At 37.0% G+C, this 72089-nt stretch overlaps 3 protein-coding genes across 3 annotated transcripts; 2 read left to right on the top strand and 1 right to left on the bottom strand.

Annotated features, from left to right (window-relative positions):
- Positions 1 to 17277: 17277 nt before the first annotated feature.
- LOC122048129 lies at positions 17278 to 19092 on the top strand. Its single transcript, XM_042609732.1, has one exon. It carries the CDS (start codon positions 17278 to 17280, stop codon positions 19090 to 19092), a length of 1815 nt encoding a protein of 604 aa, XP_042465666.1.
- Positions 19093 to 19150: 58 nt separating this feature from the next.
- On the top strand, positions 19151 to 19792 carry LOC122048964. Its single transcript, XM_042610463.1, has 2 exons — positions 19151 to 19291; positions 19377 to 19792. The coding sequence occupies exons 1-2, from the start codon at positions 19226 to 19228 to the stop codon at positions 19770 to 19772; spliced, it is 462 nt and encodes a 153-aa protein (XP_042466397.1). The 5' UTR covers positions 19151 to 19225; the 3' UTR covers positions 19773 to 19792.
- A 10778-nt stretch (positions 19793 to 30570) lies between these two features.
- On the bottom strand, positions 30571 to 32665 carry LOC122048128 (oligopeptide transporter 1-like). The gene is made up of 4 exons (XM_042609731.1): positions 32418 to 32665; positions 31550 to 31808; positions 31287 to 31469; positions 30571 to 31194 (listed from the first exon to the last, which is right to left on the bottom strand). Exons 1-4 carry the CDS (start codon positions 32663 to 32665, stop codon positions 30571 to 30573), a joined length of 1314 nt encoding a protein of 437 aa, XP_042465665.1.
- Between the last annotated feature and the right edge of the window lie 39424 nt (positions 32666 to 72089).

Here is a 72089-nt window from a genome sequence, read left to right as displayed (position 1 = left end):
TTTACAGTAATACTTTCTCAAATTAAATATCACACAATAAATATCTAATTTATTAAATTAAATTTTTAATGAATAAATAGTAATATTATTTATTAAAATTGAATTAATAATCTAAAACAGTGTTTTTAATTTTGTTAGAAAAGTAAATTTTTTTTTATAAATTAACATTTTTTTTGTCTATTAATTGCTGGAAGAAGGGGCATTGGTAAACACTATCTTTTTTTTTTCTAAAAAATCATTAAATGGAATCTCTATCTTTTTATTTAATAGAACCCATTTAAAATTTAGTATCATTTTTTTACCCTGATTCAATTAAAATTAATCAGCCGCTATAAAGCACTCTACTTCAACCGATGTCAGTCGCAGTCCCGTGACGGATTAAAAAAAAAAAAAAAAAAAAATTATTTTAAAATTTATTATAAAAATTTACTCTTCCTCTTAATTTCATCAGCCAGACGCATAATGGGCTAAAAAAAGTAAAAATAAAATAAAATTTTATTTTAAAATTTACTCTACCTTTATAGGATTTCATCCGTCTCAGTCCCGTGATGGATTAAAAAAGTATAAAATAAAATAAAACTTTATTTTAAAATTTACTATAAAAATTTACTCTTCCTCTATATAAGGATTTCATCATTCTTAATCCCGTGATGTAATAAAAAAAGTAAAAAATAAAATAAAATTTTATTTTTAAATTTACTATAAAAAGTTTACTCTTCCTCTATATAAAGATTTCATCAGTCTCCGTGATGGACTAAAAAAAATAAAAAATAAAATAAAATTTTATTTAAAATTTACTCTTCCTTTATATAAATATAAGGATTTCATCATGCTCAGCCCGTGCGACTAAAAAAAGTAAAAAATAAAATAAAATTTTATTTTAAAATTTACTCTTCCTTTACATAAGGATTTCAGTCTCAGTCACCAGTAAAAAATAAAATAAAATAAAATTATATTTTAAAATTTACTATAAAAATTTACTCTTCCTCTATATAAGGATTTCATCCCGTGGTGGACTTAAAAAAAGTAAAAAATAAAATAAAATTTTATTATAAAATTTACTCTTCTTTTATATAAGGATTTCATCAATCTCAGTCCCGTGATGGACTAAAAAAAGTAAAAAATAAAATAAAATTTTATTTTAAGATTTACTATAAAAATTTACTCTTCCTCTATATAAATATTTCATCAATCTCAGTCCTCATGATGGACTAAAAAAAATAAAAAATAAAATAAAATTTTATTTTAAAATTTACTATAAAAATTTACTCTTCCACTATATAAGGATTTCATAAGTCTTGTGATCAACAGTAGTCTTGTGATCAACAGCAGCATGATGATGATTTGGATGCTTATTCTTGTTGCTCTCCTTCTTCTCTTTGTGCTCTTAGCGACGACAGCTGCACGAGTGCTCCTTGGCGTCGCCGGTCCTTGTTGTAGTAAAATGGTCACAACCTGTTGTCCTATTCAGGGTTTTAAACCATGAACAGATGAACTAATCAAAGGTAATACAGATGTCATCCATACCAGGTGTAGACCTGGGTCGGTACACCGATATCCAAAATCGATATTTCAAAATTGGTATCGTACCCAAAATTGAATATCGTATACCGTACCAAAAAAATCGATATTCTAAAAAATGATACCGATAGTGTACCGACATTTCAATATACCGAAATTTCGGTATACCGAAATATCGATACAGTATCGATAAAATATAGTTATGCCGAAGTTATATATATATATTACATATAATATATAAAAAATAATTCTCTTGAATGAAGGGCAGTAATCACTATTCACTAATATAAAATAAATCCTTCAAAAAACGCGGCGTGAGTGTCGGCTGCGCAAGGAGAGAATCACGACGTGACGTGAGCGTCGGCTGCGCAAAGAGCCAAGGAGAAGAATCACGATGTGAGGGCCGACTACGCAAGGAGATAATCGCGAGTCGCGACGTGTGCATCAGCTACGTAAGCAGAGAACATGGTTTGGGAAAGAATTTAGCTGTTTAGGGTTTGATTTAGGTTTTAGGGAAATCTAAATTAATCATTTAATCTATAGTTACTCGGTATTTCGGTATACCGAAATATTTTAAATTGTTATCGTTACCGACAAATTTAATACGGTATGATACCGTACCGAATATTTCGATATACCAAAAATTTTAATATATCCGGTATTTTTTCGGTATGATTTTTCGATATTTCGATATTTCAATATTTTTTTCCAATCCTAACCAGATGTTTTAAAGTTGTTAATGTAAACTTTAGAAAGTTTACATGTAAGAGCTACTTATTACATGTCTAATAGTGTGTGATGTCCTTATCTATGTGTCTTGTTATTTAGTAGTTGTGTTATGTATGTGTTTTGTTAAGGAGGGGATGGATGATGAATGAGGATGACATCTGTACCGTATTAATCTATGCAATTTACTTTTGAAAAAAAAATTATGTGGGTATGTTTTGCAGCGAAAAAAATAAGTGCCACGTTGACATTAACGTTTCACATTAACGCCCAGAAGCCCTTGTATATAATCCAAACTAAGATTTATAAGATCTTAATATATCCTGAGATTAGCTATATTAGCTCTTGATCTCCACCTACAATCCAAAGAAATAAAGATCCATCGATTTCTACGACAATAATCGTACACGCCCCAACTCTTTTCCAACAATAACCAGATCTAGACGACATCTGACAAAAAAAAATTAAAAGAAAAGAAAGGGCCAACAATTTACCATCGAGAAAAAGGAAACGAACACATGAAGCCTCCGCCGACCGACGAAGGGACAGATCGGGGATCTTCATGGAAGATCCCCAATCGAGCTGGACATATATATCGAACGCGATCGCGGCTGTGGAGGCAGATCCCCAAATATTCCCTAAGGCCGCCACCGCCGAAGCCCTCGGCCGAGCTAACGATGACGTGGGGAGCGCTGCAGCTGCCGCCGCTTCCAACCCCGTCAAGATTGTGCTGACCAAAAAGCAACTCCGGAGCTCGACCGTGGCGGCTTTGAATTAGGAGTCGGCGGCGCTCGGGGTCAATGCCGGCCAACGTGGGGCTACTAGCGGATGTTTTGTGGCGACGGCGGCACACGAAGAGGACTGAGGTGTTGCCGCCGGCCTGTGTGAGCTAAAGAAGATTTGAATGTTACTTCTTTATCCATGGTTCCCTAATAATTCATTGAATCTATTCATTTTAAATGATGATAAATAAACAAATTTATTTATATATAAATGGATTATTAATGAGTTAAAATTTTTGACTCATTTATAAATGGGCTATTTTATGATATTTCCGTCCATCTTAACACCAAGTACGTTGTCAAGTACTTTCTATCAATTATTATTTGTACTCTAAAAAAACTTAGCAAAATTAAATTAAAATCCTTGAATTAATAAGACTGAAATACAAAAAAGAGAGAGATTTAGTTTAAGATTTGTTTTTTTAAAAAAGGATCGTTTAAATTTAATATTAAAAGAAAGTGTTCATTTTAGTTCCTAGTTTTTGTTGGTGCAACCTTAGGTCAAGGTTGACCTGGGTGACCCGACTCGAGTTGACCTGACTCGAGTTGTATTTTAATGTTTGACGAGAATAGAAAAATTATATCTTGATGTTTGACAAGAATACAAACTTGGGAGATTGTGGGTGCAACCTTTGGTCAAGGTTGACCTGATTGACCCGACTTGAGTTGACCTGATTCGGGTAAAGTCCAAGTATGGAGACTTGGCACGGAAAAGTCCAAGCAGGGAGCTTGGCACGGGAAAAGTCCAAAGTATGGAGACTTGGCACGGGAAAAGTCCAAGTATGGAGACTTGGCACGGGAAAAGTCCAAGTATGGAGACTTGGCACGGAAAAGTCCAAGCAGGGAGCTTGGCACGGGAAAAGCCCAAATATGGAGACTTGGCACGGAAAAGTCCAAATATGGAGACTTGGCACGGAAAAGTCCAAGTATGGAGACTTGGCACGGAAAAGTCCAAGCAGAGAGCTTGGCACGGGAAAAGACCAAGCAGGGAGCTTGGCACGGGAAAAAGTCCAAGTATGGAAGCTTGGCATGGGAAGTCAGAGAGGGCTCGGTAGCTCGTTCTCCGGACTAGGTCAGAGAGGGCTCGGGAGCTTGTTCTCTGGACCGGACGTGGAAGTCGGAGAGGGCTCGGTAGCTCGTTCTCCGGACTAGGTCAGAGAGGGCTCGGGAGCTCGTTCTCTGGACTGGACGAAGTCGGAGAGGGCTCGGTAGCTCGTTCTCCGGACTAGGTCAGAGAGGGCTCGGGAGCTCGTTCTCTGGACCAGACAGAGTTGGAGAGGGCTCGATAGCTCGCTCTCCGTACTAGGTCAGAGAGGGCTCGGTAGCTCGTTCTCTGGACCGGATGAGGAAGTCGGAGAGGGCTCGGTAGCTCGTTCTCCGGACTAGATCAGAGATGGCTCGGTAGCTCGTTCTCTAGACCGGGAAGGCTTTAGGTTTAAGGCTGGGAAATTGGATCGGTCTGCAGACCGATCCAGTGATACTATGGGTTATCTGATCAGTCTGGTGACCGATCAGTAACCAAACAGTGGCTCACTGTGATCTGATCGGTCACCAGACCGATCAGGAAACGATCAGGAGGCAGAGAAAGGTAGGGGGATCGGTCTGTGGACTGATCCACCTATAGCCTGATCGGTCCATAGACCGATCAGGCTTCGAAGCCAACTCTCACAGAGAGTTGGTTGATCGGATCAGGAGTCTCCCAGACCGATCAGGTTGGAGCCTGATCGGTCCAGGCCTAGCCGTTGCGACACAACGGCTAGATTTCTGTGTTGCTCTTTGTCTTCTTCGCAGGTGCAGGATATAAGGCTGCTACAGGAGAAGAAAGATCACTCTCTCGAAACAACCTTCTTCTTCTTCACTCTTGCGATCTGAGCTTTGCTGAGCTCCCTATTCCTAAAGCTTCATGTGAGCTTCCCTCGACTGGGTGATCAGCTGCTGTTGACATCGTGAAGTTGCTGCTTCATCGAACTCCAGTCGACGAGAAGGCAAGCAAATTGTTTTTACATTTATATTGTTCTTGTTTTCTTTCTCTATTGGTTGTACTCCATTCTTGCTGTTGCAAGAGAGATTATGGCGAGGTTTCTCCACCCAGAAAGAGTTCATATTAGCCGGTTATCCGGGGTCTCATCCACCGACGGATTGATAGGCTTCGTCCACCTTACGGACACGCCGAGGAGTAGGAGTATCATCTCCGAACCTCGTTACATCATCGTGTTTGAGGTTTGATCTTCTCCACTTTCGTTTCTACATTGTATTTCCGCTGCGCTAACCTAAATTATAGGAAGAAACGATAATTTGAGGTCGGCTATTCACACCCCCCCTCTCTAGCCGCTATCCGAAGGTCCTAACAAGTGGTATCAGAGCAAGGTTGCTCTTCGTCGGATTAACACCCGGGGGAGCACAAGCTAGAGAATGGATCTACTTGGAGAAGACATCACGATTCCACCCTTCTACGATCGCGACGACTTCGCGTATTGGAAGGTAAGAATGAAGTATTTTCTTATGACTAACCTAGTGAATTGGAATTGTGTACGAGTAGGTTTTACTCCTCCGGTGGATAAAAAGGGAGAACCTCTCGAGAAGAAGAAGTGGACGAAGGAACAAATCCACCAATCCACAATCAACGACGAGGTAACGAAAATCCTTGAATTTTCATTACCTAATGATATATTGTGTAAGATAGGTGGATACAACGATGCCAAGGAGTTGTGGAACAACTTGGCTAAGTTCCATGAGGAGAGCTCCAATTCAAGTCATGAAGAGGAGTCAAGTGAGCCAAGTAGCTCACATCATGGAGGTATGAAATTAGAAGTTGAGGGCTACTCAACATCTAAGGAAGAAGAGGAGGAGAGTTCTTCATCAAGATTGGTGCAAGAAGAAGCCTCTACCTCCGGAAGGGATGAAGTGTTGGTTGCTACTCGGAAAACCTATAGGTTCCACTGTACAAAAATTTTGTACAAAGGTCTGAACCTTTTCCTAGCTACCATGTGTTCTTTTAAATTAAATTTGGGATCGCCTGCGGAACTTAACACGTTTGATCCAAAACTTAATCTATTTGTTCTTTTAGGTTTTGACTTGGATCTCCTGCGGAACTTAACACGTTCGACCCAAGTCTCCTTAAGTTATTAATTCAATTAAATATTAATTTCCATAATTGGTTCCCAGTACTAACGTGGCGAGGCACATGGCCTTCTTGGATATGGGAGCAACCACCACCGACTAGACAAAACCTTTTATAGAAATCTAATATTTAATTTCCTAAAATAACTTTAGGTTAACCGAAGAGAACAATCAAATCACAAGGAAAAGAAAAAACAAAAAAACACAACATCGAAAAACATATTCGAAATTCTAGAACGTAAGCCTCTTGTATTTGGTATTATTTCCATAAATAACTAGTATGATGCGGAAAGAAAAATTACTAGTTATACCTTGTAGAAAAACCTCTTGATCTTCTACCGTATTCCTCTTCTAACCTCGGACGTTGTGTGGGCAACGATCTTCCGAGATGAGAAACCACCAACCACCTTCTTCTCCTCCTAGCTAGGTTCGGCCACAAAGAAAGAAGCTTCACCAAGGAAGAAAATCAAAACACCAACCAAGCTCCAAGAGATGCTAGCTTCCTCTCCTTCTTCTTCTTCTTCTCCAAGTAGTATCCGGCCACCACAAGAGCTCCAAGGGAATAGAGGGGTTCGGCCACCACAAGAGAAAGAGAGGGAAAGGATGGCCGGCCACACCAAGGAACAAAAGAGGGAGAGAAAATAATAGAGGTTGTGTCTCATGAAGGCACCCTCACCCCTTCTTTTATATTCCTTGGCCTAGGCAAATTAGGAAATTTAATTACAATAAAATTTCCTTAATTTCCTTGACATGATTTAATTGAGAAAAATAAAATAAAATTTCCCCAATTGAATTCAAGTGGCCGGCCACATCATGAAGAACAAATTGGACAAGTTTCAATCAACAATTAAAACTTCCTAATTTGTTTCCGGAAATTTTAAAAAAAATAAAATTTCTCTTCAAAAATCTCTTCATGGTTGATAAAAGGAAATTTCTATAATTTTAATTTTATCAACATGTGAATAATTTTAAAGAGAAAATAAAATATCTCACCAATCTACAAATAAGGAAAGAGATCTAATATCTTTCTTTAATCTTTTGTAGATCTTTTATAAGAGAGATATTTTAATTTAAATTCTCTTTAATAAATTATTTCTTCCACATAATAAAAATTAAAATTAAAATTCCTTTTAATTTAATTTGGCCGGCCCTACTAGCTTGGGTTCAAGCTAGGGCCGGCCACCCAATTTTATACCTAGGCCGGCCCTAGCTTGGTTCCCAAGCTAGCTTGGCCGGCCCCCTATTGGTGGGTATAGAAGGTGGGTATAGGTGGGTATAGTACTCTATAAATAAGAGGCTACGATAGGGACCGAGTGGAGGAATTGGTTTTGGTCTCCCGATAAAATTAAGCATCCCGTGTTCGCCCCGAACACACAACTTAATTTTATCAATAATAATTCATTCCACTAGAGAACTATTATTGAACTACCGCACCAATCCCAAATTACATTTTTGGGCTCCTTCTTATTATGAGCGTGTTAGTCTCCCTGTGTTTAAGATATCGAATGTCCACTAATTAAGTGAGTTACTAACAACTCATTTAATTAATATCTAAGTCCAAGAGTAGTACCACTCAACCTTATCGTCATGTCGGACTAAGTCCACCTGCAGGGTTTAACATGACAATCCTTATGAGCTCCTCTTGGGGACATTATCAACCTAGTATCTCTAGGACACAGTTTCCTTCTATAATCAACAACACACACTATAAGTGATATCATTTCCCAACTTATCGGGCTTATTGATTCATCGAACTAAATCTCACTCATTGATAAATTAAAGAAATAAATATCAAATATATATGTTTGTTATTATATTAGGATCACTTTCATAATAACTGAGGTTTTTGTTCCTTTATAAAGTCAGTATAAAAGAAACAGCCTCAAATGGTCCTACTCAATACACTCTAAGTGTACTAGTGTAATTATACAGTCAAGATAAACTGATACCTAATTACACTACGACCTTCTAATGATTTGTTCCTTTCCATTTTGGTCGTGAGCTACTGTTTATAATTTATAAGGTACTGATAACATTATCTTCTGAATGTGACACCACATGCTATGTTATCTACAATATAAATTAATTGAACAACTACAAACAAATGTAGATAATTTGACCAAATGTGATTCTTTATTCAAAACAAATGTTTACAAAAGCTTAGGCTTTCAGTATACACTCCAACAATCTCCCACTTATACTAATGACTAAGCTGCCATATCTTCTACCATACATCTGATTCCCATTCCTTCCACATGCCGATCGAAAGCTTTCACGGAAGGGCCTTAGTGAAAGGATCTGCCATCTGCTGATGCAATCTTGGCGATGACAACTTCTCCTCGCTTCACGATATCTCGTATCAGGTGGTACTTGCACTCTATATGTTTACTTGCCTTATGAGCTCGTGGTTCCTTCGAGTTTGCAACTGCACCGCTATTATCACAATAAATTGTGATAATTTTGGGCAAACCAGGAATCACATCTAAGTCCATTAGAAAGTTCTTGAGCCATACTGCTTCTTTAGTTACCTCAGAGGCTGCTACATACTCAGCTTCCATGGTTGAGTCCGATACGCATTTCTGCTTAACACTCCTCCATGAAATGGCTCCACCTCCTAAAGTAAACACATAGCCTGATGTAGACTTACTGTTATCCCTATCTGATTGGAAATCTGAATCCGTGTAACCCACAGGGAGCAGATCGTCTGCTTGGTAAACTAGCATATAATCTCTAGTCCTTCTCAGGTACTTTAATATATGCTTTACCGCAGTCCAATGTCCTTGTCCAGGGTTACTCTGATATCTGTTGACCATGCCCACGGCAAAACAGGGTCTCGTACATAGCATTGCATACATTAGGCTTCCTACAGCCGAAGCATAAGGAACTGCTTTCATGTCCTCTATCTCTTTCGATGTCTTTGGAGACATCTCTTTAGATAGAGCTACTCCATGTCTAAAAGGTAAGAAACCTTTCTTGGAATCCTGCATGCTAAAACGAGCAAGGATTGTATCTATATATGAAGCTTGGGATAGACACAACATTCTTTTCTTACGATCCCTTATAACTTTGATCCCAAGAATGTGTGCACAATCTCCTAAATCCTTCATATCAAATTGTTTGGACAACCATACCCTTACGTCTGATAATACCTTGACATTGTTGCCAATTAACAAAATATCATCTACGTATAGTACAAGAAATACCACCACGTTTCTGTTACACTTCTTATATACACAAGACTCATCCAGACTTTGAATAAATCCATATGACTGGATTACTTCATTAAACCGGATGTTCCAAGATCTTGAAGCTTGCTTTAGTCCATAAATGGACCGATTGAGCTTGCACGCTAGATGCTCTTTGCCTTTTTCAATAAATCCTTCTTGTTGCTTCATATGGATGTTCTCTTCAAGACTTCCATTAAGGAAAGCTGTCTTGACATTCATTTGCCAAATCTCATAATCCATATGAGCAGCAATGGATAAGAGTATCCGGATAGACTTAAGCATGGCTACCGGTGAAAAGGTTTCCTCATAATCGATTCCCTCTTTCTGAGTGTACCCTTTCGCAACAAACCTAGCTTTGAAGGTTTCTACCTTCCCTTCTGTCCCTCTTTTCCTTTTGTAGATCCACTTGCATCCAACGGCTTTTACACCATCAGGTGGTTCTACAAGCTCCGGACCTTATTAGAGTACATAGACTCTATTTCGAATTCATTGCCTTTTGCCAAGATGCTGATCTATATCTTGGAGTGCTTAATCATATGTTCGGGGATCAGGTTCATGTTTACCCGGGAAGTCTGAACACTCTCCCAAAACATGAATCTTTCAGTCGCTTTACAACCCTCCCACTACGACGAGACACCGTCTGCGTGGTTGTGTATCATGTGTGACACGTGTTGCGTCTCTTGTGGTACTTCATCTTGTCTTGTGGTGCTGAAGTAGACATGTCCTCTAAGTTCTTCTAAAACAACTTTACTCGGGCTTGTGATCCATTATATAGTCTTCTTCTAAAAGCGGGCATTGGTGCTAACAATGACCTTCTGGTCTTTAGGACTATAAAATAAACCTCCTTTCATTCCTTTGGGATATCCTACAAACACGCGAACTTCTGTACGAGATTCTAACTTATCAGCATCTGGTTTTAGCACATGTGCTGGACTACCCCAAATCCGAATATGTCTTAGACTGGGTTTTCGCCCATTCCATAATTCTATGGGAGTAGAAGAAACTGATTTAGAAGGTACTAAGTTCAGAACGTATACTGCTGTTTCTAGAGCATATCCCCAAAACGAATTTGGTAATTCTGAATAACTCATCATCGATCTAACCATTTTCATAAGAGTCCTATTCCTTCGTTCTGCTACACCATTCTGTTGGGGTGTTCCTGGTGTAGACAATTGAGATTGAATCCCAGCCTCTGATAAGTAATTCCTAAACTCTCCTAAGAGGTATTCGCCACCACGATCAGATCGTAGTGTCTTGATACTTTTACCTAATCATTTCTCCACATCAGCCTTGTATTCTTTGAACTTATCAAAGCACTCGGACTTGCGGCGCATTAGGTAAATGTATCCGTATCTTGAATAATCGTCTATGAAAGAGACAAAATATTCAAAACCTCCTCTTGCTTGGACAGACATAGGACCACACAAATCAGAGTGAACCAATTCTAACACTTCTTTGGCTCTATACCCCTTGGCCTTGAACGGCCTTTTGGTCATTTTACCTTCTAAGCAGGATTCACAAGTTGGAAAATTTTCCAACTCTAATGAACTCAAAAGTCCATCAGCTATAAGCCTCTGAATCCTACTTAAGTTAATATGACCAAGCCTTAGATGCCAAAGATATGCTTGGTTCATTTCCGTCTTTCAGAGACCGGAATCTAGTCACGATCTCGACTTAGATATCCGAAATGGATCTAAGCCGGATCGACGCCTAATGTTCCCTTCCCGGGAACGCGTCCTCGCAGTCACTCCCCTCCAGTGACTTACCTCACTTACCTGCCAGACGTCCGGTCAGCCCGTCGACCCGTCTGGACTTCTCGCCAAGCGTCCGGTCAGCCCGTCGACCCGCTTGGACTTCTCGCCAAGCGTCCGGTCAGCCCGTCGACCCGCTTGGACTTCTCGCCAGCTATCCGGTCAGCCCGTCGACCTAGCTGGACTTCGTGCCAGACATCCGGTCAGCCCGTCGACCTGTCTGGACTTCTCCTGCACACTCGATCAAAGTGTCAGACAACAACAAACTAACTTGACCTGATTTGTCATTCATCAAAACCTGGGTTAAATCGTTAGTGCTAACCGCACCAACAGCTATCACTCATTGGGGCTTTTCCTTTGTACCTGTTTCGAACAGGTGCTTCCCCCGAAGATTTTCGAAGTAACTCCTCTTGACCCAATTACTCCGGTGGTGTGCGAAAGAGTGTTCGAGGGTGATAGATGGGCGAGAGAGGCACAGGAAGCATACAAGTAGGGTCTTCCTCTTGAACTCCTCTCTCCCTCTGATGTGGTGTCGTTGATGTTGTAGGGTGTGGTGGTGGTAGCATACCACCAGTATTTGCTTGCTTGTTGCTGTAATAATTTTTGCACTCTAATATTGATAATCATATCTAATTCTTTCAGCGTCAAAGTGATAATGGTAAGATTTCCAACCTTTTCCATCCCTAAGCTTCAGATTCAGATGAAGAATCTCACAGATGACGTCAAATTTGATCATATATGAAGGCTATAGAGATAGTGCGCTGGCTCCAGTGGACGATCTGTTGACTCCCGGAAGACTTTTCGAATCCACGATGCCACTTCTCTTCGATATTGCATACAGTCCGACAATCCAACAGAGGTTAGTGACCAAAGACTAGGGAAGGGGTTGTTAGGGTCACTTTAGAGTTAGAGGGGAGGGGGGGTGAATAGCTTCTCACGCTCATCGATGATAATGTGCAGGGGAATAGACTCGATGCAAAGCTCCCTAATGCTAATAATAAGGATTTACTTGGTATCCACCTCAAGAAGAGGTGACTAATCCAAGGATCTGGCCCTCACTCACACATCCACTAAGAATACACTCCATCTCGGTAACTATCGGAAGTGGAGAAATCTCGTACAAGACTCTAAATACAACAAGAAGAAGGAAGAAGCAAATACAAAGAAAATCTTACAAGATTTACATAAGTGAAACCCTAACTAGCTTCTTCTTCTTGTTTGAAACGTCTCTTGACCTTGGAAGTGCAGCAACACTTGTCTCCAAGAAGCTTCAAGAACTGGCGAGCTCGTTAAAGAGAGTGGAGAAGAAAACCTGTGAGCGATATGGAGAATAGTGTACGCGAATGCTTTTTATCAGGCTGATAACGGCTAGTTTTTCAAGCCTAATCAATTAACCTAATTGATTGCTCCTTCCTAATCGATTATCCTAATCAATTAGGAGGCTTTCTGTTTGCGCAATAAACCTCGTAAGCGATTAAACCTTCCTGCTTAATCACTTATCGCACTCTCTATGCGTTTTGTGAAAATAACCTTAATTGATCACCCTGATCGATTAAGATACGATAATCGACTAACTTAGTCGATTACCAAGTCCTCTGTGCATTTCATGAAAATCAATTTTAGCAATCACCCTGAATGATTAAGCTGCGGTAATAGACTAACCTAGTTGATTACCAAACCCTAACTTTCCTAACCAAAGTCTAGGGTTCTTTACCCAACATCCGACCAATCTTGGTCTATTGAGACTTCTCATTGCTTAGCATTTGGTCAACCTTGACCTACTAAGTCTTCCTTACCAAGTGTCTGGTCAATCCTTTGACTCACTTGGACTTTTCTCCTTGAGTCAAGCATCTGGTCAATCCTTTGACCTACTTGGACATCCAATCATCGGGTGTCCAGTCAACCTTAACCCACCTAGATCTCCACATACCTGGCTTCACTCAACAGGACTTTCACTTGACTTCACTCACTACGATTTCTAACTGCCTAGCTTCACTCACTAGGGCTTTTTACCTGACTTCACTTACCAAGATTTTTCTCTACCTAGATTTACTCACTAGGGCTTTTACCTAGCTTCACTCAACAGGATTTTCCTTCTTCTTAGTTTCACTCATTAGGGTTTTTCACCTGACTTCACTCACCAGGATTTTCCTTCTGCCTAACTTTACTCACTAGGGTTTTTCACCTGGCTTTACTGACCAGGATTTTCCTTCTGCATAGTTTCACTCACTAGGACTTCCAACACCAAGTGTATGGTTAACACTGACCCACTTGGATTTTCACCTTCTACCAACCTTCCCGTTGGACTTGCCCTTGCCTAACTTTCGGTTAAGACTTCCTAGTCAAATATCTAGTTAACCTTGACCTACTTGACTCTTCTTCACAACAAACTGGTCAAACCTTGACTAGAAAGGAATTGTATCGATAATCTCCCCAGATAGACAATTGTAACTGTAATCTTCATACATTGTCAAACAATCTTCATGTATTGCAGAACATCAAAATCCAAACATCACGACTCAAGCTTGAGCCAACTCAAGATCAATTAACCTGGTTAACCTTGGCCCAAGGAATATTGCACTAACAGAGGTCCCTGGAAAGACCCTCCGACACTCGTCAGTACGATTTCAGTCAGAGAAGATGAAGAACAGTAGTTGTTGGGGTTGCAAGGTTGCAAACATAGTCCCACATTGAAAATACATGGGAAAGATCAAGGGTTTATAGGAGAAAAGATATCTCCATTGGTATGAGCGCTTTTGGGTAGAGCCCAAAAGCAAAACCATGAGGGCTTAGGCCTAAAGTGAACAATATCATGTAATTGTAGAGATATCTAAATTCCTTATGATCCTACAATTGGTATCAGAGCCCGGACTGCCAGAAGATTTAAACGCCAATTGTGTACAAGAACTATGGTCTGATTGAGTCATGTGGGTACAATATTGACCTCGAACAAAGAAAGTAGGGGCTCTTATGTTCGGATCAAGAGGACCAGACACCAGGCAGGAAGTCCTAGCTGTGGCTAGACAATGAAGTCCTAGTAGGTCGGGTGGACCAAGGGGCAGGAAGACCTGGTGTGTTGAGGATCGGACGTAGGAAGCCTGTGGTCCTTTGTTTGAGCGGGGGGATTGTTGGGGTTGCAAGGTTGTAAACATAGTCCCACATTGAAAACACATAGAAAAGATCAAGGGTTTATAGGAGAAAAGATATCTTCATTGATATGGGGCCTTTTAGGTAGAGCCCAAGAGCAAAACCATGAGGGCATAGGCCTAAAGTGGACAATATCATGTAATTGTAAAGATATCTAAATTCATTATGATCCTACAAGTACAAATATTAGAAGATATAATTTGAATTGGTATTTTAAATATCACAGAGGACAAATTAGGAAAAAATTTTAGAAATACATTCCAAAGAAATTCCTAATTAATTCAGTTGGAAGGAACCTATATTGGGTTCCAAAGAACTGTCTGAATTAAAGTTTAATTAGACTTAGAGCTTTCAGAAAGTACATTAAATGTTTAATTTTCTTTATGAGACTTTGTCTAAAAAGTGGTTATTGTTTCAATAACTAAGAAGGCCTAGTGCCTCGCCACAGCTTGGAAACCAATTATTGAAATAAAATATTTAATTAACTAACTGATAGATCATTAAAATTGAAATTAGATAATGCTTTAAATAGTTATTCAATTTTTTTTTACTTGGAAAATTTTCAAATTTTTCTCTACAAATTTGTTTAACTTAGAAAAATGTTTCATTTTTTAATCTATTTAACTTAAAGTTTTTAAGTTATGTTATAAACTTTGCTTTAACAAAATTTATTTTATATGTTGCACAAAAATATTTTTTTAAATTTTTAAAAAAAATCTGCTTGAAATTTTGTTACTTAGAATTTTTTTTTGCAACACTTAAAGTTTCTAAAAATTATTACAATTTTTTTATATCAAAATAATTTTCAAATTTTTTAAAACATGATAAGTTTTTCAAAATTATTTTCAATATTTTTAAAATCTTGATTGTTTGAAAATCAGAGTTTTATAAAAATTACCCATAGATTTTTGGTACCTCATTTTTTATGTGATCAAAGGGGGAGAAGGGAATATTAAGTCTAGGAGGAGGTAGCTTTAACTTTAAGATTTTTTTTTATTTTTTTTGCATATTATTGCAAAATTTATTTTTTTGCCTTATATTACTTTATATTGGTTTACCCTAACTTAACTTGGGTTGCTTACATCAAAAAAAGGGAGATTGTTGGTACCCCAAAGTTGTTTTGATGTGATTAAACAAGTTAGGTTAGTCCTGTTGTATTTAACCATGTGTCTAAGTGTGCAGGAGCTTAGGAGCACAAGGAGTCAAGCAAAAGACGCAGCTAGCAAGAAGAACGATACGGGAGAGAGCCGACGGGTTCGATGTGTCCGAGGGATGAGGTGCTGAGGAAGAGTACTCGGGCGGACGAGAAGGAGGCGCGCGGCGTTTCCGAGGGACGAGAAACCGAAGCAGAAGATTGCTCGAGGAGAAGGCCGGAAGTTAGGTTCGGGTGAGCCCTATTCCGGAAAGCTGAAATCACCCAAGCGAGCGGAGCCGGAGTGGAAGATTCAGACCGAGGCGAGCAGAACCAGAGCAAAGGGCCCGGAACCTCAATTTTATCACTTTGATGTGGATGTTGACTGTTGCATCAGGGATAGAATTCTATCCCCTTCCAGACGCCTGGAATCCTTCTAGGCGCCCCGACCAAGGCTATAAATACAACCTTGATCCAAAAGCTTAAAAATAGCAAGCAATTCTTGATTCAATACTTGTGAGTTGTTCTGTTTTGTTTAGCTTCTCCCTTTCTGATATTTCATTGCTGTAAAGAGGCTTCTCCGCCTGAAGGAGAAATTAGTGCGTATCATTTCCTTGAATTAATATCCTCCCCGGTTGTAACCAAGTAAAACTCCCTGAGCCTTTGTCTTTCAGTTTCTTTTATTTATCGCTTATGTAAGTGTTCTTTACTTAAGTTTGTTGTCCGAGAAAGGTTGTTTTTGTTTGTATTTGTGTAGGGACTATTCAATCCCCCTTCTAGTCGGCCAACGGTCCTAACAGAACGTACACAAAGAACCTTATATTCTACCGCCGGACGTACACAAAGAGCTTATGTTCGACTGACCTTTTTCTGACCGATCGTATATTAAGAATTTTGTGAGGCTAAGTGTACGTGTGCCCGGCTGACCTTTGCCTGATCGGGGATAAACCAGTGTTGCAGATTTCGGCCTAGGCGGCCGCCTAGGCGCTAGGAGGCCCCTAGCCGAACCGAAAACCTCCTATTCGGCCAAACTAGGCGGTACTATTTATGTGCGGTCCTAGGCGCCGAATAGGCTGTCTGTTCGGCCTAGGCGCCGCCTAGACCAAACAGATTTCTTTTTTATTTTGGACCAAACCTTTTTTTTTATAATTATTTATGGCCCAAAAGCCCAAAACTCCAAACAGATTTCTTTTTTATTATGTTTCTTTCCAGTTTTCCACAACTCCAACCCTAATCTCGCCGCTGCACATCTTTCTCCCGCCCACCTGCACATCTCTCTGCCGCCCACCTGCACATCACTGCACATCTCTCTTCTGCCGGCGTCTCTTCCATCGTTCTCTGCCACGTCTCGCTGGAATCTCTCCGGCGCCCTAATCTCTCTGCATAAAACTCGAAGAAGCAAGAATCTGCACCACTAGTGAGTTCTTATTCTGCATTCTTCCATGCTTTTTGCTTCCGTCCTCTTTGATCCTTCTTGGTTCTTCAATGCTTCATCTTGCTGCTGCCTTCTTGCTTCTGAGTTCTTCACTTCTTCTTTGCTGCTTCTTGTTCTTGGTTCTTCTTGGTGCTTCTGACTTCTTGGTTCTTCGATGTTTCTTGGTTCTTCGATGATTCTTAGTGTTTCTTCCGTCTTGCTTCTTCTTTGATGTTTCTTAGTTCTTCGATGCTTCTTGGTGTTTCTTTCTTCTTGCTTCTTCTTTTATGCTTCTTGGTTCTTTGAGTGTACTGTGGTATTTTTTCCAGAACCAAAAGATTTTTTTTCATGCATCAATCAGAAATTATTTTCTTGGATTTTAAGACCTGATGAGCATCTTCATCAGTAGTGTTTCTCAAGCTTATGGCGATTATTTTCATGCATCAGTTAATCAGTTATGGCATCTTCAACTGCTCCCGAGGGTTCAGGTTCGGGCTTGGTTAGTGTTTCTCAAGCTTCTCAAGATTGTGAAGTACTAAAACGAAAATCGAATGATGTTGGATGGGTGTATGGGATGTTAATTGATGCAAAGAACTTGGACAAAGTCAAATGTATTTTATGTGGGAAAGTTATGTCTGGAGGAGTTTACAGAATAAAAGAACATGTAGCACACATAATGGGAAATGTGTCTGCATGTCCAAAGTCTTCAAAAGATGATCAAGCTAAGTGTAGGAATGCAATTAATGAGGGAAAGATGAAGAAGAGAAATAAGAAAATTGAAGAGGAATCTTTAAGATCAGATGTGAATATTCGAAAAGACATTGATGTGGATGAATTTCAAGAGTCTTTTGGAACCATGAAGCCATCACGTACCCTTGGTCCTATGGATAAGTTTTCAAGTGTCATTAACCCCGAGACTTCTTTGAACTTAGCAAAGAGCAAGCGGGAACAAAGCATCAATGATGCTCTTTTCAAAGAAAGAACAAGTTTGGTTAAAGAATATGTTTGTAGATGGGCATATGAAGCTGGTGTTTCTTTTAATGCTGTTGATAGAGATAGCTTTAAGGTGATGATGGAGGCGGTTGGTCAATTTGGGCCAGGGTTTAAACCTCCTACTAGATATGAAATGAGCGAGCCGTATTTGAAGAAAGAGGTTGACAGGATTAAAGGCTTACTGAAGACAAATGAAGAAGAATGGAAATTGAATGGGTGCTCAATTATGACAGATGCTTGGAGTGACAGAAAAAGGAGGTCAATTATGAACTTGTGTGTCAATTCTAGATTTGGCACCGTTTTTCTTTCCTCTAAAGAATCTTCAGATGAAACTCATACAAGTCAACTAATTTACGAGTATGTAGAGCAATGCATTCAACAGGTTGGTCCAGAAAATGTTGTTCAAATAGTAACTGATAATGCCTCAAATAACATGGGAGCTGCAAAGTTATTGAAGGAGAAGAGGCCATCAATCTTTTGGACCTCATGTGCTACTCATTCTATAAATCTTATGCTTGAAAGCATTGCAAGTATACCGAGGTTCAAGAAAGTCATTGATCAAGCCAAGGCATTAACTATATTTATTTATGCTCACCATAAGACCTTGGCATTGATGAGATCATATATAAAGAAGAGAGATATTGTGAGACCAGGGGTGACTAGATTTGCTTCAGCATTTCTAACTTTGCAAAGTTTATCTGAGAAAAAAAGTCAATTAAGGGCAATGTTTACTAGCACTGATTGGGAAGAATGCAAATTTTCCAAGAGTGTTAAAGGGAAAACATCTTACACAACAGTGTTGAGTATTGGATTTTGGACTGGTGTGTCATTGTGCTTGAAGGTTTTTGCACCTTTGGTGAAGGTGCTTCGAATTGTTGATGCCGATAAGAAACCATCTATGGGTTTTGTGTATGGTGAGCTTCTGCAAGCTAAGAAAGATATTAAGAATGCTCTAAGTAATGTTCCAAAAAACTATCAGCATATTATTGATATTATTGATGCAAAGATGAAAGATAGGCTAGATAGTCCACTGCATTTGATGGCTTATTTGTTGAATCCTTTTTATCATTATAAGGATTCACTTCTTTATTTGGATCAAACTGTCTCAATTGGGGTCATTGATTGTATGGATGTTATCTTTTTGGGGGATATTGATATGCAAAATATCATTTTGAGTGAGGAGTTACCCATGTATAAGAAAAAGGAGTCTATCTTTGGGAAACCCATTGCAGTAAAAGCATGTTCATTGAATGATGACAAGTTTGATCCAGGTAATTAAATAAATATTCATAATATTTTTATTGTTTGAGGTTATTAATATTATTCATGTTATTGACTTATTTTTTTATAATTACGCAGCAAATTGGTGGTCGACTTTTGGTGCATTGACTCCTAACTTGCAGAAAATTGCTATGAAGATCCTCTCTTTAACTACTAGTTCATCGGGGTGTGAAAGAAATTGGAGTACATTTGAAGGGGTTAGTAGCTTAAAGTCTTAAACTATTTTAATACTAATAGACTAATAGTTCATTATGTTCTCATAAATATCAATTGTATTTGTAGGTGCATACAAAGAAAAGGAATAGACTAGATACACATCGATTAAATAATCTAGTCTTTGTTCAATTCAATGCAAAACTGATGAACAAGAAAAATAGGGAGAAAGAGAGGAATATTGAGGTTCTTCTAGCAAGTGATGCAAGTTCTGCACAAGATCGGATTGTTGATGGGGCTGATGATGAAGTTGAACACGACACGGGCATGACTTGGAAAGTTGTTAGTGATGCTATGGGAGCAGATGAAGCGCTTAGGCTTAGAAGAAGTAGTAGACTTAGAGAACTTGATGAGGATGACTTTCAATCCGAGAGTGAGGAGGAAGTGAGTGTGTATGAGTTTGATTTTGAATCAGACGAAGAGCATGTCATAGAAGAATATGGAGAAGGAGAGGAATTGTCCTAAGGATTTGTAGTACAAACTGATGTTATGATTGTTATCTTTGTAGTATGTACTTTGTAGTTTGTAGTTTTTACTAGACTAGTTTGTTTCCATGTTTTTTTTCCTTTGAAGTTGGAACTTTGAATACTTTGATGTTATTTGCTATTTAGCTTAGGCTACTTGATGTTCATTTTGGTATCACTTGCTAGTTGTTACTTGTTTTGAATTTTGGTATTTTATTGAGATCAATGTGCATTTCACATTTTTACTAAAAGATCATATTGTACCTAGGCGCTAGGCGCCAGTTGAGCGCCCGACTGGCGCCTAACGAAATCTACAATATTGGGATAAACAGAGAATCTTATATTCAATCGGTCTTTATTTGGTCGATCTTTTTTCTGATTGGATGATCTTTTTTCGAATGACTTATTATCCGATCAGGTTGGCCCCAAAAACCCTGGTGCCAGGGGGGCCACAGAATATAGTGAAGAGTACGCTCCTACCTTAATTTTAACCACCCTAGCACCTTGAATTAGATCGCCCATGTCACCTTAACATCACCCTAATTTGGACCGTCACGTTCTCCACAAATTACCATTCGTATTAAACATATTAATTACTTAAAATAATAATAATAATAATAATAACTGGTTGTGGAGAGATTATAAATAATAAATGAGTTTGTTATTTATCATGGTTTACCATTAAATAGGATTTGATATTTTATTTTTTAAAATATAAATTTAAATCATATTAATACTTTTCATTATTAAAATAAATATTACAAATATCAATTTCTTATTTATTAAATATAGATTAGTAATAATTAATTTATTAATTATGGTGAATCAATAATTTATATAAGGATTAAGATTAAATATGATAATGAATCGAATTTAGATTGAATTTTATATCGAATATCTGATGAATATATCCATATCTATTAAAGAATCGAATATTTTCTATACATATATTTTTTCTTCTTTCTATCAAATTATTATCATTTAACAAAAATATATTAAAATTAACATCCTCTATATATATATATATATATATATATATATATATATATATATATATATATATATATATTATTTAATCAAATATTCGGATCGGATATCAAATATGGATAGTCTTTTTATATCCACATTTAAATTGGATGTCGAAATTATCATCCCTAGTCATGTGACTTGTGCGGCAATATTTGTAAAGGTTGTCTTTATTAAGATTACGTTTATGCTGCACTAAATGGCAATTGGTACTTGGAATGCGAGACAATTCAATCACGCGCGCTTTATAATAAATGTTGAGATGTCCTTTCTTATATTGAAATTAGTATACGGGGGCATATGTCACAGAAATGCAGTATATTGTGACGTAGCTGTGATATATCATCTTTATTGAGATTGTTTCTTAATCAAGTTAATAATATAAATATCAAAGAATATCTCGCCATACATGGCTATGATATAAATTTTACTCAACCTTTCAATTTGAAAATGTAAGAAACTACATCTAAAATATATAGCAATTATAACAAATAATTTAAATAGTTAATATCTTTCATCTGATTTAGAGTCGTGGAATTTCAATTCCAGTGTGATGCGAATTTATAATGCAAAAACTTTAAACTTTAATTATAGAATTATACATTGATAATTATTATATTAGTTAATTATGGACTGGGTGAGATTAATTAATAATCTTTTTACTGATTCAAATTAACTCCATATCACTCTTTTTTAAGTCTGTGTTTTTTGTAAAAAAAAAAATCAATGCTTATAATTTTATAATTTTTTTTTCTATATTGAACATATTATTTTTTGTAAAAAGAAATATTTTCCATTAACTGGTTGTGGAGAGATCATGAATAATCCATTTATAAATGAGTTTACTAATTATCATCTTTAATTAAATAGATTAGATGAATCATATGATATATTTAATTATATAACTCAAACAATAATTTAAAAGCTTAAATGAAATTTAAATACAACACTATGCATTGATTGTTTTAATTATACAAAATATAAAAACAATATAATATATGATTATATTATATAGTAATAAAATTATATATTAATTAATAATCCAATCCTTTACTCTAAGATTTGATAGTTTTGTTAATTATATTTAATTAGTTTCATCATCATCGCAGTTATTATACTCGTATGTCTTGTCTCTCTACTATCCACTGTCATCATGTCTGCAAATCATCACGGCAGTGGAGAAGAACATCAAACTCTATAAACATCGCAGTACATCAATTTGGATCTTTCTCAGGACTAGAGAGCGGAACATTACTAGGTGTTGAGTTTGCAACAATTGGTGGAGATGGAGTAGAGCCCAAAATTTCATCTTCCCTTGGACTTTGAGTATGTCTTGTTGGAGCAACATATGGGAGTTCAAGTATACTATTAGGGGGAATTAGAAAGGTACCTTAATTATCTGAAGGAGTGTCTGAGGGAGCAATTACAAATGGAAAGAGAGACTCATCAAAAGTAACATGTCGATATATGTAAGCAACGATACCCATTTGCAATCAACAATGAGGACTTGTAGAGAGATACACTAAAGTCACAACGGATAATCATCCATTTGTGTAGGAAACTGAAAATCCTCCATTTATATAGGAAACTGAAGGAGAAGGGAAAAGTTACAATTGAGAGAAGCAGCCACGAGAAGAGAAGGAGAACTACAATTGAGAGAAGTAGCCACGAGAAGAGAAGGAGAACTTATCCAGAGCAAAAAGAAACAGGTCTAGGTCTAGTTAGCAAGGATGGTTAGCTGTTGGAGATAAACACATGCAAAAGAAATGAATAACATGTCAGCGGTGGCAATTCTGATCGCTTGTTTTGGAAAGAAAATCAGATGTAATAAATGAATAACATGTCAGCGGTGGCAATTGTGGTTGCCTGTTTTGGAAAAAAAATCAGGTGTAATAATTAACATGTGGATTTCTTAGCAGGAGCCATTACTCCTATCATCATTTAAGGAAGCTTTATATGCATGTACATCATCATGGCAGTTACTATGCTCATATGTCATGTCTCTCTACTATCCATTGCCAGCATGCCTACAAATCATTACGGCAGTGGAGAAAAACATCAAACTCTATAAACATCGCAGTACATCAATTTGGATCTTTGACTACCTGTGTAAAGCTAGTTGGTTCAACAAAACTTGAAAAAATAATTAAAACCCCGGGAAGAGGATAACGGGTGGAAACTGGTGGACATCGAGCATAAATCTCGTTTAGAGGAAGCATACGATGAGAAGTATCAATATCAGAACTACTCGGAGATGAGTAGTCATGCTGATAAGAATCAGGACAAGAGAGCGGAACATTACTAGGTGTTGAGTTTGCAACAATTGGTGGAGATGGAGTAGAGCCCAAAATTTCATCTTCCCTTGGACTTTGAGTATGTCTTGTTGGAGCAACATGTGGAAGTTCAAGTATACTATTAGGGGGAATTAGAAAGGTGCCTTAATTATCCGAAGGAGTGTCTGAGGGAGCAATTTCAAATGGAAAGAGAGACTCATCAAAAGTAACATGTCGATATATGTAAGCAATGGTACCCATTTGCAATCAATAGCGAGGACTTGTAGAGAGATCCACTAAAGCCACGGCGGATAATCCTCCATTTGTGCAGGAAATTGAAAATCCTCCATTTGTACAGGAAACTGAAGGAGAAGGGAAAAGTTACAATTGAGAGAAGCAATCACAAGAAGAGAAGGAGAACTACAATTGAGAGAAGCAGCCACGAGAAGAGAAGGAGAACTTATCCAAAGTAAAAAGAAAAGGGTCTATGTCTAGTTAGCAAGGATGGTTAGCTATTGGAGATAAACACATGCAAAAGAAATGAATAACATGTCAACGGTGGCAATTGTGATCGCTTGTTTTGGAAAGAAAATCAGGTGTAATAAATGAATAACATGGCAACGGTAGCAATTGTGGTAGCCTGTTTTGGAAAGAAAATCAGGTGTAATAATTAACATGTGGGTTTCTTAGCAGGAGTCATTACTCCTATCATCATTTAAGGAAGCTCTATATGCCTGTACATCATCATGGTAATTACTATACTCGTATGACATGTCTCTCTACTATCCACTATCATCATGCCTGCAAATCATCATGGCAGTGGTGAAGAACATTAAACTCTATAAACATCGCAGTACATCAATTTGGATCTTTCTCAGGACTAGAGAGCGGCACATTACTAGGTGTTGAGTTTGCAACAATTGGTGGAGATGGAGTAGAGCCTAAAATTTCATCTTCCCTTGGACTTTGTGTATGTCTTGTTGGAGCAACATATAGGAGTTCAAGTATACTATTAGGGAGAATTAAAAAGGTGCCTTAATTATCTGAAGGAGTGTCTTAGGGAGCAATTGCAAATGGAACGAGAGACTCATCAAAAGTATCATGTCGATATTTGTAAGCAACGATATCCATTTGCAATCAACAACGAGGACTTGTAGAGAGATACACTAAAGTCACAACGGAAAATCCTCCATTTGTGCAGGAAACTGAAAATCCTCCATTTGTACAAGAAACTGAAGGAGAAGGGAAAAGTTACAATTGAGAAAAGTAGCCACGAGAAGAGAAGGAGAACTACAATTGAGAGAAGCAGCCACGAGAAGAGAAGGAGAACTTATCCAGAGCAAAAAGAAACAGGTCTAGGTCTAGTTAGCAAGGATGGTTAGCTGTTGGAGATAAACACATGCAAAAGAAATGAATAACATGTTAGCGGTGGCAATTGTGATCGCTTGTTTTGGAAAGAATATCAAGTGTAATAAATGAATAACATGTCAGCGGGCGCAATTGTGGTTGCCTGGTTTGGAAAGAAAATCAGGTGTAATAATTAACATGTGGGCTTCTTAGCAGGAGTCATTACTCCTATCATCATTTATTGAAGCTTTATATGCATGTACATCATCATGGCAGTTACTATACTCGTATGTCATGTCTCTCTACTATCTATTACCATCATGCCTGCAAATCATCACGGCAGTGGAGAAGAACATCAAACTCTATAAACATCGCAGTACATCAATTTGGATCTTTGACTACCTGTGTAAAGCTAGTTGGTTCAACAAAACTTGAAAAAATAATTAAAGCCCCGGGAAGAGGATAACGGGTGGAAACTGGTGGACATCGAGCATAAATCTCGTTTAGAGGAAGCATACGAAGAGAAGTATCATCATCATATCTACTCGGAGATGAGTAGTCATGCTGATAAGAATCAGGATTAGAGAGCAGAACATTACTAAGTGTTGAGTTTGCACCAATTGGTGGAGATGGAGTAGAGCCCAAAATTTCATCTTCCCTTGGACTTTGTGTATGTCTTGTTGGAGCAACATGTGGGAGTTCAAGTATACTATTAGGGGGAATTAGAAAGGTGCCTTAATTATCTGAAGGAGTGTCTGAGGGAGCAATTGCAAATGGAAAGAGAGACTCATCAAAAGTAACATGTCGATATATGTAAGCAACAATACCCATTTGCAATCAACAACGAGGACTTGTAGAGAGATCCACTAAAGCCACGGCGGATAATCCTCTATTTGTGCAGGAAATTGAAAATCCTCCATTTGTACAGGAAACTGAAGGAGAAGGGAAAAGTTACAATTGAGAGAAGCAACCATGAGAAGAGAAGGAGAACTACAATTGAGAGAAGCAGCCATGAGAAGAGGAGAACTTATCCAGAGCAAAAAGAAACAGGTCTAGGTCTAGTTAGCAAGGATGGTTAGCTATTGGAGATAAACACATGCAAAAGAAAATGAATAACATGTCAGCAGTGGCAATTGTGATCGCTTGTTTTGGAAAGAAAATTGGGTGTAATAAATGAATAACATGTCAACGGTGGCAATTGTGGTAGCCTGTTTTGGAAAGAAAATCAGGTGTAATAATTAACATGTGGGCTTCTTAGCAGGAGTCATTACTCCTATCATCATTTAAGGAAGCTCTATATGCCTGTACATCATCATGGCAGTTATTATACTCGTATGTCTTGTCTCTCTACTATCCACTGTCATCATGCCTGCAAATCATCACGGCAGTGGAGAAGAATATCAAACTCTATAAACATTGCAGAACATCAATTTGGATCTTTCTTAGGACTAGAGAGCGGAACATTACTAGGTGTTGAGTTTGCAACAATTGGTGGAGATGGAGTAGAGCCCAAAATTTCATCTTCCCTTGGACTTTGAGTATGTCTTGTTGGAGCAACATGTGGGAGTTCAAGTATACTATTAGGGGGAATTAGAAAGGTGCCTTAATTATCTGAAGGAGTGTCTGAGGAAGCAATTGCAAATGGAAAGAGAGACTCGTCAAAAGTAACATGTCGATATATGTAAGCAACGATACCCATTTGCAATCAACAACGAGGACTTGTAGAGAGATACACTAAAGTCACAACGGATAATCCTCGATTTGTGCAGGAAACTGAAAATCCTCCATTTGTACAGGAAACTGAAGGAGAAGGAAAAAAGTTACAATTGAGAGAAGCAGCCACGAGAAGAGAAGGAGAACTACAATTGAGAGAAGCAGCCACGAGAAGAGGAGAACTTATCCAGAGCAAAAAGATACAGGTCTAGGTCTAGTTAGCAAGGATGGTTAGCTGTTGGAGATAAACACATGCAAAAGAAATGAATAACATGTCAGCAGTGGCAATTGTGATCGCTTGTTTTGGAAAGAAAATCAAGTGTAATAAATGAATAACATGTCAGCGGTGGCAATTGTGGTTGCCTAGTTTGGAAAGAAAATCAGGTGTAATAATTAACATGTGGGCTTCTTAGCAGGAGTCATTACTCCTATCATCATTTATGGAAGTTTTATATGCATGTACATCATCATGGCAGTTACTATACTCGTATGTCATGTCTCTCTACTATCCATTACCATCATGCCTGCAAATCATCACGGCAGTGGAGAAGAACATCAAACTCTATAAACATCGCAGTACATCAATTTGGATCTTTGACTACCTATGTAAAGCTAGTTGGTTCAACAAAACTTGAAAAAATAATTAAAGCCCCAGGAAGAGAATAACGGGTGGAAACTGGTGGACATCGAGCATAAATCTCGTTTAGAGGAAGCATACGACGAGAAGTATCATCATCATATCTACTCGGAGATGAGTAGTCATGCTGATAAGAATCAGGACTAGAGAGCAGAACATTACTAAGTGTTGAGTTTGCAACAATTGGTGGAGATGGAGTAGAGCCCAAAATTTCATCTTCCCTTGGACTTTGTGTATGTCTTGTTGGAGCAGCATGTGGGAGTTCAAGTATACTATTAGGGGGAATTAGAAAGGTGCCTTAATTATCTGAAGGAGTGTCTGAGGGAGCAATTGCAAATGGAAAGAGAGACTCATCAAAGGTAACATGTCGATATATGTAAAGCAATAATATCAATGATGCAAATTGCTATAACCAAGGAAAACAACAATCGAAAAAAATATTATGGGTTCAGATTCAATTGAAAAAATTATCGAATATGTTCGAGTTTGTCTCGAATTCAATAATTTCGAATACAAATCGAATATTTTTCAAGCTGGCCCAGAAAATTCATGAACCGGCTCGGTTCGTTTGCACCCCTATTCACCACCCCCCCTCTCGTTTTCATGATCGAGCACTTCTATCCTTTCCAAATCCTCTTACTCAAAGCTAATTGAAAGGCATTTTCCATTTCATCGACTAGTACTGATTGTATAACTCTCCAATAATTTACCATGAGTCTTTAAGGCTTAAGTGGAATCTCCATCAGTAGGGTCTTTTGAGATCATATTCACAGTCCCTCAGGGATTAATCTTGGCTTTGCCTTTTTTATCTTTGTCCTTTGCCGGATCCACCCCCCGATGAGATAAGGAGGAGCCTCGGGGCTTCCCAGGGGAGAGCAAGATCGTCGATCTGAATGATGCTCAACATTATCATCACGATCAAGATGACGACAATGCTTATAAGGCTCAGGAGACCTTCTATTACTCAGCTGACCTCGTCTGACTTTCTGTTCGTTAGCTGCTCGTCTTAATTCCCTTGCATACTACTGGCACTTCTAGGTAGATGAGTCTCCGATTAATCATAGACGTAATAACGATACGCCTCGAAAAGCTCTTGACCTATTTCAAACGCAGGGGTTGTAGCAACTTCCACTGTCTGCACAACCTTTTCTCCTTGTTGGGTCGCACATTCTTGATTTCGTAAAGGAAGAGGGGGAGCTTTGAGGTCCGATTAGGTAGAGACAGGCACCAGAGTCGGGGCTTCCTTTCTTTTGGCAGACTGAGCTTCTTCTACCTGAATATACTTGATAGCCCAGGATTGTAAGGCATCAAAATTGATTAGGTTTTTTTTTACCATAGATCCAAAAAAAAATCCCCATCCATTAGGCCTTGTGAGAAGACACTGACTTACACTTCCAGGGTAACCGAACGAGCCTCTATGGTTACCCGATTAGACCATTGTAGACATTCTTTCAAAGGTTCCTTAGGATTTTCCTTGAGAGCGAATAGGTCATGTACAATCTTTTGATATCTCTGATTGGTGGTGAAGTGCTGTAGGAACACGATCTTGAATTCCTCAAAGTCCTAAGGGAGGGAGCCACAAGATGGTTGAACCATAGTTGCGTTGAGCCCGAGAGAGTCATCAAGAAGACTCAACATTTGATGTCTCTATATATTGATGTAACAGGGAAGCATTTTCAAATTTACAAAGGTAGTCCTCGGGGCCGGTCATGCCATTATATTCCCCGATCTGCAATGCTCGAAAATGTCATGGCAACTCATCTTTGAGGATGTTCCTTGAGAATGGAGGGCCTTGGTGAATCTTCTCTCCGCCAGATATAGGAGCTTTTCCCTTCAGAGGGTCCCAACGTGGAATTTCTCCAGAGGATTCCAACGAAGGCTCCCTCACAGCTGACGTACCGATTCGAGTGGGGAACGCAATTTAAGGCATTCCTGTTGACTAGGTCAACCTCTGATGAGGCCCTTGCGCCATTCCAGTCGATTGGATCAGGGTATATCAATCGAATGGTTGGTTGCAGGCGGTGTTGGCTTTTGGGGTTGTCCTTGCAACACCGCCTGCACCGTCGCCATGATCAACTTATCGAAATCCTCTTTCACCATGGTGATGACATTAGGTCTTCCAATGCCATCCATATTACTGTCTCAGTTCAAGCCTTAATTCAGTGTTCCCACAAATGACGCCAATTTGATCTTACCTGAAAACATCGACGAATGAACCATTGGTGAGTTGACGTCGATGTTGACTCAGTCGTTGATCACAGTGGTACAACGAGGACTTGTAGAGAGATTCACTAAAGCTTGGGGAGAGAAAACTAGAAATATAGGATTAGAATGATGGTCGAGGGTTCCTCGGCATAGCCACTCCGACACTTAAGTCAGTCTCCGACAGGGGAGATGGAAGAAGGATTGTAGTAGTTAGGGTTTTGGATATGTGCGTATGTACTTGTGTTTGTCAGAGTGGGCTACCTTTTATAGGGTTGTCGTTGTGCCCTCGGTGTCCTGAGATCCATACTGGTGTTACCCACATTCCCTGAAATAAATTCTATGTTGCTCACCTTTCTCGAATTGAATGGTCAGTGTTTCTCGCGCTCTTCGAGGAGCAACATATATGGTGCTCGTGTCTTCTGCAATCAACAACTCATCTCTTTAATTATCAGCAATCGGATGTGTTATTTTGGTTAATTGGAGTGATTATCCTCGTGGAGTCGAAGTTGCGTGCAGTCGAATCTATGTGAGTCAGGGTTTCCTGGAGTCCGATCTACATGGAGTCGGGTCAATATGGTGTCACCAGAGTATGCATAATCGGGGATCACCTATTCGTTGACTTTGACCTTTACCTCAATAGGACCATTGACCTCCTTACCCATGTAACACCTTCTGATTACCTCCAGCATCACATTGGAAGAGAGTTAATCACATGGGTCATTTGGCTAGCCGAACGACCTCCTAGTTGAGGGAGCCTAGCATGGGATAACCCCCGTCATTCGAACTCGAGACCTATTATGGAAATTCCTCATCGGAGTATCAACTTGATTATGTTAGTGGAAGCCATATGAATTATCATGGTGTATTTGATGTTAAATTGATCTCCTATATTGAGTTGGGTGCAATATAGATTATCATAGATGTATGTAATGTCATATTGATCTCCCAACAGCATGTCCTAACTTGATTGATTAACGTCTTAATTGATTTATCCTTATTTTATTATAGTAAAAAATGATTATATTAAAAAAAATAAATCATAAAATTAATTTATAATTGACTGTCAGATAATTAAAAAATTTATTTCTAGTCCACAAACACCAAACACACCAAGGCTTTTTAATTAAATAAATGTAAGTATCTCTTGTGTACAATAACAAATAATAAATATTAAAATAGTGAAAACAGCCATATGGAATAAATATTAAGCTATTAAAACCTACTGTGTACGTTTCCTTTCCTGTACGCACATCAAATATATGATTTACAAAATTTTAATTAAAATTCTAAAAGAGTAATAGCATTTATTAATTTTTAAATAAAATTAATATTTTAAATGTTTAATTCAGAAAAAATTACTTTTAGTTAATTAATTTTTTATATATTTTTTCATTAGAAAAATTAAAAAATTTCTTTTTATTTAAAATCGTCATTGTTATCTCATTTGGTACTAACTTAGAAACAAAAATGCATTTCATGCAAAGTAAAAATTCCAAAAGAAGAGATGGATAAATATCAAATTGAACAGAGAATTAGAATTAATCTTTCATTCATCAGGAGCACACTGAATTATTCGAATTTAATGATATTAAACATAGTCACTTTATCATGGGGCATCCTTCAATAACAACGCCTGGCACTGTTGGGCATTTTGCCAAGGGACAATGATCACTATCTAATCCCCACCAATTCACTCCATATACATCTTCAAATAATTGAAGAGAGAGACTAAGTAAAACAATACAAAATGCAGAACCAACGTTAAGTCCAGCCGACAGCACATAATTATATCTCGCCCACCATTTTTTATATTTGTGAAAGATGAAGTAGTTGAAGAGCAATCCGACAGCAAACCAACTCCAATAACCAGCAAGTCCGCCCAAGGAAAAAGCAGAAGCCACACCAAATACAATTGGAAAATTGACGAGTGTAATCCATTTCTTTTCAGGGTATTTGTGTGATAATAACCACAAGGGAATAGGTGCCACGAGTCCAATAAGAGCAAAGATGAAGATTGACGAGTACATGCCATGAGGATAAAATATCTTACTTGGTCCAATAAGCCCCCATGTCACCCCACTGATGTATGTTGCTCTTTCACTAGGACATGTCCAAGGACTTCCAATCGGAAGCAATTCTGGTTGGCAAATATTATTTACCGAGTGCAGCATCCACCATGCTACGCCGAAATCAACGAAGCATGAACACGTTGTGCCTACAAACTGCGCCATCATCGTTTTGAAAAACACACAATCAAATTAATGATGAAGAAAATGTAACGAGTAATTAATGAGAGAAAATGAATTTGATTTACCATGATAAAAAAAACAATTTTGGGAGCAACCTTCATGTAGTGTGTTAATTTGAAGGTAGCTATGACACCTGCTGCCATTTGTTGGGCCTCAGAACCGTATAGTCTGAAAGCCATGTTGCCTAAAGGCTTGCCTGGATTCAAGTATCCGATTATGATTTCCAATAACAAATCTAAACCGAAACCCTACATGCCAATAATTACTAGTCAGTTAAAATAATCAACTACAAATTAAATTCATGGTAATGGTATAGATTAGTGCGCACCGAACCAGTACTTGCTGAGAGTACACCTTCCAATGGAAGGAAAAGAAGCACGACAGCGCATGCCAATAAAAGTTCCCAGTAACGAAGTTGAATTTGACCTCCAAAGCCTTCACAGAACAAAATTGCCATTCCGATCATCGAGAGCGACATGGAGTAAAACCACCACTGAGGAACAGATTCGTAGTTTTGCTTCATTAGCCTTGCATGCACATCTTGCTCCTCATCTTTATACGCCTTCTTAAATTGATGCCACAATGATCTGCAGGTAATCAATCCATATTATCAGTACTTGAACTGACTACAAATTAAATAATTAATTCAGTAATTAACAAAATGAGTGCGAACCTCCCATAGAAGAGAGCGATATGAGAAATAGTTGACGTGTATAGAGCAAGACAAAACCCTATAGTATAAATCAACGATGTGCTGTAGTACACTTTTGAGTAGTTGTTGTAAGCTTCGCTGTCAAATAAGAGAGTATTTGGATCTACAATTCTAGAGACATCGTATGTATGACCAGTGGAATCATAGATATTGGTCGAGAACAGTGGAAACTTCCTTGCCTCATATGCATTGCTCCAATAAGAGAAGGGTAAAATGATATAAGTGATTATGATAAATCCGATCAACATATTGAATATTACAAATACAGGATATATCAAAGGGTCCCCTAAGGGGGGGAAAGAAATTTGGCACCTGAGTTGATGTGACCAACAGAACGGCCGGCCAAAGTTGAATTTCTCTACGGTAAAAGATCTTGGCTATGCTGATGTTTAAAAAGCCGGGACTTGCTCTTGAGTTGACAAGAATGGAGGTGGCGACATGTTCTTTGATATTGAAGGGGCCTGGATTCAGCGAAAAGTTCCACCTTGTTCCCGGCATTCTCACTGATTTCTCCGGCAGAACCTTGGCTAACAGATTCCCCACTATGAGCAGGCTGATGTCAATACAAACGGATGATATGCTAATCAACTGCCGTCGGAAAATGCCAATTCGGACCAACACCGTCTGTAGGATGCAGAGTGGAATGCCGACGAGCCATGTGCGGATGGTTAGCACTTGCAATGTCGGAGGAACCGTCAGTCGCACTTGTTCGATCGGCGAATCGTCGGCCATGTTCTAATTATCTTAGAAAATAATTAATCTACATGAAAAGTTAAGAAGTTTAGTGTATTATTAGTAAGATAATATGGGGAAATAATAGGAAAGAGATTAAAGTGATTTCAATAATTAATGACCCATATATATATAGCAAAGAAATTTATATTCGAAATTAATTGATTGATCTTTGATTAACTTTAATCTTCTTCCACAAATATTTTCGGGCCCATAAACGTGAACGCATGCAAATTTTTAAACAAACCCCACTTCATATTTGGTAAAATATTGATTTATAACTAATTATAAATTTTAATAATAGAGACATTTCATATAAATTAAAATAAAATTTTAAACTATAAATTTTAAATATCAAACTAAATAGTACATAAAACTAAATGAATTAAATGGGTTTTCATATGGCATGATGATAAAAGTAATGTTTCTATTAATTTAACATCTAAAATAGTACTATTTTATTTAAATGTTTATAAATGCTATTGCTATTTTAGAATTTTAATTAAAATTTAATAAATGATATATTCAATATGTGCCTGCCGAAATTTAATTAAGGAAAAACATTATAAGGGATTTAAATTTGTATAAAAGGTCAGTAGGTTTGCCTAGTTTATATTTGAAAAAAAAAATCAAAATCAAAGTACCTTTTAATTACGTACAACCATTCATTTTGGTAAAACTTTAATACAAGACTCATTATAGTATAAGAACAATTATAGTATAAAATCACCGAATAAATGAGTTAGTATCAATATTAAACAAAAATCTATAAATAAAACATATTACCATACAAAATAATTTTTCTAATAAAATTAAAAAAACATTAAATTAAATAAAAGAGTTTTTAAATTTTATATTTTAGAATAATAGAATAAAAAATCATAGCATAAAGTCTTAATTAACAATACATTAATATCAATATAGAACAAAAATCTATAAATAATATATATATATATATATATATATATATATATATATATATATATATATATATATATATATATATATAAAAGTAACTTTAAAAAAATTTATTTAAATAAAATAAATCATCATATAATTATGTGTTGTCGGCTTAACTTAATATTGGTTCTGCATTATGTGTTGTTGTCCAGTTTACTAAGAGTGGAAAGTAAATTTAAAGAAATATTTTTACTATAAAATTTTTTTTGTTATTTATTTTATTAAAATTTTAAGAAGAAAGAGAAATTCAATCCATCAATAGATAGATTTGGAGTAAAAATTGATTATCTTAAAATCAGATGGCAAGCATTGAATGGAAAAAAATGATATATGTATTTTTTTTTCATTCACAAAATTACACCACATATGAAAAAAATAACTCTAATATGTTTTTTTACTCAGAAAATTACACCATATAACTAAAAATTTACATATATACACATTTAACTCAAAAAATTACACCGTATATATCCATCTTCCTGATAAATAAATTTGGAAAGGAAATGATTCCTTTCCCTTTCTATTCTTTTTCCACGCCTCTAAATTGGTTTCGTCCATTCCTCGTTCGCTCTTCTAGGTAAACAAAACATTAGTGTCTTTCTTCAATTTCTATATGTATACCGAGTGATTTGGTCATTGTCCGTTGGTAAAAATGTTCCACATGACTATATGAGTTGCTATTGATGGCTGCATTATATTAATCATTAAATTCAAATATTTTAGTGTACTCTTAATAAATAAGATGTAATGAAAGAGATAAAGTTTTAATGCTAATTCTTTGTTCTATTCATTTTGAGTGCATTTTTGTTTATAATTGGGTACCAAATGAAATGAATATTGTTGATATTCATTTAAAACTAAAAGTTAAATTAAATAAAATTAATTTTTCCTGGAATAAACATTTAAAATATTACTTTTTATTTAAATTTAATAAATATATTATTACTAATCCGGTCTGAAAGTGAGGAAGATAATGCGCTCAGCAGATGACTTCGACATTAATTGAGAAAAGACTTTAAGCTCTAAGAAAAAAGATAGATCCGCTACCTTAGCGGCCCCCCCAGTGCCGACCCCACGGATATGGAGGGAGGTTCATGCAGGTACACAGGCCATAGGCGCATGGCGGGGTAAACCCTAGGTCGTCAGTTCCTGAGAATCGATCCCTGACCATTACGCCAGAGATACCATGCGCACACCGTCTGCGCTACGCCCTGGGGGCAAAGACTTTAAGCTCTAAGAGAGAGATGACACCTGACCTTCCTTTCTGCATACACCAGAGAGAGCCAACAAGACGTTAGAGCAAGAACCAAGGAAAGGGTTCTTGGCACAGACCCTCCGACGCTGAAGTCAGGACGATGATCAAAAAATGGAGAAAACGATGAACAATAGTAAATGTGTGCGCGTAAGGCTTGCAAGCGAAGCGTCACGTACTTGGTCAACGGAGAAAATCCCCCTATTATATCATCTCTCATACCTTCGCAATAATGAGGTGACATGGAATATTCAGGATTAGAAGACGTCAGGTAAAAGGAATGTGTACAATCTAGAATATGTACCGTTGTCCAAGGAATCTTCCGTTACTTACCTATGAATGATTTCTTGTAACCTCCATAGTAATCATAGAGGCTGAGTAGCCACCTTCCTAAGAAGGTTTTGTTTCATGTAAGTGTTAGATATCCTAATATTCCCTGGTGAGTAATTATTATTCTTTAACAAGTTATTAGAATTCTCTAACAATATTATCTCTTGGAGGTAGTCCGGCCAGCCTTGTAACTATTTGATCGTATGATGGGAGACTAACATATAAGTAAATAGCTTTAACCCCATAAGTCCGTCGAGTACTTTAGTCCAGACGAAAATATACCTGGAGCCTTGTCTATGGAGAAATGGGGAGCTTAGCCCTTTAAGTCCGCTTGGTACTTTAGTTTGGGAGAGAATAGACTTAGAACCATACCTTCGGAGAAATGGGGAGTTGAGCCCTTAAGTTCAACCAGTACTTTAGTTTGAGTGACAATATACTTAGAACCTTGCATTTGAAGAAATGAGGAGCTGAGCCCCTTAAGTCCATCTGATACTTTAATCTGGGCGAGAATAGACTTAGGACCCTACCTTTGGAGAAATGGGGAGCTGAGCCCATTAAATCCGCTCGGCACTTTAATCCAGGCGAAAATATATTTGAAGTCATGCTTCTAGAGGAATGGGGAGCTGAGCCCCTTAAGTCCGTCCGATACTTTAATCTGGGCAAGAATAGACTTAGGACCCTGCCTTTGGAGAAATGGGTAGTTGAGCCCCTTAAATTCGTTCGGTACTTTAGTCCAGGTGAAAATATATTTGGAGTTATGCTTCTAGAGGAATGGGGAGCTGAGCCCCTTAAGTCTGTTTGGTACTTTAGTCTGGGTGAGAATATATCTAGAGCTATACTTCTGGAGAAATGGGGAGCTGAGCTCCTTAAGTCTATCCAGTACTTTAGTTCGGGTGAGAATATATCTGGAGCCCTACTTCTGGGGAAATTGGGAGCTGAGCTCCTTAAGTCTGTCGAGTACTTTAGTTCAGGTGAGAATATATCTGGAGCCCTACTTCTGGAGAAATGGGGAGCTAAGCCCATTAAGTCTGTCCGGTACTTTAGTCCGGGTGAGAATAGATGTATGACCATGCCTTTGGAGAAATGGGGAGTTGAGCCCCTTAAGTCCATCCGGTACTTTAGTTCAGGCGAGAATAGACTTAGAACCATGCCTTTGGAGAAATGGGGAGTTGAGCCCCTTAAGTCCATCCGGTACTTTAGTCCCAGCAAGAATAGACTTAGAACCCTGCCTTTGGATAAATGGGGAGCTAGACCCCTTAAGTATGTCTGATACTTTAGTCTGAGTGAGAATAAACTTAGGACCCTGCCTTTGGAGAAATGGGGAGTTAAGCCCTTTAAGTCCGTCCAGTACTTTAGTTCGGGCGAGAATATATCTGGAGTCATGCTTGTGGAGAAATGGGGAGTTGGGCCCCTTAAGTTCGTCCGGTACTTTAGTCCGGGCGGCACTATGGATAGCCGGATGTAGATTGAGAATCTTCTTACATGTGAAATGGGAATTAAGCCCCTTAAGCTCGACCAGATATTTAGGTAGACCAAGTTTATTCGGAATGCCTTAATGCTGGGGGATGAGGAGTTGAGCCCTGGTGAGGGTGACTTGTTCATCTGCCTTGACTGCCACCTCGCCTTAACTTTGATTGTCACCTCACCTTGATTTTGACTGTCACCCTATCTTGACCATCGTTTTTATGTTACCTCGGGGTCTACTCAGAACACACCGAATCACTAGCCTCCCTTTCAAGTCTAGTCGAAGGAGGTTCTTGGACGACTGACTAGACCCGAGTCTCATTTTGGCCTGCTCATCTGATCTGACTAGCCCCTCATTTGACTCCTTATTAATGTCCTCATTTAACTTTATTTTACTTGGAAAAATGCATGTCAAATACTTGATATGTTGAGTACTGCACGGATGATACGTGAGAAAACACTTTTGAGCGAAATGATTATATTGTCTTGTCCATCATAAATGCCCCTTTATAAGTAAGCTCCACATGTCCTACGACCTCATTCCTTGAAGTGACGATTGTCACGCCCCAGAGGAGTCCCTGCCCGATAAACGGGCAACATCTCTCCTATAACAGTGACAAATAAAACCTGGATACATAGCCACTCGGCTGTACAAATATAATAACCTACAACTCACATGGCTGAAAATAAAACACAACCACACAATTTAATATGCAGCTCACACAGTTGGATCAACAACCACACAATTATATATACAACCCACAGGTTATGATAGAAAACACAGTGGAAGACATAGGAAAGTCACACACTCTAAAATGATACAGTGCATGCCAACACGACTTAAAGACAACAAATACCAAAAATGGTAAATTAGCCACAAGGCCAAACACCAAGTCCAAATCTAATTACCACTATTCCAAAACCATAAAAAAATCATGCACAAAAGCAAAAGAAAAAGCAAAGGAAAGTCCATCCTCGGATGTGACATGGGACCAACAGACAGAATGCTCCAAGAAACTTTATAATCATCTATCTTCTACTTGAGGAAAAAGATAATACATAAATGGGGTGATGAGAATGAGTGACTCAGCAGGTAATAGACAAGATAATGCATGATCAAAATAAAATATGGAAATCAAAGCATACAGTCTTAGTAGGGAAATAAGAACATGATCATATATGACATAATCAATGCACATAATCATAACTGACATAATGAATACACATACCCAATCTGGAACCAACCTAATCTGAAACTAACATATACTATATAGTGATCAATAAACTCACTAGGGATCAACAAAGATTTGCTCATAATACCTAAGTAACATAACCAACTTCATATACATGTATGATAAATGAATATGTATGAAGCATGACAATCATATAAAGAATATGTTGTCATAATTTATCGGGTGATGGGAGGTGTAATCACCTTCGGAGAAGATTCCAACAAATGCTCATATTATAATAGAAGAATATTCTCTGACAAACGGTTATTATTCTGACAGGTTGTTGTGATTCGCTGACCATATTGCTTGCTAAGCGTATCTCGACTAGATCTATAAACCAGCCAACCGTATATCTGTCTTTCTCTTAAGCTGCTCAGTTATGTACCGGGTGATGTAGAAGATTTGCTCGGGAAGTAACACGAAACTAAGTTTCCTAGGACTGGTCGACCGAATTGAGAGATTGAGATCTAGAAGTCCAGCCAAGTTTAGAAGGAGAATTGATTTACAATTATCTTCTGTGTAAGAGACAAAAATGCTAACTGTATAAATCTGACCAGAATTATTACCGACTGACTATATAAAGGAGGATTGTCATGTGAGAAAACACATAGGGTCGACCGATATTAAGGTCGGCTAGTTATATGCTGGAAGATTTGTAAGTGAGAAGCTGGATCCTCTTACCCCGACCGATCGTATGGACAGTCGGCTATAAGGTAGGTCGGACATCCTTTACACTCGGTCGGCTATTGAATGATTACTTTAAAATTAATTAGTCAAAAAGTGGTTTATGAATAATGGAAGTGATATGGGATGTTACGAACAGACCCGGGTATGCCGTGGTAGTCAAAGTCAAGGTGACGTGGTAGTCAAAGTCAAGGGAATGTGGCAGCCATCATGTCAATCCCCACGAGGCTTTGTTATTTGCCTGGTGCTAAGGCCTTCAGTATGAGGGTGATCGGACTATAAACCGGTATAGCACAACCGAACTATGAGCTGGTCGGACCAAGGGTACCTAGCGTTTCACTCCTACATTCAAACAACTATCATATATCCGACTAGTTGATAGCCAACCATGTTTAAGTGATGATTGACTTACCACAGAGCCACCCAGTCATACTACCAGTCGGGGGTCTCCTACTCAGTACAGGTCTTCCAGCATAAGATTGGTTGACAACCCCACCGGCCGATCATATGGGTTTTCTTATATGCAATACTCGTTCATACATCCAGTCAGTAATAACTCCGGTTAGATTTACACAGCTCAGTGTCCCCTTTTCTTCTATGCACCAAAGATGAGTATAAAGCAAATCTCCATATAAACTCGGTCGAATTTCTAAATCTCAAGTTCTCACTTCAGAGTCTTCTCTCATACAGACGATCAACTTAAAGTGTTGATCGAATACCTAGGAACTCAGTTCTCCATTCCTAAGAAGCAAGCATCTCGGTATATGGTCGGTCAGGTAAATGACCGACCAGACCTAGGGGGCTTAGCTTTATATTACTTCCAAAGCAGATCTCAAGCAGTGTCCAATTCATAACCAAGCAGCTTAAGGGAAGGATGGATATACAGCTGGCCAGTTTATAAGTCTGGCCGAGATACACTCGGCAGATAACATAGTCAGGGAATCATAACAACCTGTCAAAAATAGATGTCTTAATACAGGAATGTCACTAAGTCTCCTAGGTTTGACCAGCTCATGGGTCGATGAGCCGGTCATCCTCATACATAGGGCCTTAGTGTTGGGTGAATAACAAACCCTAGTAGGTCCGACTAGCTCACGGGCCGGTCGTCCTCATACTATGGGTCTTAGTGCCGGGCGAATAACAAAATATCATGGAGAATGACATGCTAGCTGCCACCTCCCTTGACTCTGACTACCACATAATACCCCGGTCCAGGGGCGTATTGTAAGTAGGGGCTTAGCTGGGCTCAAACCTAGCCAAGACCCATAAGTTGCTTTATATATATAGGTATATATATTGCAATTCCCTTCTCCCAAAACAAATAGGCCACTACTAAAACCCTATTGCCATTCTTTGTTGAATTGTAATTCAAACTATTCCCTTCCCTTTAGTTTTTAGTCCCACATTGCCAAGTTAAGAACTTTGGAAGGCCTTATATATGGAACCCTTCCATCCTTGCTTAGCAATGATAAGGGGGGCCTACACGCATGCGCGGGCCAAGCCCAAATCGAATGGATTTAGGGGGTTCGAGCCGGAAATCCATAAACCGGGCGTCACATACGCGATTATCGCGCGCAGGGGGGGTGCAAATCCCCAGCTCGTGGGCCTCGCGCTTACGGGCGGCCCGGTCTGTTTTTGCCAGTCCGGTTTGGTTCACTCCATTCGATTTTGTTGCCTGATTTATCTATTCCGGTTCGGTCCTTTTCCACGCCGCGTGAGGAATCAAAACAGCGCGACGCACTATTTCTGTCCGCGTGAACGAAGAGACGCGGTTCTGTTCGCGTGAAGGAGCAAAGCGACGTACACTTTGGTGCTTGCGCTGTTTCGAAGTGTATAAATACACTTTCTTCGTTCCTTCTGAAAAACACACCGAAGCAAAGCATTTCTTCTGCCTTCAGCTTCTTCTTCTCTCCCCTTGTTCTGCCTTGTTATGAGTTCTGAGGCTTGGTTCGCGATCTGAGGTTGAGTCCGAGTGCGGCGCTCGTTTTGGAGTGCACCTACGAGCGACGCGAGCGGTTGTCAGATCTTGGGAGGATTTTGCCGGAGAGCCTCTGCACCGTGGGCGGCAATCAATTCTCTAAAGACAGTCGGCACATCCGACGCTTCGACCGGAGATACACAATTTCTTAACCCTTACTGTTATTAACGTTTATTGCATGCTCGTCATTTATTGGTGCAATTATAGATTACTGCATTAGTGTAATTAGTTCTATTACAATTACTACAATTTTAGAGAATTGATTGTAGCATCAATAAACATGATGAACGATAGGGTAACGGGGTCTGATGAGGCTAGCGTCCGACCCAAAAGATTTTTTGGGCAAAACTTCAGACGTTGGCAACAACGAATGAAATTTTGGCTTACTACGCTAGGACTATTCTCCGTTATAGAAACAGACCCTCCTTCACCCAATGAAGAGGAACCTGTCCGTAGTGCTACCTTAGAGAGGTTTAAGCAAAGGGATTATCTTTGCCATGGGAGAATCCTATCTGCCCTCTGAGACGCACTATTTGATGTGTACTGTTCAACCGCTTCAGCTAAAGAACTGTGGAAATCTTTGGATAAAAAATACAACTCTGAAGATTCTGGTTTAGAAAAGTACACTGTGGCAAAATTCCTAAACTTCAAAATGGTTGAAGGCAAATCTGTGATAGAGCAGACACATGAATTCCAAGTCCAAATTCATGGTCTTGCTGAAGGAGATATGTCATTACCTAAAAAATTTCAGGTCTTGTCAATCATCGAAAAATTGCCTCCGAGTTGGGAAGATTTTGGCATGACTCTTAAACATCGGAGAGGTAAAATCTCTCTCGAAGATTTGATGATTGCCTTAAATATCGAAGAAGAACATCGGAAGCAACATAAAAATGATGATACAAAAATGCCTATGGATTTTATTCCAAAGGCGAATGTAGTAGTCTCATCTGACAAGAAGAAATTCAAAAATAAGAAAATGAAGAACAAGATGAAACCCAACCCAAAGGTTCAAAAGAAAACTGGAACTAAACCTAAGCCTTGCTGGGCATGTGGACAGGTTGGACATTATGCCAAATTCTGCCCTAAGCGAAAGGACAAGAACCAAAGCAATACGTCCAACACCAAGGTACAAGTAAATGTCGTGACTGCTAGTGACGACACCAGCGATAGGTTTGTTACCTTCAAACCCGAACTAAACTTGATCTATCAACCCAATGAATGGTTAGTTGATACAGGTGCTAATGTACACTGTTGTGCTGATCGATCTGCCTTCCTTACTTATCAGGTAATTGAAGGCACTTCCGTGATCATGGGGAACCATTCTGCAGCCAGGGTGTTTGGGATAGGACAAGTTGACCTGAGGTTCACCTTTGGAAAAGTCCTGTCACTGCATGAGGTGCATCACGTTCCAGCTGTCCGTCGGAATTTGATTAGCGGATCAAAGTTAGTTCGTGCTGGTTATGAGTTGAACTTCAAATGTAATAAAGTTGTAATATTATATTTAGGAACCTTTATTGGAAAAGGTTACCTTAATGAAGGTTTATTTAAACTCAATGTAGAAAATGCTACTTTTAATAAAACTTCTAATATTGGTTGTTCATATAACATTGAGTCTTATGATATGTGGCATGACAGATTAGGATATGTCAATTTTAATACCGTAAAAAGGATGATGAATCTTGACATGATCCCTAAGCATGCTATAAATGATAAGAAAAAATATGAAATTTGTGTGCAATATAAACAACCCCGTAAACCCTTCAAATCAGTTGATAGAAATTCTGATATTTTAGAATTGATTCATACTGACTGTTGTGAGTTTAACGGTGTAATAACGAGAGACCATAAAAGGTATTTCATTACCTTCATTGATGACCACTCTCGTTATTGTTATGTTTATTTGCTAAAAAATAAGGATGAAGCTTTAGATAAATTTATGATTTTTAAATTTGAAACTGAGAATCAAACCGATAAAACTATTAAGAGGTTAAGGTCTGATAGGGGTGGAGAATTTACCTCGAACCTGTTTCAAAAATTTTGTCAAGATATAGGTATAATCCATGAGGTAACTGCTCCATATAGTCCTCAATCCAACGGTATAGCAGAACGAAAAAATCGAACCCTTGAAGATATGATTAATTCCATGTTAGGCAGTTCTGGGTTACCCAACTTTATGTGGGGGGAGGCTCTATATACTGCATGTCATGTGCTAAATAGAGTCCCAATGAAGTTAAGGGATAAAACCCCATATGAGCTTTGGAAAGGCCGAATGACAAGTTTGAAATACCTTAAAGTGTGAGGGTGTCTGGCAAAGGTACTAGTACCTGAACACAGAAGGAAAAAACTTGGTCCAAAGACCGTAGATGGTATCTTCTTAGGTTATGCTCAAAATAGTATTGCATATAGGTTCCTGATTATTAAATCAGAAATTCCTGGAATAGATGCAAATACTATTGTAGAACTTCGCGATGCTACATTTTTTGAGGATATATTTCCTATGAAGACGAGAACACCTCAATCTAGTATTCCTACTAGAAATGAGCCTTCTTCCGTAGAGGTCCCACTATCCGTAGTAGGTACACCTTCCTCAAGTCACTCTAGACTAAATGAATCTAGTGAGTATACAGAACCGAGAAGGAGCAAGAGGCAACGTGTGTCTACGGATTTAGGCCAGGACTTTATCACCTATAATATAGAAGGTGACCCTGTGACATATAGAGATGCTATGGCTTCTCCTGAAGCTAAGCATTGGAAAGAGGCCATTAAAAGTGAAATGGACTCTATTATCTCTAATGCCACTTGGGAGTTGGTAGATTTACCTCCTGGGTGTAACACTATAGGATGTAAATGGGTGTTTAAAAGAAAACTAAAACCTGATGGGTCAGTAGTAAATTCAAAGCCCGCCTAGTTGCTAAGGGATTCAAACAGAAAGAAGTGATTGACTATTTTGACACTTATTCTCCTGTTACCAGAATTACTACAATCCGAGTGTTAATAGCATTGGCATCCATATATCATCTTGAGGTCCATCAAATGGATGTCAAAACGGCATTCCTTAATGGAGATCTTGAAGAAAAGATATATATGGATCAACCAGAGGGATATGTAGTTTCTGGAAATGAGAACAAAGTCTGTAGGTTAGTCAAATCTCTTTATGGTTTGAAGCAAGCCCCAAAGCAGTGGCACGAAAAATTTGATAGAGCTATGTTATCATTTGGCTTTGAAATGAATGACTCTGATAAATGTGTGTATGCTAAAATGAAAGGTGATAATTGTATTATCTTATGTTTGTATGTAGATGATATTCTACTGTTTGGTTCTAACATTTCTATTATTAATGAGACTAAGGCCCTCTTAAGTGGTAAGTTTGATATGAAGGATATGGGTTGTGCTGATATGATTTTAGGGCTGAAGTTGACTCGTTCAACTGATGGAATGGCAATTTCTCAATCACTCTATATTGAGAGAGTATTAGAGAAATATGGCTATAGCCAAGTTAAATCTGTAGTCACACCTTATGATCTTTCAAAAACTCTCCACAAGAATAAGAGTGGTGTGGCAGTGTCTCAATTAAGATACTCACAAATAATAGGTAGTCTAATGTATTTAGCAAATTGTTCTAGACCTGATATTTCTTTTGCTATATCGAAATTGAGCAGGTTTACCAGCTGTCCAGACAGAACGCATTGGGATGCATTAGATAGAGTACTCAGATATCTGAAAGGCACTATATCCTTGGGCTTGTGGTATGGGAGATTCCCTGCAGTCCTGGAGGGATATAGTGATGTCAGTTGGATAGCTGACACTGCTGAGTGTAAAGGCGTTACTGGTTATGTCTTTACACTTGGAGGCGGTGCAGTTGCTTGGAGGTCTGTTAAACAGACGATTATAACCCGGTCTACATCTGAGGCAGAATTGTGTGCTTTGGATACCACAGTAACTGAAGCTGATTGGCTTAAGGGTCTTATTTCTGAAATTCCCTTGATGATGAAGCCAATACCTTCAATTTCAGTACACTGTGATAATCAAACAACAATAGCTCAGATTAGAAGCTCCAAGTATAACCAAAAACAGAAGAGACATGTACGAATAAGATTAAAGTCTATTCGTGAGCTAGTGTCTCTTGCAGTGGTGTCATTGGACTTTGTAAGTTCAAAAGATAATATTGCTGACTCACTCACTAAAGGACTTGATTCTGAGAAAATCAAGAGATCCAGTAAGGGAATGGGACTGAGGCCTGTCCTGGTTTCATCTATAGCGGCAACCCAACCTATCTGATTGGAGATCCCAAAAAGTAGGTTCAATGTGGTACAAACAAGCTATAAGGGTGAAACGTAAGCATCAAATTGATTGAGATGTAATCTCATAGTCTCTTCCCTGGATAGATGCTTGACTTCTAGTAAGGATGAGCTTAGGAGCTCTTAATGAGTTCAAGGTCTTAATGACAGGATGCTTGCAGTACATCCTTGGAGAACTCACCTATGTAAGTGTAACTGTGAGGTCGCAGTGTGGGGGGTCTAGGCAACTCTCCTTAGCACTTATGAAACAAGATTCGGTGGCATGGCCGTAATGCACCAACCCAGAAGGATTCAACCGTCGCCAGTGATGAGTTGTTACCAATTGATCTTCACATATAAAAGGTTTAAGATCAAGACTCAGTTCTCTTCAAACCTATGTGAATAAGATTGGTGTACTTAGGTGAAAATTCAAACCGGAAGGTATTTTCACTGAAAGCTCATTGCAACCAAGCCTCAGAACATATCTTTCTTTTCTTCTAAAATAATTTGAATTAGTGGGGGATTGTTGAATTGTAATTCAAACTATTCCCTTCCCTTTAGTTTTTAGTCCCACATTGCCAAGCTAAGAACTTTGGAAGGCCTTATATATGGAACCCTTCCATCCTTGCTTAGCAATGATAAGGGGGGCCTACACGCATGCGCGGGCCAAGCCCAAATCGAATGGATTTGGGGGGTTCGAGCCGGAAATCCATAAACCGAGCGTCACGTATGCGATTATCGCGCGCAGGGGGGGTGCAAATCCCCAGCTCGTGGGCCTCGCGCTTACGGGCGGCCCGGTCTGTTTTTGCCAGTCCGGTTTGGTTCACTCCATTCGGTTTTGTTGCTTGATTTATCTATTCCGGTTCGGCCCTTTTCCGTGCTGCGTGAGGAATCAAAACAGCGCGACGCACTGTTTCTGTCCGCGTGAACGAAGAGACGCGGTTCTGTTCGCGTGAAGGAGCAAAGCGACGTACACTTTGGTGCTTGCGCTGTTTCGAAGTGTATAAATACACTTCCTCCGTTCCTTCTGAAAAACACACCGAAGCAAAGCATTTCTTCTGCCTTCAGCTTCTTCTTCTCTCCCCTTGTTCTGCCTTGTTCTGAGTTCTGAGGCTTGGTTCGCGATCTGAGGTTGAGTCCGAGTGCGGCGCTCGTTTTGGAGTGCACCTACGAGCGACGCGAGCGGTTGTCGGATCTTGGGAGGATTTTGCCGGAGAGCCTCTGCACCGTGGGCGGCAATCAATTCTCTAAAGACAGTCGGCACATCAGACGCTTCGACCGGAGATACACAATTTCTTAACCCTTACTGTTATTAACGTTTATTCCATGCTCGTCATTTATTGGTGCAATTATAGATTACTGCATTAGTGTAATTAGTTCTATTACAATTACTACATTCTTTTCTCCCAAAGCAAATCAAGAGAACGAAAAAAAGCAAGAACCATAGAAAGCGAGAAGAGTAGAAAGAGGTAAAAAAATTTCAATCGTTCACTAATCTTCTTCTTCTTTTCCTCCTCCCTCCCTCCTACTCCTCCTCCTCCTTCATCACTGAGCTCTACCTCTGCAACATCGCTTGCTCCTACCAAACCACCAGAGGATCTGCAAAGGCAACATGCCGACACACCTCCTCTTTTGAAACTCCACCATGCGACTGTTGCGCTGTTGTCTGCTGGTGCTCTCTGCCTCGACCTCAATTTTCCCAATGCCTTTGATCCTCTTCTCCTACCCATCTTCAGCCTTAAGTTGTGCGACCATGAGTTGATTCATCTGATCATCTCCACTCATCTTTACAGCCTACAACCCTACACTAATTTTATTAGAGTCATTCGGTGAGTTGATTCTTTGAATGCACTCATTTACTTATTTTCATTATTAACTATGGTATTTTATAATTAATATTCCATATTTTGGTTGTGAATTTGTGATTGAAATTTACATTACTTTTTTACAATTTGTATTTGTAAGATTTAAAACTTTAATCTGTTCTAGTAGTAAACATTGCTTCAGAAATTAAAATCATAATTTAGAAATTATAAATGCATCTTTTATTAAATCCTTTTAAGTTTTTTTATCATTAATATTATGTTTATATGTGAAATAAATGAGGAGTTAGGAATTGTCTATTTATAAGTGAATCAAAATGTCAAAAAAAAGTATCACGGATTATTTCATTCAGAAAAACAATGAGCAATTATCAAAAAATTCAAATAATGCAAATAATCCTACTCAATCAAGTTCAAGATCAACATTAGAAACCAAAAAACTCAAACTTGACAATGAAGTTGCTCTTGATCCGTTAGAAGGAACTAATACATTATGAGCGATACCCTGGGAAACGAATTGTAATTTGGGAATATCCATATTATAAACAAGACGAGGTTTGGAGAGAATATGTTGGTATGGGACCGTATCAACCCATTTATGAATATCCACTTGTTAATTTTAAGCATCAAAAGTGCAGTTTCTAATCTTCTTGGTTTGTAAAGTTTCCATGGCTCAAGTTTTCTAAAGTAAAGGAAAATGTATTTTGTTTTCCATGTTATCTTTTTGATATTCCTTCATCACATCATATAAAATTTACAATTGAAGGATTCAAGAATTGGAAAAGAGTGAATTGTAAAATATGTCCATTGAAAAGATATGAAGGGGATTGCAATTCACTACATAGTACTGCTATGCAAAAATGGGAGGGCTTGAAAAATGTAACTCAACATATTGATAGAAGAATGAATATACAATCAAAAAATATTATTAAACAAAACATATTGCTTCTAAAGACATCAATTAGTGTTATGAGGTTGTTAGGATTGCAAGGGTATGCATTTAGAGGACATGATGAAACGATCAATTCTCATAACCGTGGAAATTTTATTAAATTGGTCAAATTTCAAGGAGAATTGTGCAAAGAAATTTGTGATATTATATTAGATAAAGCTACTAAAAATGCCAAGTATATATCACCGTCAATTCAACAAGAGATACTAAAAATTATTGCCGATCTTGTGCGAATTAAAATTCGTGATGAAGTAGGGGATGCTAAATTTTGTATTCTTGTTGATAAAGCAGTTGATGAATCTCATATATCACAAATGGCTATTGTTTTGCGGTACGTAGATTGTGATGGGTTTGTTAGAGAGAGATTTTTTGAAGTTGTTGGTGTTGATGACACTAATTCTTTGACTTTGAAAACACATATACATAACATCTTGACACAACATAAGCTTTTGATTGAAAATATGCGAGGTCAAGGATATGATGGTGCTAGCAATATGATGGGAGTGGAATGAATTACAAGCAATATTCCTCAAAGATTGTCCGTTTGCAAATTATATTCATTGTTTTGCTCATCGATTACAACTTACTTTAGTTGCAGTAGATAAAGAGGTATCAGATGTATGACTATTTTTTTTTCTAAATTGAGTTCAATTGTCAATTTTGTTGGTTCTTCTTCAAAGCGACAATCTCAATTGAAATCAATTTGAGGAGATGAAATCATTGATTTGATAAAATATGGAGAACTTGGGACTAGTACCGGAGTCAATCAAGCTAGTACTTTGCAACGACCCACATCTACTCGTTGGAATTCACATTACACTTCTGTTATTCGAGTTATTGAATTATTTGGTTCAATTTGTACACTTCTAGAAGATGCTTCTCGCACCAACAATCTCCCCCTTTTTTATTATGGCAACACGGTTCAAAGTTAATAAAAATATGACAAAATTTAAATATGACATTATTAAGAAATTTAAACATGAGCATGAATATAAAAATTTGTAAAACTTATGCTCCTCTTTATGTTTAAATTCTTAACTTTTATTAACTTTGACTTTTTTCTCCCTCTTTGACATAAATCAAAAAGAATATCAGGAAGAGAAAAGAATAATTAGTTTAAGCTCCTCCTGAAGAGTAGCCCTTTATCTAATGTCTTAGTGTTTCAAAAAGAATTGTTTTACTTAAATTAGGAAATGCCTTGGAAAATACTTAGTGTTTTCAACAAAATCTTAGCAAAATTTAGCATTTTAAAATAATTACTTTGGTAAACACTTAGCTAAATTTGAAAAGTCTTTAAAAGATTTTGACAAACCCTTAAAAGTATTGATAAATACTTAACTTCTTAAAAGGATTTAGTTTGAGTACTTAACTTTAAAAACATTTATACTTTCATCATAAATTTTGAAAATAAATGTTTTGTCAAGTATATAGCCTTAAAAAGACTTAGTTTAAGACTTAGCCCCCTTTTTAAAAAAAAAAAAAACTTTAAAAAAGTTCTCAACTTAAAATAGATTTTGAAAAGATATTTAAAATAGAATTTCAATAAATATTTTCTTGAAAAACCTTCTTACGTGATTTGAAAAAAAACACTTAGTTTGTGTAGATCATAAATTATTTTTTTTTGAAATTAGAAAAAAGTTCGACTCCCTTCACTCCCTCTTGATTAATGCTTTAAAAGTTTTGAGGATCCTAAAGTCCAAGCATGTCTTCAAAGGTAATTATTTTCCTAATTTACCATCTCACACATTCTAGATTATCAAGCATGTTCAGCTTATGAGTGAGTGTGAGATAGAGTTGCCTTTACTTTAATTTTAAAAAATATTTAAAATAAGTTTAAGTTTCCTTTTCAAATGAGTGAACATTTAGAATTTTCATGAATATATTAAAAAGTAATACTTTGATTGAAATTAATTAGCCTTTAAAAATTAATTATGATTGAACCTTAATAATTAAAGAATTAGATAAGATTTTTGACATGATATAGAATTAAATAAGATTTACGATTTTAAAATTAATTCTAGAATTAAAATGATTTTTAAAAATTTTAAATGATTTTAAAATAATTTTTAAAATAAATTTTGAAATGATTTTCAAATAGTTTTCAAAATGATTTTAAATAATTTCAAAAATATTTTAAAATAATTTTTAAAATAAATTTTGAAATGATTTTCAAATAGTTTTCAAAATGATAATTTTCAAAAAGTTTTTTAAATAATTTTGAAATGATTTTTAAAATAAATTTTGAAATGATTTTCAAATAATTTTCAAAAAGATTTTTAAATAATTTTGAAATGATTTTTGAAATAAATTTTGAAATGATTTTCAAATAGTTTTCAAAATGATTTTAAATAATTTTCAAAACAATTTTTAAATACTTTTCAAAATAAATTATGAAATGATTTTAAAATAAATTTTGAAATGATTTTAAAATAAATTTTTAAATGATTTTCAAAAGGATTTTTAAAATAATTTTTAAAGGATTTTTAAAATAATTTTTAAAGGATTTTTAAGAGATTATTAATTATTTTTTTAATTTAATTTGTTTTTTAATTTAATTTGATTTAATTGTAATCCTTAGTCATCTCAACCAATCTAAATTTCAAATCAGGGAATCCTATAATTTTGTGAGATTAGTTGAGTTCAATTATAGGTTTTGGGTTAACTTTGTGTTAGATTCAGGTTTAACTTTGGGCTCAACAAATAGACATTCTTTGGATAAACTTCTGGGGTATGGTGAGTCACTTGGACATCATTAAAGTAACCATGCCTTCGAGGTTTTCCAAATAGTCCTATCCATTGAACTTAATACAAAACCTTAGTCTAACTGGTTAGGATCCATAAAGGGTAGCTTCGGTTAGTTCCATTTAGCCAAATGCACCAAGTCGAAGTCATATCTTCCTAGACATGCATAGACTAAACTTCCCTAACATACTATCATCCAAAATTTCACCAGTACCCTAGGTCAAGTTAAACTTATTTCCTTTCTAATTAGTTCTAATTACCCCACCGGGTAAGTTAGTTTTGGAGGTGTCAGCTATTCTGGATCCTCCCCCTACATTGTTGATAATTTTATTTAAATTTATAAATTAGATTTGAGTTATATTTAAATTAACTTTAGTAAATAAAATGTACTTGATTATAGCTTGATTTATAGTGTTTAAGTTTTACTTTAGACTTATAACCCAAGTCAAGATTTCGTGATTTGACTAAATTATTAACAATCTTCTCTAATTTATCAATTTTATCTTTTAAAATATTATTTTATATTTCTAATTTTCTAAGAGTTAATTTCTTATTTTTATTTGAATTAATTTTGTTCATTACATTATTAGCATGCATATCTAATTTTGAAGAGAAATCTATACTAGAACAAGCAGGATTAGTTAAACTAGTGCAATCATGTGTTGCAAAAACTGGATTTTCATATAATGTAAATGTACTAACCTTGATTTCTCCCTCTAGATTCTTGGGTCTTCTTTCTAGGCATTGTCTTTTGCAGTGACTCATTAGTTTGCATTTGGAGCATTTAATGTGTTTCTTCCCTCTCCTGATCATTTTCTCCTTCTCCTCCGATTGTGTCGGTCGAGTCTTACGAGTAGGACATTCATTTCTATAGTGCCCTCTCTCCCTACACTTAAAACAGGTTATGAGAGATTTACAATTTTACCTTTTAGATCCGTGATAGGATCCTCCCCCTTGACTGTTGCCGTCTCGAATTCAGACTCCAGATTCAGCAATTTCTTCTCTGGCCATTAGTATTATGAAATTGGTCTGATCCGATTCTTCTGAGTCTGGTTCAGAGGTTGATTCTGGAAATTCATGCTCGAATTCGAACTCTAGTTTATCTTGATCTTCTGACTCTGAAGGAATCTCATGAAGCTTGAGTAATTATGTGTGATTTAGGAATAAAAGATAAAATATTTAACCAACATAAGAAACTGATTGTATAAACCTCTCAACAATTTATTGATCTATATACTCCACAACATCTTCTATGGATTCGTTTGAGAGCAAATGATCATTTTACAAACGGTTGAGATTTACAGAAAGTGATTTACGCACCCATGTTGAGAATTTAAATTTAAACTGCTCATCCAATTTAAACTTCTCATCATTTGCAAACGGTTAGGCTCCAGAGGTACGCACTTCTTTGGCTCCCTCTGACTCATTCTAGAAGCTTCTTTAACCAACATAAACGGTACCTTCATGATTTTAGATTTTTATTTGACAATCGTATACAAGAGTTTAGATGATGAAGATCTTGCAGCTACATCAGTAGATGAGACAGGGGCTTCTTGAACTTTAATAGGAAGTTTAATATTTTCCTCTCTTTTGCCCTTGACCATCTTTGTCTCATGCTCATCTTGGAAAGTGATTTTTTTAATTATTTTGGCCAAGGACACTCCCTTAATCTCTTTTTCATGTGGGGGTGTGATTCGCTTTGTAGTACAGTAGTACTCCTCTTTGACGTTGTTATTGGTCGATTGGCAGGTAATGTCACTATATCCTTGGCAAGCAACTGACTTTTAAGATCTTTGATTTCTCTCTCTTGCTCTGCTATAATTTTATCTTTTACATCTATAATTCTGTCATTTTCATCAATTGTTTTGTCCTTGAAAGTTATAGAAGTTTTTGAATCACTGGCACAAATTTTATTCTGAGTAATTAACTCACTAATTCTGGCCTCCATCTTGGCAATGATCTGGTCCTTGCTCTCAACCATATAGACTCCAAATGATCAATTTCGTCCTCCCTTGCTTGACAATTTGTACAAGCCTCTTTCTCCTGAATACATTCTACAGTAAATTGCTCAAGAACTTGTTCAAGATTTTCCTGAGCTTCGGCTGTCTGTTCAGGAAATTGCTTAGGAACTTGTTGGGGATTTTCCTAAGCTTCGGCTGTCTGTTTAGGAAATTACTCAGGAACTTGTTGGGGATTTTCTTGAGCTTCGACTGCCTGTTTAAGAAATTGCTTAGGAACTTGTTCAAGATTTTTGATATAACAAAATAATATAGTATTTTTTATTTAAAAATATTTTAATTATTTAATAATTTTAGTTTCAAATGCTAAATAGATAAAAATTTTAATTTAATTATAAAATATAAATGAAACAAACTGAGTTTTTGGTAAGGAAATTTAGAAAATAAAATTCATTATTAATGATTTTTTCTATAATATTTTAATCCACTTAGCGTGTGTCAAAATAGCACTTAGTTTTTTTGGTAAATATAATTTCTTAGTGTGGGTTTGATTGATGCGTTTTTCATTTTTATTTTTTGAAAAGTATGCGTTTTTAAAAAATAGTGTTTGGTTTGTATTTTTGTTTTTTAAAAAAATAGATAATATTTTTTGAAAAAATAAAAAATGTTTTTTAGAAATACATATTTGTTAGAAAATGAAAATAAAAAATGCACAAACTAAACACACCCTTAATTTCTTCTTTTTAAGTGCATGAATGAATTTTGTTTTATTTTTTTATTAAAGGATAAGAATGATGGATTTACTCCATGATACCCTTGCACTATGATCCAATAATAGAGTATTTATACGATCTTTTAAATATCCTCAGTATTTTTAATATCATCTAAACACAATTAAAATCATCTATAGATAAAATTAATTTTGAATCCAATTTATCCATGTGTGGACCATCGCCAGTACTAGGTCAACACCTAGTACGATATTCTGGTGGATTAGTTTGCATGTTGACTATGTATACATTGTGATAAAAAGTGAATACGTTCGTCCCCAGTACTTTCAGCGCTCCCGTCGGTCCATCCCAAGGCTAATATGGAGGAGGTAAATCACGGGCGGCTACTAGCTTTTGGATTAGTGACTAGCACATAAGGGAGGTATTTATCTCGATTTTATCGAGATTCGAATCTCATACCTCATTATGATAACACTTTATGTGTTAATCATTAGACTCATCTGAAGGGACATGTTGATTATGTATATATGATATCACCATTAATTGTCATGAATGATATATGAGAAAGACAAATGAGTGGGGATCCTGTAGGTCTGACATCATCATTATTTCTCATCAATTTAATGATTTACGAGCAAGAAAAAAAAAGGTTATGGAAGAGGAGACCGTGATCATAAACGGAAATATCAGGTAGACTATCCACATTTTATGTTTGTCATTCATCAATGCTTTCAATGTTAATGAAAAGGTCAATACATGATATTTAATTTAATTATTTTAATTAAATTTGTTAATTCATCCAATAAATTGATAAGTATGATGTCAGATATACCTACACTATATTTGTTAGGTTGCAGATAGTTTAAATCTCAAAATTAATTAGAGACTAACATAGAACGGTGGTGGGCGATATCAAAGGATTTAAAGACCATGAACGACAACTGATGTTTCAGGAAAATCAAAAGCAATTAAAACTTAAATAAAGCATTGTAATTTTATTAAGAATAGTTTATTATAGGATAATGCATGATAATTCCATGCATTAGTACTTTTTTTAATCTAATTCTATATAATTTTAATACAACTCCTAAAGGGTATTATGTTACTATTTGACCTAACTCCTAAGGTGCTTTTAGTTAGGAGTTTTTCTAGATAATTTTAGTTATTCATCTAAGATTATTAAAGAAATCCCTATTTAATTTAGATAATCGATAATTTCTAAGTAATGATATATTTTCAATACGTCAACACAAAGGACATACAACTCGAAATCTGAAAACTTTTAAAAAGTATGATTTTTCTTAACAAAATTCAACGTCGTAGAGTTTATAATGTGCATAGAACCATAAAGGTCAAACCAATGAAACATATAATAGAAGCAATTAAATGAAAATATGAAATCATTAGAGAAAGTCAATACTTGTAGCAAATAAGAGTTTGAAATCAATTTATTTGATCATTGGACATGTACAAGTAAACTGCACAATAATAGTTGATAAAGGTTCGACGATGAATCCATGAAATAAAGGTTCTAATCCCTTTGGACATACGTCCACGATCGAACTTCTCGTACGTGTGGCCACCAACTCCAAAATCACTCATGCTTCCCTAGTTTAATTATCACTTTACCATGTGTACGAGGAATGAGGTCAAGCCATACACCTTAGAATTAACCAGTGATGTCGGACACCTAATGGAAAAAAAGTATGAGATAATAATTTTAAGAAAATGTTATTTTAATAGTTCAATATCACGGTGCCTAAAGCTCAGTATTTGGTTTTAAAAATTACGTTTATTGGTCTGATGCATGAATTTTGGTAATAGTTATTAAGTTTGAGCTAGTCAGGTATGGGTCAATTGAACCAATGACGGAATCAAAAATCTCAGTCCGTCCGATTTAAAAATGACCTCCGAATGGGTCTTTTGGTTTGAGATTTTAATTGCCCACAGCTCTTGAAATTTAATTGTCTCGTCCTGACCCATCACATATATGATAAATGGCATTGACAGACAGTGTCAATTTTAGTCGGCATGCAGCTTTTTCTCATCGGTAAATGACCGATGGCTCTTCCCGCTTCCCACTACCTTCTTCCTCCTATGCACAGCGCGGAGACCCCCCTCTTCAACTGTTCCCACTGTAGCAGGCCTCGATCGCTCTTCCTAAGAGCATATCATGTTTTTAATTCTACATTATTGTGTTAGACTCTTATGCTCTATTTACTTTAAAGTACGGATGAGAAAAGAAAAAGAATCTATAATGGAAAAATCCTTTTCTTTGCATGTTTATTTATAGGATGGTGGATACATGTAATGTAATTTTGTAAATAAAAAAAGATACATGCGTCATTTTTTTATGTACTTGGTGTAATTTAATGAGTTAAAAAGGGTACATGTGTCATTTTTTTGATATATGGTATAATTTCGTGAATGAAAAGGGATACATGCATCATTTTATTTCCATCCGTTGCTTTCCGTCCGATTTTTAGGTGATCGATTTTGACTCCAAAATCATCCGTTGATGGATTGCATTTCTTTTCCATCTAAAAATTTTAATGAAGTAAACTATGGAAACTTTTCTACTACAGAAACGTTTCCTTAGTTTTGGTTTCCGCTCTCCCAAGTAAACTGACCATTAATCTCAGTGTTCACTTTTCAATATGAAGACTGTGCTCCTGTTGTCCTCTTTGTCCTGCTTTCCATTCTGCTGGCTGCTATCAGCGATGTTCAGCAGCTTGACGCACCACCCCCTGACGCACCTCCCCCTGATGCACCACCCCCTGCCCAAATTGCATGGTTAGGAAGTTATTGGTGTTGTCATTTCATGATAGCATTTTGCTGTTATCCGTGACTTGGTGCATGCTGCAATTAAAGTCATGATCACCTCTGCGATGCTTAGATAATTATCATGTTTTTAATTATACATTGTTGTGTTAGACTCTTATGCTTTGTTTACTTTAAAGCGCGGATGAGGAAGGGAAAGAAATCTATAGTAGAAAATTATCCTTGAAGGAAGAGAAGAGAAAGGGTGAAAAAATCCTTTCTTTTACATATTTGTTTATCTTGATAGAGGATGGTGGATACATATAATATAATTTTGTAAATAAAAAAGAGTACATGCATCATTTTTTTAGGTACATGGTATAATTTTATGAGTTAAAAATGGTACATGCGTCATTTTTTAGTATATGGTATAATTTTGTGAATAAAAAGGGGTATATGCGTCATTTTTTTCCCATCCAATACTTTCCGTCCGATTTTCAGGTGATCGATTTTGGCTCCAAAATCATCCGTTGATGGATTGCATTTCTTTTCCATCTAAAAAATTTAATGAAGTAAACGACGGAAACTTTTCTACTATAAAAACTTTTCCTTAGTTTTGGTTTCCGCTCTCCCAAGTAAACTGACCATTAATCTTAGTGTTCGATTTTCAATATGAAGGTCGTGCTCTTGCTTGTCCTCTTTGTCCTGCTTTCCTTTCTGTTGGTTGTTGCCAGCGATGTTCAGCAGCCTGACGCACCACCCCCTGACGGACCTCCCCTTGAAGCACCACCCCCTGCCCAAACTGCATGGTTCAGAAGTTATTGGTGTTGTCGTTTCATGATAGCATTTTGTTGTTATCCGTGACTTGGCGGGTGATGTAATTAATGTCATCCCCTCTGTGATGCTTAGATAATTATCATGTTTTTAATTCTGCATTGTTGTGTTAGACTCTTATGCTCTGTTTACTTTAAAGCGCGGATGAGGAGGGGAAAGGAATCTATAGTGAAAAATTATCCTTGGAGGAAGAAAAAAGAGAAAGGATGAAGAAATCCTTTCCTTGCATGTTTGTTTATCTTGATAGAGGATGGTGGACACATGTAATGTAATTTTGTAAATAAAAAATGATACATGCGTCATTTTTTTATGTACATGGTGTAATTTTATGAGTAAAAAAGGTACATGCGTCATTTTTTTGGCATATGGTGTAATTTTGTGAATGAAAAGGGGTACATGTGCCATTTTTTTCCATCAGCTGTTTTCCGTTCGATTTTGAGGTAATCGATTTTGGCTCCAAAACCATCCGTTAATGGTTTTTCAACTAAAAATTTTAATGAAGTAAACGACGGAAACTTTTCTACTGCAGAAACTTTTCCTTAGTTTTGGTTTCCGCTCTCCCAAGTAAACTGACCATTATTCTCAGTGTTCGCTTTTCAATATGAAGATCATGCTCCTGCTTGTCCTCTTTGTCTTGCTTTCCTTTCTGCTGGTTGTTGACAGCGATTGGTTCGGAAGTTATTGGTGTTGTCGTTTCATGATAGCGTTTTGTTGTTATCCGTGACTTGGAGCATGCTTTAATTAATGTAATCCCCTCTGTGATGCTTAGATAATTATCATGTTTTTAATTTTGTATTGTTGTGTTAGACACTTATGCTCTGTTTACTTTAAAACGCGGATGAGGAAGGGAAAAGAATCTATAGTGGAAAATTATCCTTGGAGGAAGAGAAGAGAAAGGGTGAAGAAATCCTTTCTTTTGCATGTTTGTTTATCTTGATAGACGATGGTGGATACATGTAATATAATTTTGTAAATAAAAAAGGTACATGCGTAATTTTTTTAGGTACATGGTGTAATTTTATGAGTTAAAAAGGGTACATGCATCATTTTATTGGTATATGGTGTAATTTTATGAATGAAAAGGGGTGTATGCGTTATGTTTTTACAACCACTACTTTCCGTCCGATTTTGAGGTGATCAATTTTCGCTCCAAAATCATCCGTTGATGGATTGCATTTCTTTTCTATCTAAAAGTTTTAATGAAGTAAACGACGAGAACTTTTCTACTGCAAAACTTTTCTTAGTTTTAGTTTACACTCTCCCAAGTAAACTGACCATTAATCTCAGTGTTTGATTGTCAATATAAAGATTGTGCTCCTGCTTGTCTTCTTTGTCCTGCTTTCCTTTCTCCTAGTCTTGCCAGCAATGTTCAACATCTTGACGCACCACCCCCTGGCGCACCTCCCCGTGACACAACACCCCCTCCCCAAATTGCATGGTTCAAAAGTTATTGGTGTTGCCGTTTCATGATAGCTTTTCGCTGTTATCCGTGACTTGGTGCATGCTGTAATTAATGTCATCCCCTCTATGATGCTTAGATAATTATCATAATTTTAATTCTGCATTGTGGTGTTAGACTCTTAATCTCAGTGTTCGCTTTTCAATATGAAGATCGTGCTCCTGCTTGTCCTCTTTGTCTTGCTTTCCTTTCTGCTGGTTGCTGCCAGCGATATTCAGCAGCCTGACGCACCACCCCCTGACGGACCTCCCCTTGAAGCACCACCCCCTGCCCAAACTGCATGGTTCGGAAGTTATTGGTGTTGTCGTTTCATGATAGCATTTTGTTGTTATCCGTGACTTGGTGGGTGATGTAATTAATGTCATCCCCTCTGTGATGCTTAGATAATTATCATGTTTTTAATTCTGCATTGTTGTGTTAGACTCTTATGCTCTGTTTACTTTAAAGCGCGGATGAGGAGGGGAAAGGAATCTATAGTGGAAAATTATCCTTGGAGGAAGAAAAAAGAGAAAGGATGAAGAAATCCTTTCCTTGCATGTTTGTTTATCTTGATAGAGGATGGTGGACACATGTAATGTAATTTTGTAAATAAAAAAGGGTACATGCGTCATTTTTTATGTACATGGTGTAATTTTATGAGTAAAAAAGGTACATGCGTCATTTTTTTGGCATAAGGTGTAATTTTGTGAATGAAAAGGGGTACATGCGCCATTTTTTTCCATCAGCTATTTTCCGTTCGATTTTGAGGTAATCGATTTTGGCTCCAAAACCATCCGTTAATGGTTTTCCAACTAAAAATTTTAATGAAGTAAACGACGGAAACTTTTCTACTACAAAAACTTTTCCTTAGTTTTGGTTTCCGCTCTCCCAAGTAAACTGACCATTATTCTCAGTGTTCGCTTTTCAATATAAAGATCATGCTCCTGCTTGTCCTCTTTGTCTTGCTTTCCTTTCTGCTGGTTGTTGACAGCGATTGGTTCGGAAGTTATTGGTGTTGTCGTTTCATGATAGCGTTTTGTTGTTATCCGTGACTTGGTGCATGCTTTAATTAATGTAATCCCCTCTGTGATGCTTAGATAATTATCATGTTTTTAATTTTGTATTGTTGTGTTAGACATTTATGCTCTGTTTACTTTAAAACGCGGATGAGGAAGGGAAAAGAATCTATAGTGGAAAATTATCCTTGGAGGAAGAGAAGAGAAAGGGTGAAGAAATCCTTTCTTTTGCATGTTTGTTTATCTTGATAGACGATGGTGGATACATGTAATATAATTTTGTAAATAAAAAAGGTACATGCGTAATTTTTTTAGGTACATGGTGTAATTTTATGAGTTAAAAAGGGTACATGCATCATTTTATTGGTATATGGTGTAATTTTATGAATGAAAAGGGGTGTATGCGTTATGTTTTTACAACCACTACTTTCCGTCCGATTTTGAGGTGATCAATTTTCGCTCCAAAACCATCCGTTGATGGATTGCATTTCTTTTCCATCTAAAAATTTTAATGAAGTAAACGACGAGAACTTTTCTACTACAAAACTTTTCTTAGTTTTAGTTTACACTCTCCCAAGTAAACTGACCATTAATCTCAGTGTTTGATTGTCAATATAAAGATTGTGCTCCTGCTTGTCTTCTTTGTCCTGCTTTCCTTTCTCCTAGTCTTGCCAGCAATGTTCAACATCTTGACGCACCACCCCCTGACGCACCTCCCCGTGACACACCACCCCCTGCCCAAATTGCATGGTTCAAAAGTTATTGGTGTTGCCGTTTCATGATAGCTTTTCGCTGTTATCCGTGACTTGGTGCATGCTGTAATTAATGTCATCCCCTCTGTGATGCTTAGATAATTATCATAATTTTAATTCTGCATTGTGGTGTTAGACTCTTAATCTCAGTGTTCGCTTTTCAATATGAAGATCGTGCTCCTGCTTGTCCTCTTTGTCTTGCTTTCCTTTCTGCTGGTTGCTGCCAGCGATATTCAGCAGCCTGACGCACCACCCCCTGACGGACCTCCCCTTGAAGCACCACCCCCTGCCCAAACTGCATGGTTCGGAAGTTATTGGTGTTGTCGTTTCATGATAGCATTTTGTTGTTATCCGTGACTTGGTGGGTGATGTAATTAATGTCATCCCCTCTGTGATGCTTAGATAATTATCATGTTTTTAATTCTGCATTGTTGTGTTAGACTCTTATGCTCTGTTTACTTTAAAGCGCCGATGAGGAAGGGAAAGAAATTTATAGTGGAAAATTATCATTGGAGGAAGAGAAGAGAAATGGTGAAGAAATCTTTTCCTTTGCATGTTTGTTTATCTTGATAGATGATGGTGGATACATGTAATGTAATTTTGTAAATAAAAAAGAGTACATGCGCCATTTTTTATGTACATGGTATAATTTTATGAGTTAAAAAGGGTACATGCATCATTTTATTGGTATATGATGTAATTTTATGAATGAAAAGAAGTACATGCGTCATTTTTTTCCAACCACTACTTTCCGTCTGATTTTGAGGTGATCGATTTTCGCTCCAAAACCATCCGTTGATGGATTGCATTTATTTTCCATCTAAAAATTTTAAAGAAGTAAACGACGGAAACTTTTCTACTGCAAAAACTTTTCCTTAATTTTAGTTTCCACTCTTCCAAATAAACTGACCATTAATCTCTATGTTCGATTTTCAAAATGAAGACCATGCTCGTGCTTGTCCTCTTTGTCCTGCTTTCCTTTCTCCTGGTCCTGCCAGCGATATTTAACAGCCTGACGCACCACCCATTGACGCACCTCCCCCCGACACACCACACCCTGCCCAAACTGCATGGTTCGAAAGTTATTGGTGTTGTTGTATCATGATAGCGTTTCGTTGTTATCCGTGACTTGGTGCGTGCTGTAATTAATGTCATCCCCTCTGTGATGCTTAGACAATTATCATATTTTTAATTTAGCATTGTGGTATTAGTCTCTTACTCTCAGTGTATGTTTTTCAATATTAAGACTGTGTTCCTGCTTGTCCTCTTTGTCCTGCTTTCCTTTCTGCTGGTTGCTGCCTGACGCACCACCCCATGCCCAAACTGCATGGTTCGGAAGTTATTGGTGTTGCCGTTTCATCATAGCGTTTTGTTGTTATTCGTGACTTGGTGCGTGCTGTAATTAATGTCATCCCCTCTGTGATGCTTAGATAATTATCATGTTTTTGATTCTGCATTATTGTGTTAGACTCTTATGCTCTGTTTACTTTAAAGCGCGGATGAGGAAGGGAAAGAAATCTATAGTGGAAAATTATCCTTGAATAAAGAGAATAGAAAGGGTGAAGAAATCCTTTCCTTTGCATGTTTGTTTATCTTGATAGAGGATGGTGGATACATGTAATGTAATTTTGTAAATAAAAAAGAGTGCATGCGTCATTGTTATAGGTACATGGTATAATTTTATGAGTTAAAAAAGGTACATGCGTCATTTTTTTGGTATATGGTGTAATTTTGTGAATGAAAAGGGGTACATGCGTCATTTTTTCCCATCCACTACTTTCCTTCAGATTTTCAGGTGATCAATTTTGGCTTCAAAATCATCCGTTGATGGATTACATTTTTTTCCATTTAAAAATTTTAATGAGGTAAACGACCGAAACTTTTCTACTGCATAAACTTTTCCTTAGTTTTGGTTTCCGCTCTCCCAAGTAAACTGACCATTAATCTCAGTGTTCGCTTTTCAATATGAAGACCGTGCTCTTGCTTGTCCTCTTTGTCTAGCTTTCCTTTCTGTTGGTTGCTGCTAGCGATGTTCGGCAGCCTGACGCACCACCCCCTGATGCACCTCCTCCTGACGCACCACCCCTGCCCAAACTGCATGGTTAGGAAGTTATTAACGTTGCCATTTCATGATAGCGTTTGTTGTTATCCGTGACTTGGTGCGTGCTTTAATTAATGTCATCCCCTCTATGATGCTTAGATAATTATCATGTTTTTAATTCTATATTGTTGTGTTAGACTATTATGCTCTGTTTACTTTAAATCACGGATGATGAGGGGAAAGGAATCTATAGTGGAAAATTATCCTTGGACAAAGAAAAGAGAAAAGGTGAAGAAATCCTTTGCTTTGCATGTTTGTTTATCTTGATAGTGGATGGTGGATACATGTAATATAATTTTGTATATAAAAAGGGTACATGCGTCATTTTTAGGTACATGGTGTAATTTTTTGAGTTAAAAAGGGTACATGCATCATTTTTTTTTATATATGGTGTTATTTTGTGAATAAAAAGAAGAACATGCGTCATTTTTTTTCCATCCGCTGCTTTCCGTCCGATTTTGAGGTGGTCGATTTTGCATCCAAAACCATCCGTTGATGGATTGCATTTTCTTTTGCAACTAAAAATTTTAATGAAGTAAACGACGGAAACTTTTTTACTACAGAAACTTTTCCTTAGTTTTGGTTTCCGCTCTCCCAAGTAAACTGACCATTAATCTCAGTGTTCGCTTTTCAATATGAAGATCGTGCTCCTGTTTGCTCTCTTTGTCCTGCTTTTCTTTCTGATGGTTGCTGCCAGCGATGTTCAGCAGCCTAAAGCACCACCCCCTGACGCACCTCCCCGTGACGCACCACTCCCTGCCCAAACTACATGGTTAGGAACTTATTGGTGTTGTCGTTTCATGATAGCGTTTTGCAGTTATCCGTGACTTAGTGCGTGCTGTAATTAATGTCATCCCCTCTATGATGCTTAGATAATTATCATGTTTCTAATTCTGCATTGTTGTGTTAGACTCTTATACTCTGTTTACTTTAAAGCGCGGATGAGGAAGGGAAAGAAATCTATAGTGGAAAATTATTCTTGGAGGAAGAGAAGAGAAAGAGTAAAGAAATATTTTTTTTGCATGTTTATTTATCTTGATAGAGGATGATGGATACATGTAATATAATTTTGTAAATAAAAAATGGTACATCCGACATTTTTTTAGGTACATGGTGTAATTTTATGAGTTAAAAAGGGTACATGTGTCATTTTTTTTCATATGATGTAATTTTGTGAATGAAAAGGGGTACATGTGCCAATTTTTTCAATCCACTGTTTTCCGTCCAATTTTAAGGTGATCGATTTTGGCTCCAAAACCATCCGTTAATGAATTGTATTTATTTTCCATCTAAAAATTTTAATGAAGTAAACGATAGAAACTTTTCTACTGCAAAAACTCTTCCTTAGTTTTGGTTTCCGCTCTCCCAAGTAAACTGACTATTAATCTCAGTGTTCGCTTTTCAATATGAAGACCGTGCTCCCGCTTCTCCTCTTTGTCTTGCTTATTGGTTGCTGCCAGCGATGTTCAGTGTTAGGGTCGAAAAGTAGCTAGAAGGTGGGGGGGTGAATAGCTCGGCGCGATCCCGTACTCGTCGTTGCTTGCCTCTTGCGATGATGTGCAGTGGAAATACAAGAATAACAAACACACAACGCTAACTCTAGGGATTTACTTGGTATCCACCTCAAGAAGAGGTGACTAGTCCAAGGATCCACACACTCACGCACCCTCCACTATAAAAACACTCCTTCTCGGTAACTACCAAAGGCGGAGAAGCCTTACAACCTCACAATACAACTGTTGGTTGCTACTCGGAAAACCTAATGGTTTCACTGTACAAAAATTTTGTACAAAGGTCTGAACCTTTTCCTAGCTACCATGTGTTCTTTTAGATTAAACTTGGATCGCCTGCGGAACTTAACACGTTTGATCCAAAGTTTAATCTATTTGTTCTTTTAGGTTTTGACTTGGATCTCCTGCGGAACTTAACACGTTGATCCAAATCACCTAGGTTATTAATTCCATTAAATATTAGTTTCCAAAATTGGTTCCCAGTACTGACGTGGCGAGGCACATGACCTTCTTGGATATGGGAGCAACCACCACCGACTAGACAAAACATTTTAAGGAAAGCTAACATTTAATTTCCTAAAATAACTTTAGGTTAACCAAAAGGAACAATCAAATCACAAGGAAAAGAAAAAACAAAGAACACAACATCGAAAATAAATTCGAAATACTAGAATCGCATGCCTCTTGTATTTGGTATTTATTTCCAAAAATAACTAGTATGATGCGGAAAGGAAAAATACTAGTTATACCTTTTAGAAAAACCTCTTGATCTTCTACCGTATTCCTCTTCTAATCCCGGACGTTGTGTGGGCAACGATCTTCCGAGACGAGAACCACCAAACCACCTTCTTCTTCTTTCCTTCAAGTTTCGGCCAAGCAAGACTTTCAAAAGAAGAAGATCCTTTTCCACCAACCAAGCTCCAAGGGATGCAAGCTTTCTCTCCTTCTTCTCCAAGCTAAGATCCGGCCACCACTTGATCTCCAAGAGAAAAGAAGGTTTCGGCCACAAAGATGGAGAGAAGAGAAAGGGAAGGGCCGGCCACACCAAGGAAGAAAAGAGGGAGAAAAATAATAGAGTTGTTCACTATGAAGGCACCTCTACCCCCTCTTTTATAATCCTTGGTCTTGGCAAATAAGGATATTTTAATAAAAACTTCCTTAATTCTTTTGCCATGAAAAGGAAAATTTATTTTAATTAAAAAATAATTTTCTTAATGACCGGCCACTAATCTCCAAAATAAGGAAAGTTTTAATTAACACAAGAATTAAAACTTCCTAATTTGTCTCCGGAAATTTATAAAAATTTCTCCAATAATTTTTCCCTTCATGGTGGATTATAAAAAGGAATTTTTATAAATTAAAATCTCTCTTTTAAACATGTGGATGATTTACTAAAAAAGAAAATTTTTATCAAAATTTAAATCATCCTTTTAAAACATGTCTTCACAAAAAGAAAGATTTTAATTAAAACTCTTTTCCTTTTAATTCCATGTGATCACGTTGACACATCAACATTGGCAAAACTTCTCACATTGACTTAATTGGCAAGCAAAAACGTGAATTGCTAAAGCTTCTCACGTTGATTTAATTGGCAAGCAAAAATGTGAATTGCTAAAGCTTCTCACGTTGATTTAATTGAACGTGAATTGCTAAAGCTTCTCATATTGATTTAATTGGCAAGCAAAACGTTCATAAGCTTCCCGTGAGTTGCCGTTCTGTTCACGTTGATTTCAACAATGGAAAGCAACACCAACAACATGAACTAGAAGATAAGCTTGGATGGATATAATTCTCTATATACAAGAGGCTATGATAGGGACTGAGAGGAGGAATTGGTTTTGGTCTCCCGATGAAATTAAGTTTTCCGTGTTCGCCCCGAACACACAACTTAATTCCATCAATAATAATTCATTCCACTAAAGAACTATTATTGAACTACCGCACTAATCCCAAATTACATTTTTGGGCTCCTTCTTATTATGAGTGTGTTAGTCTCCCTGTGTTTAAGATGTCGAATGTCCACTAATTAAGTGAGTTACTGACAACACATTTAATTAATATCTTAGTCCAAGAGTAGTACCACTCAACTTCATCGTCATGTCGGACTAAGTCCACCTGCAGGGTTTAACATGACAATCCTTATGAGCTCCTCTTGGGGACATTGTCAACCTAGATTACTAGGACACAGTTTCCTTCTATAATCAACAACACACACTATAAGTGATATCATTTCCCAATTTATCGGGCTTATTGATTTATCGAACTAAATCTCACCCATTGATAAATTAAAGAAATAAATATCAAATATATGTGCTTGTTATTATATTAGGATTAAGAGCACACACTTCCATAATAACTGAGGTCTTTGTTCCTTTATAAAGTCAGTATAAAAGAAACGACCTCAAATGGTCCTACTCAATACACTCTAAGTGTACTAGTGTAATTATATAGTTAAGATAAACTAATACCTAATTACACTACGACCTTTCTATGGTTTGTTCCTTTCCATCTTGACCGTGAGCTATTGTTTATAATTTATAAGGTACTGATAACATGATCCTCTGTGTGTGACACCACACACCATGTTATCTACAATATAAATTAATTGAACAACTACATTTATCATAAATGTAGACATTTGACCAATGTGATTCTTATTTCTAGATAAATGTTTATACCAAAAGCTAGGCTTTTAGTATACATCCTAACAACAACGATGAGAAAGAAAGAAGCAAAATACAAATGAATCTTACAAGACTACAATGAAAACCCTAGCTTCTTCTTCTTCTTGTTGCAAATCGCCTCTTGACTTAGGTGAGCCTCCAAGAACCTTCAAGAATTGGCGGTGAGGAAGAAAAGATCACTGTGGAGAAGTTCTGTGATTGCCTGTGGAGAAGAGAGGAAGAGATGTCGAAGAAAACGCTCGCCAACGTCTATATTTGCGCCAACGGTCGAATCCCAATCGATTGGATTGCTCTCAATCGATTGGGGAGGCTTTGGATCGATCGGCCGATCAATCCAGAGTGCCTCTGTGCTCTTGGAAATCGCTTGGATTGATCGGTCGATCGATCCAGGGCTTATCGCGCAAAATCGCACCTCCCAATCGATCGCCCGATCGATTGGAGGCTCCCAATTGATCGGCTGATCGATTGGGGGGTTTCAATCGATCAACGAATTGATTTAGAAGCTCACTATTCGCTCAAAAACTCTCCCAATCGATCGACCGATCGATTGGGGAAGTTTCAATCGATTACCCAATCGATTCAGCCCATTTATGCATGAATTCACGTATCCCAATCGATTGACCAATCTGTGTAGAGTTTGAAATTAGCTTCGTTTCGCATCCGAGATCACCTCATTCCGATATCCGAGTCAAAAGTTATGGTCTTTGAAAGTTTACTACGTCCGAACTGTTGGTTGCTACTCGGAAAACCTAATGGTTCCACTGTACAAAAAATTTGTACAAAAGTCTGAACCTTTTCCTAGCTACCATGTGTTCTTTTAAATTAAACTTGGATCGCCTGCGGAACTTAACACGTTTGATCCAAAGTTTAATTTATTTGTTCTTTTAGGTTTAGACTTGGATCTCCTGCGGAACTTAACACTTTTGATCCAAATCACCTAGGTTATTAATTCTATTAAATATTAATTTTCCAAAATTGGCTCCCAGTACTGACATGGCGAGGCACATGACCTTCTTGGATATGGGAACAACCACCACCGACTAGACAAAGCCTTTTAAGGAAAGTTAATATTTAATTTCCTTAAATAACTTTAGGTCAACCGAAAAGACAATCAAATCACAAGGAAAAGAAAAGCAAAGAACACAACATCGAAAACAAATTCGAAATACTAGAATCGCATGTCTCTTGTATTTGGTATTATTTCCAAAAATAACTAGTATGATGCGGAAAGGAAAAATACTAGTTATACCTTTTAGAAAGACCTCTTGATCTTTTACCGTATTCCTCTTCTAACCTCGGACGTTGTGTGGGCAACGATCTTCCAAGATGAGGACCACCTAGCACCTTCTTCTTCTTGAAATTTATAGTAAAGAAATTTATAGTGGAAAATTATCCTTGAATAAAGAGAAGAGAAAGGGTGAAGAAATCCTTTCCTTTGCATGTTTGTTTATCTTGATAGAGGATGGTGGATACATTTAATGTAATTTTGTAAATAAAAAAGAGTACATGAGCTATTTTTTAGGTACATGGTATAATTTTATGAGTTAAAAAGGGTACATGCGTCATTGTTTTGGTATATGGTATAATTTTGTGAATGAAAAGGGGTACATGCGTCATTTTTTTTCAATCCACTACTTTCCGTCCGATTTTCAGGTGATCGATTTTGGCTCTAAAATCATCCGTTCATGGATTGCATTTCTTTTCCATCTAAAAATTGTAATGAAGTAAATGACGGAAACTTTTCTACTACAAAAACTTTTCCTTAGTTTTGATTTTCGCTCTCCCAAGTAAACTGACCATTAATCTCAGTGTTCGCTTTTCAATATGAAGATAGTGCTCTTGCTTGTCCTTTTTGTCCTGCTTTCCTTTCTGTTGGTTGCTACCAGCGATGTTCAGCAGCCTGACGCACCACCCCCTGACGCACCTCCTCCTGACGCACCACCCCCGGCCTAAACTGCATGGTTCGGAAGTTATTGGTGTTGCCATTTCATGATAACGTTTGCTGTTATCCGTGACTTGGTGTGTGCTGTAATTAATGTCATCCTCTCTGTGATGCCTACTTAGATAATTATCTTGTTTTTAATTCTGTATTGTTGTGTTAGACTCTTATGCTCTGTTTACTTTAAAGCACGGATGAAGAAGGAAAAGGAATCTATAGTAAAAAAAATTATCCTTGGAGAAAGAAAAGAGAAAGGGTGAAGATATCATTTCCTTTGCATGTTTGTTTATTTTCATTGAGGATGGTGGATACATGTAATATATGTAATTTTGTAAATTAAAAAGGGTACATGCGTCATTTTTTTAGTATATGGTGTTATTTTCTAAATGAAAAGGGGAACATGCATCATTTTTTCCATCCGCTGCTTTCCGTCCGATTTTGAGGTGATCGATTTTGGCTCCAAAACCATCCGTTGATGGATTGTATTTCTTTTCCATCTAAAAATTTTAATGAAATAAACGACGGAAACTTTTCTATTGCAAAAACTTTTCCTTAGTTTTGGTTTCCGCTCTCCCAAGTAAATTTTTCTACTACTTCTACTTGTCCTCTTTGTCCTGCTTTCCTTTCTGCTGGTTACTGCCAGCGATGTTCAGCAGCCTGACGAACTGACGCACCTCTCCTAGGCTTGGGTCGATACGGTATACCGTACCTAAAATCGAATATCGTATACCGTACCAAAAAAATCGATATTCTAAGACATCATACTGATACCGTACCGACATTTTGGTATACCGAAATATCGGTACGGTATCGATAAAATACCGTCATGCCGAAGTTATATATATATATATATATATATATATATATTACATATAATATATAAAAATAATTCTCTTGTAACGAAGGGCGGTGATCACTATTCACCAATATAAAATAAATTCTTCAAGAAACTCAAAGAGACCAAAAAAGATATATACAACAAAACAAATTCCTCAGAACAATAAACACCAACCGTGAATAGAAATAAAAAAAATATGAAAACTCAAGTTTTCGAGTCGAGAGCACATTGTTAGGGCTGAAAAAAAATATCGAAATATCAAAATATCGTATCGAAATACCGAAGAATCGCGGCGTGAGTGTCGGCTGCACAAGGAGAGAATCACGATGTGATGTGAGCGTCTACTGCGCAAGGAGCCAAGGAGAAGAATTGCGACGTGAGGGCGGGTACGCAAGGAGAGAATCACAAGTCACGACGTGTGCGTCGGCTGCGCAAGGAGAGAATCGCGAGTCGCGACGTGTGCGTCGGCTGTGCAAGGAGAGAACGTGGTTTGGGGAAGAATTTAGTCGTTTAGGGTTTGGTTTAGGCTTTAGGAAAATCTAAATTAATCATTTAATCTATAGTTACTCGGTATTTCGGTATATCGAAATATTTTAAATTGTTACCGTTACCGACAAATTCCGTAAGATATGATATCGTACCGAATTTTTCGGTATGCTGAAAATTTCGATATATATAGTATTTTTTCGGTACGATTTTTCGGTATTTCGATATTTCGATATTTTTTTCCAACCCTACCTCCCCCTGACGCACCACCCCTTGCCCAAACTACATTGTTCGGAAGTTATTGATGTTGTCATTTCATGATAGTATTTTGTTGTTATTCGTGACTTGCTGCATATTATAATTAATATCATCCCCTTTATAATACTTAAATAATTATTATATTTTTAATTCTGCATTGTTGTGTTTGACTCTTAGAGTCTTAGTACTTAGGCATTTTGTTGGTCTCTGCATGCATTTTGTTCGTGTGTTGAATAAGAGAGGATGATTTACTATATTAATATGCATGTTTGATTTGATAAACAGCTGCTTTTCTGTTTCAGTTAAACTAATTCTTACTGTGTGCACTATTTTTAAATACAAAGAAAAAAATATATTATTTTTAATTACTAAAGGAAGGAAATCATAAGAAAAGGCCAATCTTAATATAAAATCTTAGTGGACAATTATTTTTTAATAAAATAATATAAACTAAAGACTTTTAAAGAAAATCATAGACATGCATGTTGTCATATATTGATTTCAATCTGCTGTTTACATTGTAGTTTTTGTCAACGGATCAATAATTTAATTAAAATAATGCGCAACATATAAACTTAGTCATATCACATGGGAGCATTCTCGCGGCAATATTAATGTAAAAGTTGTCTTTATTCAAATTAGGTATATGTTGTACTTACGATTAGAGGTGGGCAAAAGTTCGGTAAAATCGAATTAATCGAATCGAACTGACCGAATTTAGGAATTCGGTTCGATTAATTCGATTTACGGTATTTTTTTTTATATTTCGGTTCGATTTTCGGTGAAATCGATTCGGTTTCGAGTTTAAGTTTTGTAATTCGGTTAAATCGAATAAATTGATTAAACCGAAAAAAAAAATATTTATTAATTTATTTTTATTTAAAAATATAATAAATAAAATAAAATCTCTTTTTTTTTTTTAATTAACATCAAATAAAGTTTTAAAATTTGGTTTAATCGGTTTATTCGGTCAAAAACCGAATTAATCGTTCTTTTATCGGTTCGGTCGGTTCGGTTTTTGTAGAGAATTCGGTGGGTTCGATTGGATGAAAAAAAATCAGTTTATTCGATTTTCGGTCTATTCGGTTCGGTCGGTTTGGTTTTGACCGAATACTCAGCCCTACTTATAGTCAAATTATACAGGGGAATGTGAGAGAATTGAAATGAACATGACTATTTTTCTAGTGTGTGCTCTAATTAATGTCATCCCTCTGTGATGCTTAATTAGATAATTATCTTGTTTTTAATTCGCCATTGCTTCTGCTTGTCCTCTTTGTCCTACTTTCCTTTCCGCCTGTTGCTGCCAGCGATGTTCAGCAGCCTGACGCACTGACGCACCTCCCCCTGACGCACCTCCCCTTGACGCACCACCCCCTGTCCAAATTGTATTGTTCGGAAGTTATTGGTGTTGTCGCTTCATGATAATATTTTGCTGTTATCCGTGATTTGATGCGTATTATAATTAATGTCATCCTCTTTATGATGTTTAAATAATTATCATATTTTTAATTCTGCTTATGTTCGACTCTTAGAGTCTTAGTACTTATGCATTTTGTTGGTCTTTGCATGCATTTTGTTCGTGTGTTGAATAAGAGAGGATGATTTACTATATTAATATGCATGTTTGATTTGATAAACAGCTGCTCTTCTGTTTCAGTTAAACTAATTCTTACGGAAACTGTGTGCACTATTTTTAAATACAAAGAAAAAAATATATTATTTTTAATTACTAAAGGAAGGAAATCATAAGAAAAGGGCAATCTTAATATAAAATCTTAGTGGACAATTATTTTTTAATAAAATAATATAAACCAAAGACTTTTAAAGAATCATAGACATGCATGTTGTCATATATTGATTTCAGTCTACTGTTTACGTTGTAGTTTTTGTGAGCGGATCAATAATTTAATTTAAATAATGCGCAACATACAAACTTAGTCATATCACATGGGAGCATTCTCGCGGCAATATTAATGTAAAAGTTGTCTTTATTCAAATTAGGTATATGTTGTACTTGCGGTTAGAGGTGAGCAAAAGTTCGGTAAAATCGAATTAATCGAATCAAACTGACCGAATTTAGGAATTCGGTTTCGTTAATTCGGTTTTCGGTTTTTTTAAAATTTCGGTTCGATTTTCGGTGAATTCGGTTTGATATCGATTTTAAGTTTTGTAATTCGATTAAACCGAATAAACCGATTAAACCGAATAAAAATATTTATTAATTTATTTTTATTTTAAAATATAATAAATAAAATAAAATCTCTTCTTTTTTTTAATTAGAATCAAATAAAGTTTTAAAATTCGGTTTAATCGGTTTATTCGGTCAAAAACCGAATTAACCGATCTTTTATCGGTTCGGTCGGTTCGGTTTTTGTAGAGAATTCGGTCGGTTCGATTGGTTGAAAAAAAATCGGTTTATTCAAT

This window comes from Zingiber officinale, chromosome 2B, assembly GCF_018446385.1.
Source record: "Zingiber officinale cultivar Zhangliang chromosome 2B, Zo_v1.1, whole genome shotgun sequence".
NCBI classification, from domain to species: domain Eukaryota; kingdom Viridiplantae; phylum Streptophyta; class Magnoliopsida; order Zingiberales; family Zingiberaceae; genus Zingiber; species Zingiber officinale.
This window is presented reverse-complemented; position numbering and strand designations above follow the sequence as displayed.

Coding starts and splice junctions, on each gene's coding strand:
- LOC122048129 (XM_042609732.1), top strand. CDS start 17,278: ATGGCATCTTCAACTGCTCCCGAGGGTTCAGGTTCGGGCTTGGTTAGT.
- LOC122048964 (XM_042610463.1), top strand. CDS start 19,226: ATGAAGATCCTCTCTTTAACTACTAGTTCATCGGGGTGTGAAAGAAAT. Junction 19,292..19,376: donor ATTGGAGTACATTTGAAGGG/GTTAGTAGCTTA, acceptor TTGTATTTGTAG/GTGCATACAAAGAAAAGGAA.
- LOC122048128 (XM_042609731.1), bottom strand. CDS start 32,665: ATGGCCGACGATTCGCCGATCGAACAAGTGCGACTGACGGTTCCTCCG. Junction 31,809..32,417: donor GTGAGAATGCCGGGAACAAG/GTGGAACTTTTC, acceptor GATTACCTGCAG/ATCATTGTGGCATCAATTTA. Junction 31,470..31,549: donor TCTCAGCAAGTACTGGTTCG/GTGCGCACTAAT, acceptor ATTGGCATGTAG/GGTTTCGGTTTAGATTTGTT.